Below are 72,089 nucleotides of genomic sequence, written 5' to 3' on the forward strand. Positions count from 1 at the left end.
CCTCCCGGGGACCCTGTGCATTTGGCCATCCTCAGCAGTAAAACGAAAGGTGGGTGTCCCCTTTGTCACTATATCATGAAAACCAGACCAGGTGGCTAATCCTCCTCAGGGAACTTGAACCTTGGCAAAGCATCTACCAGAGGCTGAACAGATGCTTAGGCACTCATTAACCAATTCATTTCATCGTCACGCACACAAATGGGAGTGTAACACTGAGAGCCTCAGAACTCAGCTCCCACCCCCACAACTGAGACCCAAAACCTGCCCCTCGCTCATTTAATGTGGCCCAGGTCAGTAACACGAGTTCAACTTTTCCAGCCATCTGGGAACATAGGTCAGCAACACAACGCAGCAGGAACCCAATTCCAGAGCTTTTGGGGCAGTTGGATGTAAGTTTTTGAATTATTTCGGGGACTAGCTTCTGTATGTCTAACAAAGCAGCAGCAAAGCCCTCGGGTCCCAGCCTGCAGCACTGCTAGGTGGGCTGCCACTGCCACAGGGTCACTGCTGCAAGCAGCACACCTGGCAGCTCCATCCCTGCAGCACTGGCAGGCTCATGGATTTTAGCTGGAAACCCAGAACCAGCCTCAGAATCGGGTCCTAAAGATTGCAAAAGCTTGATGATGACTTGAAACATCACATTACAGTGAAGGGTGGCTCTAATACCTCTAGAAACTACCTGAGAATGGGATTATTGAAAAGAAGAGCAACAACAGAAAGCAAGAAAAAAAAAAAAAAAGCCCAAACAACACAACAACAAGAAAACTCCCCCCCCCAAAAAAAAAAACAAAACCAAAAACAAAAAAACAGCAAGCAACAAAAGACACACAATGAAAGCCTTAGCAAATAATCGAGATCTAAAATACTGCAGGAGTGTGTGTATAAAATGTAATTTCTATAATGCAAATACAACAAGGGACATGAACAAGTCACAAAAAGCAAAGCAGATTTTTTCTGAGAGTAGTTTAGAAGTTTAGGCCATTAAATAAGAGGCAATATCTAAAAGGCACATAGAAAATAAGTTAAAGCTGCCTCAACATACAGTTATAAACAGAAACATAGAAAAGCTCTTGTCCAGCTACTTCTTCTTCATGCTAGACAATTACTGAAAGAAGAGCATCAGTGTCAGCAGAAGCTCAGAAGCTACAATGTAAGGAGAAACAATGAGCAGGACTCCTGTACACTGCTATACTTTACTTTCAGCTCATTTGCTCTCTCCTAGCATGGCATTGAGAGAGAACTGTTCTATTGCCTTGGTAAAATCAACAAGCCTTTGCAGAGTCATTCAGTCAGGGCTGCAGGAAAACTTGCAGCAGAGCCCAGATATTTTTGCAGGTAAATCTGATTTTTCACACTAGGTTCACTTGTTTAACCAAGAGAAACATCCATCACTACAATGCTGGATGTTTGGTCAGTTAGGTGTCTTGGCTATGACCAATACCACACTTACCAATACCACTGGGACTTACAGCTGCTCTAAAGAGGGTGTTAGTCTGAGTTCATATTAAAAAACATACTTTGAACATTTTTATTCCCTGAAAAAACTATTTAATTGGTGAAATGTAATGAAATGTGCTAAAACTTAACCCTGCCTTAGGCATCAGGGGCTGTCAGAATGGCCAAGGCTGGACTGGAGAAGATCCCAAGAAAATTTTGTTTCACCTCTGCCTGTCTACTTCTTCCTGCCTGCCAGAGAGCCCAGAGCACACTGTTGTACCCACCAGGCAGCAGGCATGACTATGGGGAGCCTTAGAAGTAACTTTAATGGCCTTTGTCAGGACAAACTTTCTCTAAAGTTTGTATTTTTCGTCTATTTTTTAAGGTAGAAATTGGTGAGGGAGTAGCTTGTAACATGCCTCTGAAGAGGCAGTGCTGGTGGATTTTGGAGCCAAAAAGGGAATTTTATCCTCAAAGGATGAAAAACCAGCAAAAGTCTGAGACTGCCATTGTGTGCTTTACAGCACTGGGCACAGGGGGTGCAGAGACTGGAAGAAGAGATGCCAAAGAACAAAAATAAAGCAGAAGGGAGAAACGCCTTTCCAGCTGCCAATCTCCAGGCAACCAAAGCCCAGAGCCCCCTCCTTCCCCATCCTCAGGGAGAGAGAGACCAACTGCTGCAGGACTTACAGGAACTGATCCTGGCAATGACAGACACGACCCAAGCCTCAAAAGCCTTAGGAAAGAACAGCTCTGTAGACACACAATTTAAATAACTAAATAAATAAATAAATCTTGTCCCAGGCCAGAATAGAGACTCCTTAGACCCCAGATCACTGACAAGACAGCCAGCAGTGGTGCTACTGTCATGTCAGTGCAGCTGTTGGCTCATCCACAGGAGAGGCTCAGCACAGCTTTCAGATGCCAGGACAGAAAGCTCAGTCCAGGTGCAGCTCGTCCTGCTGCGAGTCAGGGCTGCTGGAAGACCCAGCTCCATTCCCAGGCCTTCTAACTGCACAAAGGCAAGGAGTGAGAAAATGCCACAACTTCATTTCTGAAAGTAAGAGCTGATGAGGATTTTTACACACAGCAGCAATTCACAATTACATCAAACCCTTGGGTACCTTAATTCTGTGCATCACACACAAAATTACAGAGCACAAAGGGTTTCTAATGCAAGTCTCTGGTAGCCAGGAAAAAGCTCAGGGAGCTGGATCAAAGTAGGCAGAATGCAAGCACCCAGGGAAGCTCAGAGATACCCCACAAGGTTTCAGTACTCAAAAAATGCTCTTTCCTACACCCTGAGCCCAAAATTCCTGTTAGAGAAAAGCTGGTTTTCTCAGACTTTTTCACTTGCTCAGGAAACAAACAAAACTGAAGCTCACAATTCTCTACAGAGTGACCTGCAGCAGAAAAAAGTAGTTGGGAAGCAGGAGAGCAGGGGCTGGGGCATTGCTGCTGGGCTGGACGTGGCCCTGAGCAGTCCCTGCTCATTCTCCCAAGACACAGGCTGTCCTGGGCTGGTGCCACCCAGACAGCACGTCCTTGCTACGTGTTCACTCCAACACCAACCCTGGCCTGCAAGCAGGTGCCAACTGGAACAAAGCATCTTCAAAAACAAGTATTCCATCCCTCTGCCTGATTGTCCTATTTCTGGGAAGCAAATCAGTGCTTAAGAAGGCCAAGTCATGCTGCACCCAAATACAGGGTTTTTTTCTATTCAGAAGATACACAAGTGCCTTCAAGCTTTCCTCTTTCCCCTGCCATTCCAGGGGCAAAACACCAGAAAAACAGAAGAGAAATGAAGTCAAATATGCTTTATTACTTATTAGTTGGTAACACAATACTTGTGACAAGCTGAGCAGTTGTAGCAGGCGGCTGTGGAAGTCACTACACTGTTCAGGAGGAAAGCAGGAATGAGAGACAGCTCTGAAAGGGAGACTTTAAGCACAGCTCAGCCATGCTACCGTGCCCAAACCAAGTACTGTTATCCACTTAATTTAGCGAATGAATCCCTCAGGGTCTCCAGCCATCTACCACTACAGCTCATTAGAGCCCAATATCCGACTTTTCACGTTGTATCACTGAGAGCACTTATGCTCAAATGTAATTAAACTTAAAACAAACAAGGGCTGGTTCCCCCTTGGCTGCCCTGGGACGAGCCCCAGCCCTGCCTGCCCGGCCACAGCACCCACCTCTGCCGTGTAATTTGGGAAAACGCTGCATCCTTCCCACCCCACGGCTGACATTTGCCCGACCGTTCATCCTGTGAGCAATTAGAAATCTAAATACTGGGTGTAATGCTTGGCTATTGGGATTTAGACTCTTACAAACGAGTAATGCAGTAAGACTTGCTGTCCAACGAGGTGTCTCATTGAAATATCCCAGGCTGGTTTGCTTGTCACAGCTGTCGTTTCAGCCATTTGCACTTACACTGTATTGCTTTCATTACAAAAATAGAAATTTGTGTCCTAAGTGCTGTTACATTACTAATGCTAAATATTTAATTCCCCGGGGTTCTAATTATGGTTGAGCACTGGCAACACTGATTCTACTTTTTAATAACAACTGTAAAAGCAATTTGAGCATTTTTCAATTAATTAAATACATAGTGTACGAGTAACCTCTTGTCATTTTGCCCTCCAGGACCTGAGCTAATTTGCGTGGAATAAAATGTTTTGAAAATTAACTGATATACTGGTCTGATCACTGTTGTTCTATTAAATTATAGTCTGCCAAGTGAGTGGTGTATAATAGTTACATACTGTACTGTTCCCTTATTTAGGATGGCGTGGTGGTATTTTGAAAAAAACTTCTCCAGCACATTTCTAGAGAGCACACTGGAGAGGCCTAATTAGCAGGCAGGAGATGGTCTAAGCACCACGGGCATCAGTAGACTTACAGTGCAGGGAGACTTCAGCAATGAAAAGCAGAGCCTCTCTCCATTCTCCAGACCTCATTTTCACCTTCTTTCATAGCTGAAATTAAAAGTGTTAATTAAATGACTTTCTGCTGCATAAATTCCTATGGATTAGTTGGTAGTTTACACTTTAACACACGGGAATTGACTCACAATATTAAAACACACGAGTAGTTTGGAAATGTTTTTGTTTTTAACTTGCCAAACCCAATATGAAAAGATTTGTCCATGAAATGAGTTTGCTAACCTAAAAAGACACTTAAAAATACCTAGCCTGCTCATGCAAACAACCAGGCATAAAACTAATTTCTACTGCACACCTAACACAATACTAACTAAAATTGTACTTTCTATTTACACAGTCCTAGAAGTTTAGAACACCGACACACAACAGCACCTTATGCATCCTGGTAAGGGAAACTAACCTCTTTTCCAAGTACCACATTAAAGATAATACAAAATCAACTGGGAAAAATTTAGCAAAACCCCTGAAATTTTGAAAATAGCTTTTCCACATGTTTATTCATAGCTGATGAAGAATGTTCTTTCAGCATGTATTTTAATATTGTACTTTATTTTACAGTGTGCAACAATGGTAAGTCAAACTTACTGCTTGAAAAGTGCTTAAGGTTTAAACATTATAAAATACACAGGTGAAAGTTTGCTAGTTTTAGCCAAGTAATTTAACAGCAATGACAACATTCTACTCTGAAATCATACAAAATACACGATAGATAAACAAGTCTATTTTTTTACAACTTGCAAAAGTATCACACATGTGGAACATTGCACTCATCATTCTAGTTAAAATGAAACCCAGCCTCAGTTTATGCTGAGTAAGATTCCTTGCTTGCTACCACTACACTCACACAATAAGAGCTGTAATTCAAACTAAGCAGGGCTGTATTTCAGTTTAAAAAAATAAATAAATTAAAACCCCCCACACTATACTGCAGATTACTTTCGGTACCAAGCATATTGATATTCTCAGACAGTATTAGAACACTATTTTTTCCCAAATAAATACTAAATAGAATATACAATCACTGTCAAATAAAAGTGCTCAGGTCAAGCATTTGTGTGTAGGTGTAACAAGTACATACATAAAACATACACACAGACAAAATATGATGAACATGAGCAATGTATTGCAATAACAGCTCTCTTCTTAAAGACAGATTTATATAACAACATAAAACTTGGAAGTTATCTTTACTACTATTAAAAGCTCCCCAGTATCTCTAGATGTCTGCCTTCAATAAATCCTGGAAACATTCTGCTCACATACTGAGTTTTAAGGAATGTGCAGCATATGTCAGCTTCAATAAAAGCAGTGCAGTTCTTTAATTACTCCATTCACCCAGCAGCTGCTTCGACACAGTATTTTCCTGAACATGTAGAAATGTAAAATACCCAAAATCCAGTCATCTATGTGCAATGACCACTCAGCATCTAACAATAATGGATATACTGAAGGACAGAAACGTGGTTGTGCCAAGCCCATATTTCTCAGTGACTGACTGTAAAGCACTTAGAGTCAGCATTAAGCTTTTAAAACTCTAACCCTAATCAATCGTAAACAAAGAAATAAAGATCTCACAGTTATTTTTAAATCTTAAACACTAGCACAAAAACTTTAAATAATTTTTCTGCTTTTTCTGATTTGCACAGCATTCTTCCTAAGTAAAATATGTACTTCTGCATGAAAACAGGCTTGTATATGCAAGCTGAAAAATAACAACACTTACTGAAACACATGAGCTAATTATACCCAGCATTTTGGACTTTGGTGGTAACATATTGACTGCCATAGAGCAGAACACACCTCTGTTGGCCAAAACCAAAGGTGCACATGATTCAGAAATCTACATGGACACAACCTCTCCCCTTCTCCAAACACTTCTGCCCACAAGTCTTTTCATGGTACAGGACAGCAAACACCATCTCGACCTAGGCTGTAGGGCACTTGGAAAAGTATGACTTGCACACATTTGGTGACAGCATGGCCACAAAAAGCCCATTAAAAATAAAGAAGGCAGATAACTGGATACAATCAACTTGAAATTATTTTCTTGTGTTAGTGAATGGGTGCCAGCTAACTAATCTTGGTAGAGAACAAACCTAATTTATCCACAGCAGGATATTGTCAGATTATTTTCAACCTAATAATTATCTCTAGCAGAAGGGCAATATTACATTTCATAGAAGTAGACACTCTGTAGAAGACATTTGCTCTGAAAAAAAGATGCTCATGTGCTGTTTGATTAATGTGGGTGGGGGGAGGATAGATGAACCAGAGAAACCCACCAAAGCCAAGGAAACACCCTACAGGAGCAAGCAGTCAGGTGAGAGAGGGTCTTTGAAAAAGGCATGGCACTAGGTGACAGGAACATTCCCAATGCCCCTCCCCATCCTTTTTTGAAGATAAGCTTAATTAACTTTGAGTAGCTTTTCAGTGGAAGCTGCTATTCTATGGAGACATCTGCTGCACTGAGAATTCTCACTCCCTCCAAGCCAGAAGGATGTCCACAACGACCCAGTCTGACCCCAGGAGTTGCAAAAGCCACAGAAGCCTGTGAGGAATTCCTCTACCACACCCAACCATTTGTTCAAGCATATACCTCTATAAAAATATTTCATCCTCATTCAAAAGATGGAAAATCTAACATTCCCTTTCTAATAATTTCTAATGATTCATCAGTCTTATTAAAAGTTTGCTCCTTAGTTTGTCATAAACTGATTTTTATCTCTGCGTATTGTCAACACATATTGCTTTAAAAATGTTGTGCTATGTCTGCAGTATGCAAACAGTCATATGTACATATTTACAGATGTAAAGATTATTTTCAGGACTGCACCTTTTATTCAGTCAAGTTAGAACTGAAATTAAAGGAGTTAGAAAATAACCATATAGTGCCAGTTAAGAAGGTAAACTGTGTTTCATCCAACATATTTTTGGAGAACATATATAGAAATCATGTGTTTATAACAATAACCACACCACTATGATTAGGATTCCTGATAGATTCAGACTGAATGCAGCAATCACCAAAGAGCCAGGAAGTCTACTTGAAACCAACCTATTATTTGAAATATTTATAAGAAGAAAATCTGCCTTCCCTGGAGTTATTTTGTTATCTTTTTAGCACTACATAAACACCATGGAAGTTTAACTATACTATTTGATTGTTTTAAATGGTTGCATGTAAAATTTTTCTCATCAGCTTAACATCCATGACAGCACTCTATGTAAAATGTAATTTTGCAGTACTGGTTTAACTGTGTACTACCACTTCAGCAGGTAAATAGATTCCTAGGCAATCACAAGCATTTCATTAAACATTTCTTGGTACTACAATAGTCCATTTAAAGATAAAGAGTTATACGAATTACGGGTGTCTCAGAGAGCTGTGGAGGCTCATATGCACTTCGTTCATGGTCAGGGGAGATGTGAGTCGTTTGGGGAAGGCACATCACTTCTGAACCCAGTACTGAGAGCTCAGCCATGGCTCAACCCTGGGCTGCTGGAACAGGGCACAGCTCCCACAGCTGGAGCCACTCCTGCCCCTTCCTTACACACAATATTTTCCTTCCTTCTGTATGTACAGTATGGCCACTGCATACTCCTCATCCTTTACCTTAAGGACAAAAAAAGATAATGGATGACACACAACCCGAGCTGGAGGCTCAGTCCTTTCTGTGACTGTGTTCTTTTCACCTGTCAGTGCTGCTGCTCTCAGGTTTCTGACAGATCAGAAAGCTTCTTGTTCTTTGTATGCCCAAGCCAGCTCTAGGAAGGCACCTATACTCCATGGCCTTTGCACAAGGAGGGTCAGTGTTGAAGGAGGTGTTGACTGCACTGCTTTTACTCAGCATGCCTTTGAGTACTAAAGACTATCCATACCATTCTAACTTTGGCACAGAGAATATCAAGAGCTTGGATGTTTCACTAGACTCCAGCATCTACTGATTCAATGCTGTAGAGAGGCAACAGCAGCCACTCCTGCTGGAGGTGCTCTCCCTTCTCCACTCAAGGTAGCTCATGTTCTCCTGAGGCATGTGTTGGCTGAGGCAGCTTCTTTGATGAGTAAAGTCAAAAGTGTGTTCTCTAGATAACGGAAACACTTGTACCATTCCCACACCTTGACCAGACACATTTTCCTGAAATAGGAGTCTGTCATGTACACACACTCACACCAGCTCTGTCCCCTCATACTGGCACACACAAGGAGTAAGTCAAAGGTTTATTTTGCAATTTCCAGGATGTCCCTGGAATGTGAATATTATTCATGACAGATCTGCACAGCTTTCTAACACGTCCAATTTCTACCACATCCCAGAGATGTAACTGCACCTGCTGAAAAGGCAGCACACCAGGGCCAGCCCTCAGCACCACTCCTGTCAACACACCACCCTTCCCAGACATGACGTCTGCAAAGCTGGTCTGTGTATGCCCTGTCCTTTCATCAAAGTGACCCAGGGTGCTGGATAACTAATATTTGATAACAGCATTAAGTCTGGCTGAAGTAAGTCCGGGTGTGCTCAGGGAAACAGTTCAGTTTGCTCCCCTAGCAGGGAGAGAATGAGCAAGCAAGCGTGCATGAAGCCTCCTTCTTTAACCAGCACAGCTGCTGACAAAGGAGCCTGTATCTCTCGCCTTCTCTGAAGTTAATCCCAGCAGTTTAAAGCAGACTTGTGAAAAAACCATGAATCTGAAGTTACTCTGAAATGCTACTCCAAGGACACATTAGTTCCACTAGAGTCAAAGTATACGCCAGACGCAATAGGTCGAGTTCTAGTCGAAGAGATTGCACAGAAACTAAGAGCTAATAATTCTTAATTTGGCATAACATGACATTCCCAACAGCTTCTCTCTCCTTCCAGTAACTGTATCTTGGCAATGTACATATTAAAAAATCATTGCACAAAAGACATGTGCTGTTGGGGAAAAAAAACCCAACCAAAAACCAAAACATCTTTCGTTGTGTCATTCCAAAAACTGAAGACACTTGCACTAAAATATGCTGATCAAAACACAAAGGGGACAAAACCGCATTCATTCCTTATTTGTTTAAGAATTACTAAAAAGAAACATCTTTGCAGGAGGCTAGGGCAACAGTAATTTAGACAATAATAAATTGAGCATTGTAACAATAACTATTCCATTGAATAAAAGAACTCTGGCAAGAAACTTTTCACATGGCATTCAACAGACATTCAAATAAATTAATGAAGTATGCAAGTCAAATTACTTAAAAAATAAAGACTTTCCAGCATTTACCATAATGACAACGTTCTACAGAAAGACACAATAGCTCTTTGTAGCCTAAAAATTGTCAGTTTTATTTTACAAAGATGACTTTCAAAGCATCTTGTCATGACAATCAAGTTTTGAGGAAAAAACAACCTGTCATTTGATAAATAGATGAAATTAACTGTTATTAAAACCACTTAAGCACTCCTCCTTCCTGTTATCCTTCTCATCTTGGCAGTAACTGATAAGATTTCAGGGAGGCTCAGTCATTGATGGCAGGATCTAGAAAAGAAACAATTTTGCATACAGTTATTCACAGCTTCTAGTTATTGTATTTCACTAACCTGCACTTAACTGGCTTCATTCTGCCCCTGGCATGAGCACAGTGGACCATGTATTTCACAGAAATCACCGCTCACAGTCACACCTTACATCATGAAAATATCGAGGTGGTTGCAGTCCTGTGGTGTTAATATTACACACAGATAACAGAGTCCTGTTATCCACCAACTGTGAATTGCTAATACCAGCCAGTGCTTTAGCCATAGGGGCCAGACATTACTCATTATCATGCAGTTCATTACTTATGGGACATGGTCGAACTTGAGCCTGTAACTTCTGGAAAATGTAGCACTTGTCCACAGGAACATACCAACAAAATAAATGAAGGACCAGATGCAATGGTTACAGTAGAATTAATTAAGAGGCAAACTACAACCGCCTGTTTCCTCCCCTGCTCACCCCCAAAAAAACATTGCCCAAGATTTTGTCTAAGCCAGCAGCTTCAAGAGGAAAGGAGGACATGGACTGGGCAAAGAAAAAGCTCTGAGCCTGGCTAAGCCTAAGTCCCATGCAACCCCAGGAGGTTGTATTCATGGCAACCCCATTTCCAACATACAGAGTAATTAATTGTATTCCCACATTAAAGCTTCCATGGCACACCTCCACCTTGGCAGATTTCTAGCTGGCTTTAATCCTTTCCACCTTCCACATGCCAGGTTCCTCACACCAACTGGCCCTCAGTGACAGCTGAGTTTTCAATGCCATACAGTACCTTGATGCAAATGGGTTTTGCCCTTTTTTCCACCTTTTGCTAGGCTACACTGCCACTTAGTCACTGCATTGACATAACAACTCCACCTTCCCTACTGCAGTGCAGCTGTACATCCACTGATGTGACAATGGGAAGTGAGGGGCTTCATCCCTACAGGAACAGAGCTGCCTTTCAGTTTGCAACTTGCATCATTTTCATGCTGAGGACAGAGCATATGGTCCTTCGAAGGGACATCAAAATAAATATGACAGGTCAGTGCAATCATCATACTGAATGAATTCAAATGATGCCATATCTAAAGTGAAACGTGTGCACATAATAAAGATTCAAATGACAAAAAAATTCCCCTACCCTTTATACCTCTCTGAATTATTTATGACTTCTACAACTCCAGCTGTTGCCACCAGCCCAAGGACACTACTTCATTTTGGGAATGACACTTCATATTAAAAGATAAGTTAACAAAAGAAAACAAAAAAAAATTTAAAAAGGACACTGCAGGTCTTTAAAGACCACAGAAAAGCACAATGCATCTTTTCCCAGCTCTTACAAAGGAAAATAATCAACAATCAATTCTGTTCCTGTTTCTGAACTTGTTTCCATAATTCCAGACACAGATTTCAACACTCATGCATTAAGTCAGCCATGCCTTTTTAACCATTGCAGTTAAGCAAGATTCTCACAGCATCTTGGATCTCTCACATATTTTTATAGGGTTATCTCAGTCTTACAGTTCATCATAAACCATATGCCCACACACTAAAGACTGCAATACTGACAGCTTTTAGTACATAAAATGGTCATTACAAAAGAATGGAATATTTGCATATATGGAATTGCTTTCGGGAAAGCAATGATTTGTCCACAAATTTAAACAAAAATAAAAAACACCTTTAAAGTGTACTTTAGGGCACAAAGAATTGGTTTCAAGTGATCATTACATTTAGATGAGCAAATTCTACAAATTCTGCCCACTTGTAGATTGCTCTGATTTGGGTTCCATCACATATTAGTTCTTAGGTTTCAAATAAGTAATCTGACAATGGAAAGGAGCAGCATGGAGAAGGCTTAGCCAGTAAGCACAGTTTCCATCACCTACATCAACATGCTCTCCTCTCTCACTTTAAACTTGTTTCAGTTGGCTGGTCTGTACAGCAGATAGATAGCAGAGAGGCTAAGTAGAAAAAAAAAATTTAAAATCTACCATTGGTTTTGGTTGCTATTTTATTCATCATGGAATCAAGATCTGAATTGTTACATAAAACCACCCACTACAAGAACATACTGATGCACTGTGTTCATTGTGAAATTAACTGAAATGGGTCAAAATTTACAAGTTGCCAAATGCTGAGAAACATAGAGCCCCTAAATATTAGACTTTCATTACTGACCAATAGCCTCATCTCTGCCACAAATGATATTACTCTGTTCTCTACCCATTATCTTAATTTCACAGTGTTTTTTATTTTTACTTTTACCTAACTGAACAGCAATTGGGCTTATGTTCTGCTCCTAGGAGATCCCAAATGCCACAAGAACTTTTAACCAATTAATTATTTAGGATTTTTCTTTTGTCTGAGGTTTTTATTTTCTCCTCCATAGTCCACCTGAAAGTGGACCAGCAATTGTCACAGTTCTAACACAAAGAGATGTATGAATAAACTGTAGAGCTTCCAAGGCACCATCATCAGACATCTCCAGTATCACCCACAAATTAAAATAAAAAGCCAAGAAGGCACCATTTGCCTTTAGTGCCAAGCACACGGTTCAGGCCTGAGCTGGAATACCGGATATTCAATAAACAAGCTGATCTTTGGGAAAGCAAGAAAGCCAGAGTTGTTGCCTGTCTTGCAAGTGAAAAATGCCAATGGCTTGCAAGCAAAGCCCACTTTGGTTTCACTGCCAGCAGTACCTCCAGCTGGATCTGCTGTTACTCTGTTTGGTACCATGAGCTCATGCAGTGTTACTCAGGAAAAGGAGATGTTGTTAAAACAAACATTTATTTGCCCTTCAGTCTACACCAGACCTGGCACCCAGCCCTGAACAGTCTCCCTCTTCCTCGCTACTGTGGGAAAACTATGGAATGAGAATCCTCCCCTTCATCTCCTGCTGTTGGCCAAAGAAACAAAAAGGTACAAAGAACAGACAGAGAACTTGAGGTGTGTAAAATGCCACTGAGCAGGAAGCTAAGGTTCAACACTGTAACATTTGTAGATCTCTTGTAACATTTACAGGAGCCCCAAATTCTCCTGTTGTCACAGCTATTTATTTCTTTTTATTACTGCCTCACCATTAATAATTCTCCAATATTTTGGAAATCCCAGGAGCTATGCACAAACCCTCAAAACTACAATTATTTACATTTGTAACCCACTCAAACGTACATCACACTTTTTTTCTGAAAACTAACAAATTAAAAACAGGAACATATCTCACATTCCAGGGTTGCCATTTAACTCTCAATGCCACAGGTTCTCAAGTGCCTCCTGAAATAGTTTCTAGCTGTGCTAAAGGAATGACATTTGGAAAAAATCACCTGTGTGCTGATAGGAAAACATTCTTCTGAAGATTTTCACAAGCTAGTTGGATGCAATTGAAGTTAGTCCTCAGAAAATAAGGAAAGTCGTCTTCATGCCCAAACATGCACACTAAATGCTTCTGGCTATGACATTATTTCATAATTGACACATTATACACAAACACCCCAAGAAAATATCTTTTTGTCTATGTCTGGATTACACGGATATTTATACCCAGTGCTTCTGCAGAGCCTTCCCGATGCTGCACAATGCTCTTGAATACAAATGACCAATTGATCCTTTCACATGACAGGGTGGGGTTTGTTTTTTTAGCGTTCAATACTTCTAATATTAAAAAAAAACTGTACCTCAACATGGTCTTTAATCTAATCCTTACCCTGAACAACTGAAGTACATTCGTATTAATCTATTAGATGCTTTTCCACACCACACCTATGGCACTGCATAAATTACTGTAATTTAAATGAATTACTGCTTGAGAATTCTCATTTGGTAAGAAACAGGCAGTGTTATATGCTAGGGAAAGAAAAATGTGCACTATGGTAACTAAGTTTTACACCACAGTATATCTAGGTGCTCATAAACCAGCCATTCTAAACTGCTGAAGGACAAGAATATTAGACTGATCACACAGAACACACATCAGTATGCCAAGAAGTCAGTAATATGAAATTAAATCTTTAGTTTATTTAAACATATTTCCATGCCCATATTCAGAATCCACAATTTAAAATGCCACTAGGCTAGTTGAAGAATATTACTGCAAAAAACATTTACACCAATAGTAACTCTATCTCTGCCTGGATAACTTGTATTTTCCTCTTTAAGCATTTGATCTACTGAAATATATTGAAGAAAAAAGAACATGGAGAAAAAAAAAAAAAAAAAGAAACAGAAAAAAACCCTGAAGTTCTTTTGTTACATTACTCCACATATTACCAATGTTTAAGGATGACTTGTTTAAGACTGCACATTTCAACTACCTAACAGTAAAGAATGAAAAGCTTCTTGCTACAAGCTAAAAAGAAAGTCTTTACCATGCTCCTTGAAGAGCTCATTTTCACATTACTCAGGCTTCATTATGCTGAATCAATATTCGTTTAGTCACTGGGTTATTGACATATTTTAAAATAAAAGTATACCCTTCAGCTACTGCACTCATTACGGGTAATTTGTCTTGTCAGGGAGCAGGGAATATTATCCCAGTCTTTCAGGGGCTGACAGCCCATGGAAATACCTCCCCTTGGTTACAACTGTAAATAATTTTAAGGTAAAATATTGAAAAATCAATGACTGTTTCCTGCAATCTGTCACAAACAAATCAATCATAATCTGCACAGCCAGAGAGTATGATTTGAAGGAGATGAGAGCAGATGTAATTCTTGGCTGGAATCTCTCATTTCGAAATCACTTCACATAATGGTGTCATCATTTAAACACTTAGCAGTCACTGCAACTGCCACTCATAACATCTAGTTGGACAAAACCACAAGGAAGAGGAGGAGAAACGCCACTGCTGTTACGTAAACAAACACTTTATTTCAATGGTTGCAACATTAGCAAATTTCACAGATATAACACAAGGCTTGCCTCTCCACAAACGTCCAAGGTGCTTTTCCTTCTTAGTGGAAGACTGTCTATAAATTAGCCTCTCAAAATACAAGTATTTTAAATTTTAAAACCAAGCTATGCTTCATAAAAGGTGAGAAATTTTATCTGGTACTAATACTACTTTAAAAATATTTTTATTCACTCCAAATTGCTCATAACAGAATTATGCATCAAATTCTTAAGAGATTAAGAAAGGAGAATTATCTGAGGTACCTTTGTCTTTTAAAGAGCAATAAGGATTTCAATGCTTCTTTGTCCTCTACATATTACATTTCACATCTAATTTTCATTAAGCACACACTGACTCAACTTTAGAGTAGGAACCACTGCAGAGTACATGGGAAAGAAAGTCATAACCTACATAAATTAATTGCTAATGTATTTTCAACTAGCATGCAAAGATTAAATGTTGTATATGGAATTACATCTGTATAAAGGATCAATTTATACAAACAATGAACTATTGCACTCAGAATGTTATAAACTGACCTTTGTAAATGTGAATAAATTGTGTAAAACTAACCTATTTTTATAGAGTAGCAGTAATGCTTAGACCAAAATTATTTCCTCATTTGTCCCCCCACCTCACTCACTACATTTTCACCCCAACACTACAGTGCTTAAAAGAATTCTCTGCAGATACATCAGGATAAAACTGTGCAACTCCAACCATAGGCCTAAGTCTGCATTTCTTGCACAAACACAATTTACAAATGCTCATGGAGTGTTTCCCTCTGGAGTCTATAATTTGAGCTCTTAATCTTTAATGTGCAGAGCCCGTTATCACATACTCATTTTAATCACATTAACCTTAGCAACTCCTAATTCTGAATATTTATCTTACAACTGTGAGACTGAGAAAAAAATGTAGCCAAAAAAGATGAAATTATTTTCTCTTTTCTTGAAAAAAATCCCTTAATACTGTTTTTAAAAATGAAAGCATAGGGCACATTGTACATCTAAGTAAACCTCTCCGAGGTTTGCCTTCCTTTAAAGCAGGCTCTAAGTCTCTTTATCTTCTACATGGAAAACATACATCTCTAACTCTTTATTGATATACATCAAAACCACTATTGTTTGTAACAGTTGGACAGATTCCCTTTCTTAGCAAAATAAATTATTAAAAAAAAAGAAACTGAAGTCTTAGACCAGAAGAAGCAGTTAGTGCCTTAGAGGCTAAGAGTAAATATCAGCCATGAAGAGAATCAGCTTATTGTGGGGAAAGGCCACTCCACAGCAAAAGGAAGCGGGAGGAGGCAGTGGGTGAGGAATTGCTAAAAACCAGAGTAGCTCCTAGAAATGAGTTGGAGTTCCCCAACTTTTCCCTGGATGAGATCTATAATGAAGCTATCCAATAGACAGCCTCAGGCTCCTCAGGCCTTTTAAATCTCCTCCCTGGCTCAGCACACAGAGGGAAGCCCTGCTCCCCACGCTAAGCCATTGTGTGAGGAGAAGCGCGGTGCGTACGGAACGTGTCGGCAGCTTCCCCCAGTGCCATTCCCCTGAGCCAGCTCCTCATTTCTTGTGACAATCACCTAATTAGGTGGGTCAAGAATTGCAGAAGATAGAAGAGATTCATTCTTCCTCACATGCCAGTTCTCCTATTTGTAAAAATGGTTCTTCCACTCCATTGTAAAGCACTTAATAAATGTTAATAATAATTAAGTCAGTCACATCTCCCAGACAACACTGTCAGATATTTTTCTGCAGTATTTCAGAACTGTGTGGCTCAGGAGGGAGCTCCTACAAGCTCCAGACAGAAAAAGATTCACGAATTCCATCCTTCAATGCAAGAGGTCACAGAGGGCTGTGCCACAGCAGACATTTCACAAGCCCTGAGGAGCAAGAGCAGCACATGCTGCTGCACTACAGATCTTAATGGGTCAGCACCATGAGTGCAATTTCCTGCTGGACAAAGCATTAAGATGCTCTAACAGCTAGAAGGACTGTGAGGTCTTTCTGGTTAAGAAGTTGAATTAGATTCAATTTCTTGAATGAAAAGATATTTTTCTTTATTCTATGTTTATCAAGAAACAAAAAAGCTACTGTTTATGGAAAGAACTGAAAAAGAAAGGCACTGGCTTAAAAAAGACTACTAGCATTTCCCCCAGTACCCACCTTCTCCTTTTACTGCTCTCACTCAATGTTCATTTAAGTCACTGGCATATGTTCATCTATTTAATGCAGCTCCACATGATCACCAAACAATACAGCAATGCCATATTACATCATGCAACATTACTGATGTGACACTATTAGCAATACTCTACCTAATGAAGTTTATAAAGTCTTCATGTTTGGGCATTACAGAAAGATGAAGAATCCTGCTTTGAAAGAGCTCCTGCCTTCCAATTCTGTCCTTCCCTTCTTCAGCATTGCTGAGACCATCTCACTGAGCTCATCTGGAGAGGACAAAAACAGAAAGAAAAGAAGAACATACTTATTGCAGTTCTTGTCACCTGCACTGCACAATTTTCTCAACAGAAATGGGAATAAAGTTGATGTGTCTAGAAACATTAACTCTGCATTTTGTAAGTGACTGAACCCAGCACCACAAAGGAAAGTAACCCTACTGTAATGCTTTGCTTAATGAATCATATCATACTCATAGCAGATTACTTACCATTAACTCTGAACAGGACTTAATATGGTTAAAAAGACTGCAAGCCCAGCTGCACTCTGGCTTTGTACTAGGTCTCTTCCCATATTCCAGCAGGTACAGGACAGGATGGACTGCTGGTTCGTTTTCCCCACTGTGGATCTCACTACTTCTCTCCTGGGTGCAAATAAAGATAAAAAAAGGGACATACAGAGAATGGGGGACGAACAAAATATATATTTGTCACTAATTCACACAGCATGTTCCCCTGACAAACAAGGGTTTATAAACTGAGCGATGCAAGGGTTTCTTCACCAATTGATCCAGTATGTTTGTTAAATCCCACAGACACTATGTTAGTGCCACATCCCACTGGATGGTGTTCAATCCTGCATGCTCTAAGAGGCACACCACAAACTATAGGAATCAAAGATCTGAGGAACACAAAGGTTTAATGGCACTTTGCTAATGAACCAGTAACAGCATTAATCATTTGCCCCTGCTCAAAAGCACAACAGTCTAACAATTATATGAGCATGGACACCATTTACATCTGGACATTACTGAGACAAGCAGAGTTCCTGTTAAGTAAACTGAGGCTGAGGTCATAGGATGTGCCAGAAATGCAAGGAGAAAACAAACCCTTGCCTGCTACCAAGTTTTTCCATCCCTTCTCAGCCAGTCTAAAAGTCTCTCCACCCTTCTGCAGCCTTCACTCAAAGAACTACCTGGATGACCTCAGATTAAGCTTTACTTAGGGAATGGTAGTACAGTGTATACTACAGGAAATATCAGCTGAATTTTAACTGAAGCAGTAAGTTAAATACTGAAATAAACCTAAGAAAAAGCAAAAGGAAAAAAAAACCTTTAACAATACTTCGTAAACTTAGGCTCTACAGAGCTGTCCTCTTCCCAAGGGACATTCATGAAACCTAATGCCCACAGGAGCTGGGAGACAGCAAGGTCCTTCCTAGATAAAGCCAGAAAGTCAGCACAAACAAAGTAATTCTTGCACTGCCAATACCATAAAGAAGTCATAGGCACCTTTTTATAATGACAGAGTATTCTTAATAAAAGCTTCAAGCAGGTTTTACAGCTGCATATTATCCAATGAAACCAGTAATAAACAGCACTGTAGAATTATTTAGTGCAACTCCAATACGCCGAGAGTCTCAACCTGGGTTTTATTTATCACACAGGCTAAAATGTTTGTTCTTGGCTTTACAGTAGCAGCCAAGCCTGTAGCTATCTTTTATCCCAGCACACTGCCATCTGGATATTGATACTTTGCTATGGGATATGAAAGAAGAGCATAGTTACCTAATACAGTTTAATTGAAAACACAGGACCTACATATTATACCATGCATTATTCTACACAAAATTAAATCTGAAGGGCATGAAAATTTCTGTAGATGTCAGCAGAGAATATTTCAGAGGTAAGTGCTGTGTTCTTGATCTGCACTAGAAATGCTAAGAAATACTGTGAAAAATATGTGCTTACAATACAAAAAAGCTAGTTTTTGCTCTGTTGGGAAAAAGAAATTGCTCAGGAAAATGCATCTCCTTCAGGAAGAGCAGGAAAGTCACCAGTCATACATTTATTAGTACAGTAAACTCTGTTATGGTGATACATATTCACCTTGAAAGGTCCAACTGGTTTGTTTTCCAAATGATTTATATAATAATAAAAAAATGTTGGTTCTACAAATAGATTCACTTTCATCTGCAAAAAGCAGCTTCCAGAATCATCTACATCTGCACTATCCACATTAAGGAATAAAGTCTAAAAAGCTCTAATATTAATAAAATCCTAGAAATTATGAACTGTTAAAAAGAATTCCTTGGGTATAAGGCCAGAAAGGCTACCTGGGTTTATGTTTCTCCTCAGAGAGGTACTGCTGAGCTCTTGCAAACACCAGTTATAAGGGCTGTAAATAAATGTAAGTAAAGTAGATAAAGCACAAGATCCTTGGAATAGAACACTGCTACTAAGTCACTCACTTCTAGCACCCACACTGGAGGCCAAATTCCAGCTACTGGAGCCCCCCCACGCTGCAGCACCTGCAGGCAAAAGGGAATTTGCCACCTACATTCCATAAAACAGCACAGGGAGCCACAGCCACCCTTCCCACTGAGCTGCTCCTCATCTGCTGTAAGAGCCAACTAACAGTAGATGTGGCTTACTTCAAGTGAAAAACTTGCTTTAGACATGAAAGAAAGCAGTTTTTAATTTTTCACTCAGAGTCTATTTTCTGCATATGTCCATGGAACTGTAAGCAAAATAAACCCAAAAGACATTCTTAACTCAGTCCATACTATACCAACAAATTCAAGCAAATAATGCCATTTAAGTTAATTACAGGAAGCTTCAAGGAAACTGAAATACAGTTTCAGCTTCTCCCATGATACTGTCAAGATCTTTGGAGTTACATGCTCAGTACAATAACTGGGTGCTTGAAAGGCTTGTCAGCTGCACTTCTGTATTTTATTCCACTAAAAAGGCTGCTGAAGCAATTAAAAAAAAAAGAAGACTAGAACTGATAATCAGGTTTCTTTTAGCAGACAAGAAGTGATTTAAAATAGAAAGGTTTGGAGAGAAAAAGAAAACTCTAAGCTACCTAATACCAAAAGCTAGGCACAGAAGAGTTATTCTAGGTGTTCACGAGTTTTACCTCGCTCTCAGACCACAAACACAGCGAGTGTGAACAAGGAGCATCTCGGGCAAAGGAAGTGCAGCAGAAGAAGCAGCAGAGCAGCTCAGGGTCTTGCCCAGAGAGCTCCTCCCAGGACCTTCACCCAGGCTGAGAGCCACAAACCACGGGCACTGCAGTGCCCTGCCTGGCCTGGAACTGCAGCACTGCACCTGAGGGAAGCGGCAGCAGTGCCTGCAGGACAGGGCCCCGAAGTTTTACAGGCAATATTTTACATGGGGTTTTTTTAGTCTTGCCCAGTAATAATGGATTGATTTAACATAGAAAGACACGGACTCCTCCCTCCTCTTTGCATGCTAATTAGTTTTACTTCTACGGTAGTGCAAAGATGAGAAAGAAAATTTTCTTTTCTCTTCATGCCTAATTAAAAAAATGAATATTCACATGCATTTATTTTTCTCTGTTATATGAGTTGTTAATACTTTTAAATATACTGTATAAAACATCTCTTATCAGATGTTTCCAGCAGCAATTTCCATTACCATCTGAGTCTCACAGGTTTGTTTCTTTTTTTTTAATAGGACAGCTTTAAATTAAACAGGGCATCTTGTAGGGGAATTACTTTTTTTTTTTTTTTTCTTTAAGAGGAATCCCTTTAGCATCACACACAGATCTCTTGGTAATATTGTAACAAATTGAACTGGAGAAACAAATTCAGTGTCTAAGGTCAAGTATTCTGATAAAGAAATATCAAAAAGGTTTTGAGAAAACAGCCTCCTTCTCATCTACCCCTGTAAAAAGAAAAAAAAGTTGAAATGATCTCCTAATGCATCTCCCTTCATAATTCATGCCGAAAGATGACATTTTCTCAGGATCTTAATTAAGATAATGATGAACACCTGTGTCGGCATTCTTTGGCAAGACAGCATTATCCATCATAATCTTTTAAGTACTCTCAAAAAAAACCCAACAAAATCGTATGACGGAACCAATCTGTTGTCTCTCCTTGCACTAAGTTTTACATCTCAGACACACAGAAGAACGATTAGATCTTTAAAGACTGCAATAAAAACAGGATCGTTAGATTTTAAAGTTCCAACAGAAAGTAGCTATTAAATTAATTAAATTAAGGTGTATCATATCCAAGATAGCCAAGTTTAACTCCATTCACTACAAGCCACCTGGAACCAAACCACTTACACTTAGAGCCTACCAATAGCTGTACTTCTAAAACATAGTTTGCTGTTACTTTCAGGATCATTCTGCCTCTTTTCACATTTGTTTCTCCCAGAAAGAAAATTTTCTCAGCTGATCCCTGCTGTACATTCCTGCACTAATTTATGAAGCCATTTTATGCTGCACTACGTTTGCACAATATAAATGAAATTATGCAAAAGAAACCAGCATATAAAAAACAAATATGCAAATTCAAATGTTGCTGTATTTTGGGTCATGTTGTGCAGTCATCTTAACTCCAAGCTCCTCTCACACCATTGGAGTCCAATTACTAAACTAACCAAAGACGCTTCTAACAGCTTTGCAGGACCAGCCCATCAGACTGAAGGCAATAAAAAAGGAATTTTAATTTATAGAAGCTGAGTCTTGATTCACACGCCTAAATTTAAATAAAGTCAAGAGTGCACAGCCAGCCTGTAAATCCAAGCCACTGCTACATAAGATTTTTAAGGCAAGTTTTTTTTTTTTAATTGTATTAACAATTTATCTTCAAAAAATTATGAGAAAAATATACAATACAAAGTCCAGAATTTTAATATCAACTTGCACTGTTATAGCTGGCAGCCGCAAAATACACAAGCTCCTGATACCAAGAACTCATCCATACCTTCAAATGCACGTACCTTCAGCAATAATGCAAAGAAGCAGCAAACGCATCCTCAAGCCCCACGTTTGTTAATAGAACTGATGAACGACATAAGAGTCTTGAAACAAACCTCTTATTTCCATTCGATCAAGTGCCTGAAAAGTCCTGCAAAGCAGATTAGTCTTAGGCTTTCACATTTTAATATGCTGCTATCAGAGGAAAAAGTTGCTGTGACTAGTCATTCAGTAGAGCTATCAATGTGCAAATAAAGCAGAAAATAGAGACATCCTTAAGAAATGAGTCTCAAATTTGATATAAAGTGAAAGTGACAACCACAGCAATAGAACTATAAACTAAATGTTTCAATATCTTGAATAATTATCTACAGTTCTTTTAAAACTGCAAAGACTATAATAGTGGCATAACGTAGTGAGAATGTCAGTTTGATAGGCACTTACAATCCTGACAGCGTAAGAGTTCTATCACTACCGTTTATTAATCAGCTCTGGTATTATGTTTGCAAGGCATGAAAGTATGCATGAACTCACTAGTTTCCAAAATGTATGCCTAGAGAAGAAAAATTAGTGGAACATCAGAAATAAAGAGGGTAATTTTACATGACGTTAACCTTACCTCCTCTTCAAAAAAGTCAGATGCCATGGGAAGATGGTTAAAACTTCTGTTTCTTCCTACAAAGAAAGGAGTACGGAAAAGCAGTTAGTTATTCTACTCACACATAAAATGAATGTTAAATGTATAAAACTTGACCAGATGATATCTCACTCCCCGAACAAGGGGGATTGTCAGAGGATTATGACAGAAGAGATTCGAGTGGAGAAAGAAATGCAGCGCTCCAGAGCGATCGCTATAATGAAGCCGGGGACAAATACCGGTGACACCGTGCAGTCGAAAACTGATGAAAGTGCACACCTGTGTGGATTGAGCATGTAAGGGAGCGTGCGAGCCGGGGATGGACCCGTCCCGTTTACCGGGGCAGAACCACATGGAGTTTAAAGAGCCGAAATTCCGCACACGGCACAATAAAAAATTAAATTAAATTAAAAAAAAAAAAGAAAGAAAAGCAAACCAAAATGGGGGGGGGGCGATGAAGTGCAGGAGGATCAAGGAGGGAAGGGTAGACAGAGCGCGGCTCGGTAGCAGCGCCGCGGAGGAGCCGAGCCCGGCGCGGCCCCGCCGCTCCCGCCCGGCGCTGCCGGCACCGCGGGGCCGGGGCTGAGCCGCGCCGCCCGTCAGGGGGCGCCCCGCGCCGGGGCAGCGCCGCGCCCGCTCCTCACCTCGGGCCGGGCCGGCCGGGCTCAGCAGCCGGGCTCAGCAAAGCCGGGCTGTTCCGGGCCGGGGGCGGCCGCCGCGGCCCGCAGCGCCTCCGCGCGCCGTCCTGTCAGCGCCGCCTCCGGACTCCGCCGCAACCGCGCCCGTGCTGCCGCCGCCCCTCCACACCCCGCGCTGAGGGACAGCTCCGCGGGCCCCTGGAAGATGCGGAGCGCCCGCCGCCGGCGGGGGAACAGCCAGTCATGCGCCGGGCCGGCCGGGGGCGGGACTGGCGGGGCCGCGGCCTGCTGGGTACTGTAGTGCAGGGCAGGGCAGGGTTCGGGGGTGCCGTGCAGCGCCCGCCCCGCCCCGCTCCCGCCGCGTCCCCCCCGCGGGCAGCGCGGACAGCGCGCCCTGCCCGCCCAGCCCCGGCCCTGCAGCGCGGCCGCTCGGCCGCTCCCGGCCTGTGCCCGGCCGGGGGCTGTGGATGCTGCCGCCGGGACGGAGCCCCGCGGAGGGAGGGAGGGAGGGGGAGGGAGGGACGGAGGGAGTGGGGCGGTGTCGGTGTCGCCTCCGCGGCGACACGGGGAGCTCCTGCCCCGGCCTGCCGGTTTTAAAACACACCCCTGCTCCTCGCGTCTCCGCGTACGTCCCGCGGGGCAGCGGGGCGAGAGCGTTGGGGTCGGGAAATGCAAAAGTTACAAAATAAAATAAATTCTAAAAATATAAATCTTATGATATCGCCCCCCTCCCTCGACCGAAAAGCACGGCGGATCCCGATGGCCGGGGGTCCGCGGCCGCTGGAGCACTCCTTTCCTCAACTGCAAGGGGAAACAAAATGCAAGAAGGGAATAAACCGGGATATGTTTCTATTGGGAAATATATCTGGTGGAATCACAGGAGATTACATCTTCTGATCGGCAGGGATTTATCCCGGTTCATATGGTTTTAATCTGCTTTCGCCTCGACCCTTCAATGAGCCGAGGGCGGGGGGAGGATAGCCGGTGTGTTCTTAGATCCGCGGGCAAGCCCTCGCTCTGAGCGGTGTCTGCGGACCCATCTCAGCCCCCTGCGCTCCCCTCCGGATCGCCCTTCTCCCGCGACCGCCGCTGGCAAAGACTAAATCCGAGCCCTCCGCGCAGCTGATCCCCGCTCCTGGCCGGACCCCGCCGCTCCGCCCGCAAGCGCCGCAACAGGTCCGGCGGCGGGGTGGCCCCTGCCCGCGGCAGCCACGGGCCGAGCAGCCCAGGGACAGGGCTGCGGCTCTTCCCCGACGAAAACCTCCTTTATTTGTTAAGATAATCAAAACTAACAGCACCACCAGTCCGCCGTATATCCCACCTCCAATGATTTAGCGGAGGGAGGGGCAGGGGCAGAGAGCACGAGGAGGGGTGGCTGTGCAGAGGGGGAGCCGGGCGGCTAATAAATCTTATTAAAGATCTATTTTTTTTCATATACTGATTGGCTTGCATTCCGGCGCAACGCGGCTCCGAACGGTATTTAGCACATGCAGAAAGTTGGAGCTGATCTTAAATGGCTCGGAGGTGACTGCAATCCAGGAGCCGGCGCACTTGAGCCTCTGAGCGCTGGGGAGGGCCAGGGAAGCGCGGAGCCCTCCCGCTGGTTGGGCCCGGCCGCGGCAGCCCAGCGGGGTCCTGCCAGTCCTTCCACTGACAACACCCCGCGAAGGAGGAGCCTCGCCGGGCCGTGCTGAAGGCGTCAGGAGCTGCAATTTCCAACTTAGCATCTTGGCAGGACCCTTCGGAAAGCGAGAGCGAGGAGGAAGGGGGAAAAAAAAAGCCCCCCAGTGCAAGGGGGAGAGAAAGAGAAAGAGAGGAGGGGGGGAGGGAAAGAGGGGAAAGCAAGGGGGGGAGAAAAAGGAGGAAGCGGTGCCCGGCTGCAGGCGAAAGCGGAGCAGCAGCCCCGGCGCAGAGCAAGGTGCCGCCGCTGCCCAGCTGGCGAGGGCGGAGAGGCGCCCGCGAAGCCCCGGCCGCAGCCGCCCCAGCCCGGCAGCGCGGCCGCTCCCTCCCGGCGCCTTGGGCTCCCGGGTATATGTGTGCGCCTGGCCATGTCGTATCCTCAGGGTTACTTGTACCAGCCGTCAGCGTCCTTGGCTCTCTATTCCTGCCCGGCGTACAGCACCAGCGTGATCTCCGGACCCAGGACCGATGAACTTGGGAGATCTTCTTCGGGCTCCGCTTTTTCCCCTTATGCCGGATCTACCGCCTTTACCGCCCCTTCCCCGGGTTACAACTCCCACCTCCAGTACGGCACCGACCCGGCCGCCGCCGCCGCCTTCACTTCCTACGTGGTAAGAGCAGCCGCGGGCAGCCGGCACCGCGCCGGGCACGACGGCATCCCGCGGGCGCCTGCCCCCCCTCCCGGGCCTGCTTTTTGTTCCCATTTTATTTTTGAGATCTCGGGGACAAAAGGGAGCACGGCTCCTCTCCACGCCGCCCAACTTTCCCGTATCGCCGCCGTGCCCTGCCTCACACTGTTGCTGGCGGCAGCGGAGGGCAGGGCCGGGCGCGGGGGGAGTCGCCGGCACGGCCCGGGCGAGCAGGACCAGGGCAGGCAGGGACCGGTTTCATTCCCTTAAAAAAAATTAAAATTAAATGTATAAATGTATAAAAATCATAGTTCTGCAACAATTAGCTTGTTGTGATTGAAAAGGGAATGAACTCAGGACCGGTCGGCGATGGGAGAAATCCAGGCGATAAATCCAGGCAACTTTCCCCGCACGGCGATAATTAGGCTTAAATATTGCAGAGCTGTAATGCCATGGCCGCGAGCTGCTCCGCGGGGCTGCGCGGGGAAGGGAAGGAAGGGAAGGGGAAGGTAGGGCACTGCGCCGCCGTGCGCGCCCGCGGGGCACCGCGGGGCCAGTCCGAGTGCGGGACATCCACACCGCAGGGCTGCGGCCACAGCCAACGCCCCGCAGCTCCCCCAAAAACCGGCGACTTTGGCTCAGCTTCTCCTCTATGTTCAGGGCAGAGTTTCACAGTTCCTTCTTTCCTTTTTCTGACTCCTTTTCTTTTGCCTTTTTATTTTTGCCCCTCTTCTCTATTTTTTTGTTTGTTTGTTCGTTTCTCTTTTACCTTATTTTCTTCTCTCTTTTCTTCTCCCCTTTATTTTTCCTCCTCCCGTCCCTGGGCAGGGGGAGCGGCCCAGCCCGCCGTGCCGCCTGGGCCCGGCAGGTTGTCTGCCGCGATCGCAGCGCGGGGGGAAGGCTCTGGTCCCCCTGCCGCTGTCCGCCCCCAGCCGCGCTGCCCACTTGCTTTTCCGCTCCTGCATTTGGGGGAGAACCGCTGGATTGCTGCAGGCAGCCGGTGGTCTCCTGGGGTCGGAGACTACGGGCCCCGGAGAGCCCCCGGGCCCTTCTCCTGGGAAAGAACCGGGGTTGAAGCCAGGCAGGGCCCGGCGCCGGGGGAGAGGCGGCGGGGCGCGGGCGGGGCTGCGGGCAGGCCCTGGCTTTGCCTTTGCCCTGTCATTGCCGCCCCGCGGCCGCTGACCTCGCCCCGCCGGGCCGCTCTCCCCTCTCTCCCCAGGGCTCTCCCTACGACCACACGCCGGGCATGGCCGGTTCCCTGGGGTACCACCCGTACGCGGCACCGCTCGGATCCTACCCCTACGGGGACCCCGCGTACCGCAAGAACGCGACACGGGACGCCACGGCCACCCTCAAGGCCTGGCTCAACGAGCACCGGAAAAATCCCTACCCTACCAAGGGCGAGAAGATCATGCTGGCCATCATCACCAAAATGACCCTCACCCAGGTCTCCACCTGGTTCGCCAACGCGCGGCGGCGGCTCAAGAAGGAGAACAAAATGACCTGGACCCCACGAAACCGCAGCGAGGACGAGGAGGAAGAGGAGAATATCGACCTGGAGAAAAACGACGAGGACGAGCCCCAGAAACTAGAGGAGAAGGGAGACCCCGGGACACCGGACACAGGTAGGACAGCGGGCTCGGCCGGGTCACCGCGGCCGCGCCCTCGGGGCTGCCCCCGGCCCGGTGCAGCGGTGGCGGGGCGGCCTGGCCTGTTCCCCGGGGCGGGGGAGCCGGCGGGCAGCGGTGCGGGCCTGACCATGCCGGGGACCGAGCGGTGGGCGGCGAAGTGGGTGGGCGGGTTTGGGGGCGCAGGGCGAGCCCGAGAGCTGCCCCCCCACCCCTGTCCTTTCTCCCCCTACCAGGAGCGGCGGATCCCAAGGCAGCGCCGGGCTGCGAGCGCCTCCAGGAGTCCCCCGGCCCCCGGGAGGCCGAGAGCGGCCTCAGCGACTCGGATTGCAAAGAGCTAGCGGAGGAGCGGCTCGACGGGCAGCCCGTCCCCCACAAGGCGCCCGGCGCTTCCCCGCTGGGACCGTGCCCGGCGGGCCGCGAGGAGCCCCCGCCGTACCGCCCGCCCTCCGCCGCCGCCGGGCCGCCGCACGCCGCCGACCTGCACCCGCTGCTGCCCGCCGCCACCGGCGCCTCCGTCATCCACTCGCCGCAGCAGGCGGCCCTCGCCAAGCCCAAGCTCTGGTCGCTGGCCGAGATCGCCACCTCGGCGGACAAGGCTAAGGAGGCCGGCGGCGAGGCGGCCCCCCCCGGCCCCGCCGTGCTGGGCGCCGGTGGCCCGTCCCGCTCGCCGCCGCGGCCGCGCTCGCCGGGCGCGCAGTGCCCCTTCCCCAACGGGGCGGTCCTGCCCCGGCCGCTCTACTACACGGCGCCCTTCTACCCCGGCTACACGAACTACGGCTCCTTCGGGGCCCTGCACGGGCACCCCGCCGGCGGCCCCGCCGCCGCCGCCCCCGGCGCCCACTTCAATGGATTAAATCAGACTGTCCTCAGCAGAGCCGAGAGCTTGGCTAAAGACACTAAAATGATCAGGAGCCAGTCCCAAGTAGACCTTTGCAAAGACTCACCTTACGAACTGAAGAAAGGTATGTCCAACATTTAATATCGGCTTCTCCTCCCTAACCCCTCCTGGGACTGTGGTTTTGTTCCTTTTTTTTTTTTCTCTTCTTTTTCTTTTTTTAATTTATTTGAGAGAATAATAAATTGCTTTGGCAGTTATTTTTCCAGTACCAAAAGAAAAACAAAACAAGCAGAAAAAGACCAGCTCCCCCCTCCCTCCCAGCACCCTCTTCAAAAGTTTATAGAGTCTATTTGAAATGGCTGGGTGGAAACCGCCCAGAAATGTCTTAAGCAAGTGAAAAGCAAACGAGTGACACGCTCTCTCTCACACACACAAAGAAGAAAGATTTGTATTAAATCTTATTCTGTATATTTAATGTAGCTTTTTTGTATTTAAATTGATAATACAGTATCTTTGAAGTAAATTATGAAATCAAGACAACTGTACAGGCATTAATGTTGTTTTCGTAATATAAATATATACATTTCTGTGTCTTTTTCCGAATTGTTTCATAGTTTTAAAATATATATACAAGTTTAATTTAATTTTTTATGCCTATTGTTTTTTTTTCTTGGGTGTGAGTTAAACTATAATGCAAAAACGAGACAAAAAAAGGAAATAGGTTATACGTATTAGATTTTAAAAAACCCAAACCTGCAGCCGCCTTTGTAAAATGCAAATATTTAATTAAAAGAGATTTTTAACAGAACAAAAACCACTCTCGTTTTGCAACGGGCAGATATGTGCAGAGCTGCGGAAAAATAAAAGCATGTCTTAAATGAGACGCGGGGCTATATGTAGGGACCTCACAGTAGCACCTGAAGCCTTTCTGGAAGTGGCAGGAAATTTTTAAAAGGTCGGGGGGGCTCCGGAGGCGAGAGCCGCCCGCGGGGCCAGGAGGGGCGAGCGGCGGCGGCAGCGGGACGGGGCCGGTGCGGGAGGGACGCTGTTCCCAGAGGTGAAGGCTTAAATCAGGCCACGCACAAAAGCACTTGTTAGAAACACCAAATCGAAGTACAGTCCCATCTTTTAACCTAATTACTTCCAATCAGTGTCGTGTTTTATGCAAAGCAATCAGCTGGTGAACTTTGCTAATGAGTTCGATTTTCTGCCAGATTTAGCCCGCGTCGCTGCAGCAGCGGTGCTGTGGCGGCAGCCGGGGCCGCCGGCTGCACGGGCGGAGCGCTCGCTGCGGCGGGGGCCGCCGGGGCCCCTTTCCCTTCCCCGCTCCCCAGCCCCGCTGTCCCCGGCCCGCGGATCGGGGCGGGCGCGCAGCCCCGCGCAGGGCCGGCCGCGGGCGCGGTGCTCCCGGCGCCGGCAGGTAGGTGTCACACTCGGCCCGGCTTTGGCTCCCGCCGCCCGCTCGGCCGTGCGGGAGTCCCGCGGGGCCGCGCTCCGCTCCGCGCTAAGCCCGCGGAGCCGCGGTGATGGTGGGACAGGGCTGCTACGCCAGGGCAGTCCCTGCCACAGCTGTCCCTTGGGTGCGGGGACAGAGAGCGCCCTGAGCCCCCTCCGCGCCGCTCTGCTGTTCCACAGCCCAAGGCAGGGGGAAGCGGGTCCCAGAGAGGATTAGGGCTCCTCAGCGCGGACCTCCAACCAAAGCCAGTTCTCGCTCGTGCGGCTGCCCAGCAGCCCAGGTCCCATGCAGAGAAATAACGGCGAGGACTGTCCAGCACCCGCCTGGGGACCGGTGTCTCCTCGTTCAGTGTGGATTTTGGGGGTGTCAGCTGTATGCTGACATCGACACTGCTGATGTGATTGGGAGTATGACTGGGACCTCTGGGGCTGCTGACGAGACACCCCTCCGTTTGCTTGGATTTTTTTTTCTTTACGAGCGGATAATTATTTTGTAATCTCTTCAACTTTGTCAGAGCCATTTATTAGCTGTAACAGGTTTATTCATGCATATTTACATTTTACGGGAATTTAAATAGTAGTTTGTATTTTGAGTTTTAAATATGCAGTCTATGTTCTCTTGGTTATACGATTTTTTTGTAGATAATCTGGTTTAAAATCAAAATTGTTTCTACTGAATGTGCAAAGAATCAAATATCTTGGGATAATAGTATGTTATTTTGTCGTTTTATTAATGATAAACGGTTTTTTAAAAAACTCTCGAATTCCTCTGTTGGAGATTTCATTTCCAGTCCGCGAGATCCGCAGGAAGGCGTATTTTTCGTGCAGCAGTGAGCTTTACTGGACTCACCTGCCTTGTTTAAAACGGGATAAAGTTCTCGCGGCGAGGGGCCCGGGTGGAAGCAGCCCCGATGTGCGGGGCTGGAGGCGAAGCGCCGCGGGCCCCTCCCGCCCGGGCCCCGTCCCCCCGGCGGGGATCGCCTCCGGCTGCACTCGGGGAAACTCCCCAGCCCTGTGCTACAGGGAGCGACAAAGTCCCTCAGGACCGCGCTCCCCAGACAACAGGTTCCGCAGAGGAACGACTAACCTCAAAATAAATAGGTTTCAATTATTCATCTAGCTATGGATTTATTTTTTTTAATTGTCGTGCTACCTTTCCACAGCTGATCTTCCGATCTCTGAAAAAGCTATTTTGCAAAGCAGCTTAGGAGCTTCGCTCGTTCAAAAGCCCTATTCCTTATACTCAGGGCTATTCTGAATAGGTCTATTAGCGATCTCAATACGGTTTTCGTTTGATGTATAAATTCCTAAGGGAATTAACCGTTTCCTTTAGGTTGCAGCCTGTCGCCTATTTTAAACCATAACTATTATTGTAGCCCAAACGATTTCATACAACAATTTTATTCATCACCCTTTTCCCCTGCCACAGGAGATATACTGTATAGCCATTCTTTAACATAAGCACGAAGTTACCAGTTTCTTTTCCGTAACAGAGTTGGGGGGGAGGGGCAGCGTTCGTCTTTTTTGCCTCTGGCATGTTAATTTGTTGTTAAAAAAAAAAAAAGTGAGGTATCTTAAAATAAAAATAACGCCTGCTGCCAGTTAGAGCTGCTGTAGGTTACTCTGGAGCAGCCCTCGGAGCGGCTGGAGCGACTCTCCCGCTGGGAGCGGATCCCTGCGGGGCGCGGGCAGCCCGGGGACGATAGGGGCGGGAGGGTTCCGCTGCGAAGCGCTTTTTGGGCAGGTGAGAGGGAAGAGCAGGGATGGCAGTTGGGGTCCGCCAGACTGGGCTTTCATCAGCTCGCCTGGCAGCAGGTGCTTGCCCAGGGGGCGCAGGTGGGAACGGCCCAGCCTCTGCGGGGCGCAGCTCCGCTCCTGGGAGGAACCGCTCGCCCCTTTCCTTCCCGGACACCAAGGCACGGCCCGTGATGGGCGGGGGAGCGCGACCCCCGCGCTCCCCGCCTCGACAGCGCAGGTGGCAGCGGGGTGCAGCAGAGGGGCCGGCCTGTCCCGCAGGTGACAGTCAACAGCCCCCCCCAAAACCCGACAAGCGTGTTGGCCTGGCTGGCCCGGAAGGGCCCACGCGTGGGGCCGCAGGAACAGCTCAGTCTCCAGGTCGCCACGTCCGCGGACCGAGGATCCGGGACCCCAGAGGAGACAAGCGGGGCTCCCGGCGGAAAGCGGCTGCTCGCCGGGTAGGCAGTGTAGCTCTTCTCGGGGAGCCGGGGCGACATCCCCCTCCTCGCCCTGTCCCCGGGGAAGGATGAGGCTTCCCCAGAGAAACCCGGGCAGGGGCGGCGAGGTCAGCCATGCCCGTTCCGACGGGCCTACCGACCCCCCAGCGCGCCCGGTGTGACAGGGACCCCAGGCGGGCTGCGAGCCCAGCGCTGCAGCTATGGGTCCCATCCATCCCATCCATGGCAAAATTCTCTCAGCCCCAGAAGCAAAGGGACAGAGCTAGGGGTGCTGTCCGCAGCCAGCACAGCCCCCGAGCGCCGGCTGGGAGCCCCCCTGTACCTTCAGCCCCGATTCTCAATTGCAGGGACGGAGGGCGAGAGAGGTGGGGAGCCTGGCGCAGCCCTGCTGCTTCCTCTTTCACGCTTAAAAACAAAACAAATCCTAATTTAGACCCTCAACACCCCGGACCGTGTTTACATCCCCCCGCTGCTCTCCCCGCGAGTGTTGCCTTTCCAATTGTCACGATTAACCTACGGGGCTCCCGCTCGGCGCGGAGCCTCCGCGGCGGCCGGGACGGCGCGGTCGCGTCTAATTGGCTTATTGGACCTCCCCCGCACACCTCCCCCGCCCCGGCAAGGGGCTCTGAACAGCATCTCCTCTTGTCGTGCCTAGGAACTACGTGAAAACCCCTCCCGCCAAGAAAACCGGGAAATGACACGATCAGCAAGTTTAAAGGAGGAGAATAAAAAACATCACACGGGTTTGCAGTAGGGAAAAGTACAGGAACTTCAACCCAAAAGTGAGACGAGTTTAGGAAAAAAAAAAAAAAAGCCTCAAAAGAAAACAAAGGAAAACTCGTCCCCACGGCCCAGCTCCGGTGCGCAGCCGGGGTATTCCTGAGCCGGCGGTGCCGTGCGCCCGGCCCCGCAGTGTTCCGCCCGCCCCAGCAGCAGCCGGGCTCTCGGGGCAGGCACGGGAGTGCCGGGGAGCCCGCCCGCCCCCTCAACCACCCCCCTCCCGCTCCCCTCTTTCTGTGACCTGCCACGATTATTAGTAAGGACATCTGTGGCTGGCAAGGGAACAAGTGTTACCAAAACCAGAACCGGCTGTTTTTTCCAAATGAGCAATATGTTAATTCCTCATCCCCCCTCTGGTTTCTTTAAAACCTGGCACAAATACATCAATGGCGGAGAATAAGGAGCCTTTGCAGAGAACAAGTGGCAGTTTTGAATTTACCTTTTGTGTGCGCCTCAGATGCAATCTTGAGGCATTTTTTCCCTTCTCTCCCACAGAAAAAGAGTGTTAATCTGCCCTATCTTGGGACCCAAAAGGATTGGAGTGGAGTAGATATTCACTGGAATCACATAGGGGAATAAGGGTCTTGCTTTATTGAATCATCAAATCCCAGGAATGAAGCTCTTAATTAATTATGGGTGCTAAAAATTCAGGCCAGCTGTTTCTTTTTACTTGGCTTTGACAGAGAAAGACAAAGTCTACATCGAGATCTTCTAAGGCGCATTCAGCATAAATCAGCGCCCTCGGCGGCGCTCCCGGCCGCGGCGCGACCCGGCGGTGACAGATGGCGCATTGTCCCCGCATTCCTCCACCGCGCCTCCGCGGGCGCGGAAGCGGACGCCCGGCGGCGCGGCCGGACTCAACCCGGGGACCTTTCTGTGCCAGGGACAGGGCTCGCCCGGCACCGGCGAGGGATGAACGGGCCGCGCCTGGCCGGGGTGCCGGCCCTGCCCGACGGGGCGGCCGCGGGAGAGGCTCCTGCGCAGGCTCTGCCTTTTCTTGCCCGAGAGCGCTCCGCAGGCGCCTCCTCCGCCCCCGGTAGTTCCAAAGCGCCGTTCCCAGTCCCTTCCCCTGCTCCGAGGCTGCGGCTGGAACCCCGGCACCTAAGTCCTTGTCGGCTTCCCTCGCTGCACCCAACACCCTCGGCGACACCTCCACGGGGCCACCTAACGCTGGCGCTTGGGACATGGGCCCCCCCCGCCCCCCAACAGGGGCGCTTCTACTTTTGTCCCGGAGGCAGAAGCGTTTCACTGCGCGGCCGCGGAGTCCCCCGGGAGGGGCTGCGCCGGGGCCCACAAGGGGCAGGAGGCAGCGGTGCAGCTCCAGGGCCGGCCCCGCCGGGTCAGCTCCATCCCGCGCCCCGCCACCGCTACCGCCCACTCCTTTGGGGGCGGCTGCGTTCGCTAAATTCCCGGTTCTCAGCGGGAGCACCCCGCGCTATTTTCACGGACACTTCGCAGGCGAGGGGTGCCCGCGGCGGCGGGGCTGCCCGAGCCCCTCTCGCCTTCCTCCTGCACTTTTCTGTCGGGGAAATCTCTGCCGGTTTATCCCGGCGGGGCCGACACACGGCGGGAGGCTGGTGAAGCTGGTGAAGGGTGCCTCAGCAACTCCCCGGGGTCGTACCCGCCGGGCGCTTCCACCCTCCTCAGCCGAGGATCTCTTCACCTCCAACTACCAGAAAATAAATGTCCTCCGCACGGCGTTACTCATCTGTTATAATTAGAGCATGTGCGAACTCGCAGCGTGCCGGGAGCCCGGCTCGGGCTGATGCAGGCACTTGTGCAATAACCACCTCTTTCTGCCGTGGCGGTGCTGCGCGGGCAGCCCGGCCAGGGCCGGCTGGGGCCGCATCCTGCCCCGCGCCCGGCCCGGCCCGGCCCGCTCCTGCGCCCGCCACGGGAAGGGAGCGCCTTCGTCCTGATACCTCTTTTCCTCCGAAATTGGCTCTTATTTGCCTAAAGCTAACCACAGACCTCTCCACGCCTCATGGCTGATGGATGCAAATGTAAATGTGCACTTATTTAATTGGATCAGGTCCAAGATAAAAGAGATAAACGGCTCCCAGTTTGCCAAGTTATTTTCAGAGGCATGCAGTGATGTGTGGAAGGAAAGTTAATGAAGAGGAGAAGAGACACACCGTACTTAAAATACCTCAGGTCTAGACTCGGGGAGAGGGAAGCATGGAGTTCCGCCGCGGCGGATCGGCGGGGGCTCCGCGCAGCGCGGCTCGGCCCGGCCCGGGCCCGGCTCGGCTCGGCCCGGTTCGGCTCGGCTCGGCTCGGCGAGGCCGCAGGTTGCCGCACGGAGCTCCTCGCCCGAGCCGCGGCGGGCGGGGGAGGCTGCGCCCTTCGTGGCAATTAATGCTCTTCCCCTCTTCCCTCCACCAAAATTGGTCTCCGTTACTGCCGTCTCCCCTTGTTCCTCCCCGTGTTCTACATCCGTATGCATGAGACATTAACAGACGGTTATTGATACAAACATAGTGTTTGTTGCTAAAGGCCTTCCAAAACAAATTCTCCGGCTGAATGCCAATGTATGCATGTTGGCTGGTGACAGCTGATTAGTGAAATGATTTACGGCCAAGTTAAAAAAAACGATACTGTCAAAGGCAGCAATTTGAAAAAAAGATAAGACAGTGCAGCCTCAAGGCTTCCCACTGTAAAGCCACCCAACAAATCTAAACCTACACTACAAATACCTGAAACACTCAAGGAATCAATTGGTCGCAGATTAAATACAGTCTGTATTCTGACTCGCCCTGGTAATCTGTAACTCTCCGCAGGAGCAGCCCCTCGATTTATGCCTCCAGTCTCACCTGCGGCAGGGCTGGCTCCTGCCCGAGCTGCCCTGCCGGCCTCCCAGCATCCCTGCAATCGGAGACTTAGGCCTCCTTTTTTGTTTCAAGACTTTTTCTCTCATTAATTGATTAAAAAAATCCCCCTTCCCTCATTTCTCTGTAGCTCTTCTTCATAAAGAAAGCTTTTGCTCTGCAATAAAGTAAGAGACTTTGATCCCAGATCATCCTCTTAGGCCTTCCAGCTGAAATCAGCGGAGAAACTATGTGGAGTTATTGTTCGCACTTGCTGCACTTCTGATTCAGAAAGGGCTGATTTATTAGCTTGTCAAGGGAAGCATTGTTCAGGAAGGCAATCAAAAAGCACTTACCTAGCTAAACTAAAATTACTGCCTTTTCAGTGGCTAATTTGTATAACTCCCATGGAGGAACTTGGGTAGTGTTTGATGAGGCATAAAATGATGATTAATGAATTTATTGGCCTGCTGCCTCATCAAATAGGAGTAGTATATCTTTCCTCTATTGGGCGTTGGGTCTAATGCTACATGTCTGTGTAAAGCAAGTCCAATATGATCTCCTTTTTAGCCCCCTTTTAACCCCCATGACCTGAAGAATATCACCGTGTAACAGAGGCAACATCAGGGGACTGCAAAGACAAAGAGCCCGTTTGATAAAACGGTAAATGAGAAACGCGAGGAAAGTTGCAGCAGGGACAGATCTGCCTCAGTTTTCGGCTTTCAATCACTTTGACTACTGAAGTGGGAAGAATGTAGAAACTAGATAAGGTGTGAGAAACGAAAAGAAAATGACAAACCAATTTTAACTTTATAAAGGATCCAGCCAAACAACTTCATTGCCAACTTGAAAGAATGAGTGTGGGAAGTGCTGGGATTCCTGAGCAAGGCCACGCTGCAGCACCTCAGCACCCAGCTGTGCATGGAGGCACAGGGAATATACCCCCAAACTGGCCATATCCAGAGCCAGCATATAACCTGGATGGTACCCTGATCAGATTTGGTGCAACCATTTTGAGCCCATTTTATGTCCTTTTTCCTCCTCCTCTGTTCAGTGTTTAATGCTTAAATCACTCTTTTGGGACTAAGGGCTTCTGAGAGAAATTACATACTTTCTCTTTTTTAAAAGCCCACACTAAATTACTTGTGATTCAGTGCCCACCTGGATACACATGTGACCTACAGGGTATCTTATGCTCTACACATTACTGCTTTGAACAGGTTAGGACTCCCAGAAGATCAGAAATATTGCTGACATTCTCAAAAACTTGTTAAAATAATTTTGCCAGAGATTTGGAGTCAGAGATCTTCCCAGAATTGAATTCAACTTAGCTCTTAGCTTCCATGCACAGTTCCCTGTTCCTGCAGCTCTGAAGCTTGTCGAGAGATCTGCTGCTAGCACATCTCGCAGTGAAGATGCACATGCCTTATCTGGAGCCTGTTGCCAGAAAGGCAGCACGTCTCATTACCTTTTGAGGTTTCACAGAAGTACCCTCAGGCCTGTGAGTCAGCAGCCCACTGTGTTGAAGACTGAGAAGGTGCAAGAACATTTTGCAGAACTACAGAGGTGATCAACACTTGCTAGGTGATGTGGCGCTTCAGGCTCCAAGAAGGCTCAGAGGAGCAGGAAATGGTAAGGTGGAGGTGCCTGGCAATCCCAGCAGCCTGGCTTCCCTCTCTGCACCTTCCCTTTGTGCCTCTGCATGCAGAGCCAGAGCACGGCCTGCTCTGCACTCCAGAGGGGAGGCAAGAAGTGAAAGCAGGCTGTAGATGAAGTAGTGTGAAGCTCCTTTTGCTCTCTCGTGTTACAATGCAGTCTCTTCTGTAATTTTTTCTTTCCATCACCTGTTCTGTTCTGGGCTGTATTAGATGATGTTACTGGAAAGCTGCTTGGGAATTGACTGAGGCAAGTCTAGATCTCAGCCCAGCAAGGCAGGAGAATTGCTCTCCTTAATTTTAGCGGACTTGAGCTCATATTTTTCTGAGAAATTCTTAAATTAGTGTGTTCCATATTAGATAATAATTGTGATTTCAAACATTCTTGTTTGCAAAATACAAGGTACGTAACATACCAAGAATTGTTCATTTTTCAGATCTGTTTAGAAATAGTTTCTGGAATGGTAAAAGGAATATACTCCTGAGCAATCTTTCAGTTCATCAAAACAAAACTTTCCTGAGACAACACACTGGCTTCCTTGACAAAAGGAAAAAGGCACCCACCTTAATGTTTACAAGACCAGAAAACATTTATTTCAATTCTACCAATTGGTATTTGTCTGAGACACTTTTAGCTGAAATGATCCCCTGGAAAAAAATGTTTATAAACATCCTCAAACAAATAGCACTCTCCTGACACAAGCCTACCATCAATGTACCTCTCAACAAGTTTTATCTACAAGTCCTTGACCTGTGACTGCTTTTACAAAGGCTCTCTGTTCATTAGCAATTTAAGGTCACTTTAAGTACTTGTGTCATGAACACATAGCACAGTCATAAAATATATGTATTAAATACCAGCTGCATTAATATAGGGGTTTATTTTCCTCCACTTGGCTCCCCAAAGCAACATGATCTTACACATTGATGAAAAAAGACATAGTTATATTTGCATAATTACAGCAATATTGTAAGTCTTTAGTGCAATAGACCTAAGAGGTTGATTTATGATTAAATATGTATGGCTAAAAGTTACCATGCTGGGTAGTGTGCATAGCATTAGACAATGACAGTTTTGGGACATAATTGCTTTAATGTGGGCAATTAAGACTAAGTGCATGTGATTTTAGTGTCTGCCCTACATTCCTCTGAATGATTACAATGATCAATACACATGATTTGTAAGTCGCTTCCTATTGATCCAATGGTAAAATGTTTGACCTTCCTTTGAGGAAGTAATTTGCTAAATTATGACACCACGTAAAGTCTTTCTTGGTTCAGAGGTGAGGGGTAATGGTGCTCAGAATTAGAAAAAAATAAAATCATTTTCCCCCTTTTCCTGAAAGTCAGTCTCTGTAATATCTCCACCAATTTGCTGACTTCACCTGTGGAGTGAGGAGTCTGGCACATTCGTCTATGAAACAAGGCAAAAAAAGGGAAAAAACTGACTTGCAAACTCAGTCCATCTTTGCAAGAAATCCTCTTCATAAACTTTATCTGTTTACTCTATGCCAAATCATGAGGAAGTTCTTGACCACAAGATCTCTGTTGTTTGAAGCAGCTGGAGAGAAATGTGCACAGCAAAGTTGGGGAAGCGGAGCACACGGTGAGTGCCGTGAGCAGCTGGGACATGTGGCAGGGCTTCCTGGGCTGCCTGCCAGCCTTAATTTAGCTTTGCATGCACAGGACCAAATAGCCTTCACTATATCACATTAGCAGGTACGAAAAGCAAACCAACAGTGTTCATGAAAACACATTAGCTGATGAACAGTAACTTAGTTACAGCTGAGGACCTTCCTTCCATGCTAGCATTGCCCTCCTAAATGTACACAGCTGCAAATCAGATCAAAATTTGAAAATACCAATGCACTGAGATGTGTCCTGTTCCAGGGGTTCACAGAATCACAGAATCAAATAGGTTGAAACAGACCTTTGAGATCATGGAGTCCAACCTATGACCTAACACCAACTTGTCAACCAGACCATGGCACTGAGTGCCACATCCAGTCTTTTATTAAACACCTCCAGGCACAGTGACTCCACCACCTTCCTGGGCAGCCCATTCCAACGCACAATCACTCTTTCAGTGAAGAACTTCTTAATGTCCAGCCTAAACCTCCCCTGGAGCAGCTTAAGGTGGTGTCTGTCCTCTTGTCCTGTCGTTGGTTTCCAGGGAGAAGAGGCCACCCCTCACCTGGCTGCACCCTCCTGTCAGGGAGCTGTAGAGAGTGATGAGGTCTCCCCTGAGCCTCCTCTTCTCCAGGACAAACACCCCCAGCTCCCTTAGCCACTCCTCACAGGACTTGTGTTCTAGAGCCTTCACCAGCCTTGCTGCCCTTGTCTGTGTGTGTTTGAGCACCTCAATGTCCTTCCTAAACTGAGGGACCCAGAACTGGACACAGCACTCAAGGGACAGCCAGTCACTGCCCTAATCCTGCTGGCCACATATTCCTGATGCAGGCCAGGATGCCACTGGCCTTCTTGGCCATGAGGGCACCCTGCTGGCTCATGTTCAGTGTGCTGTCTAGTCTCCATACTCCATCTCAGAGACAAGCCTTCCCAATATAATCATTCTTCCTGCACTAACACTCCAGCATTAACATGCTGCCCTCACCACGGCCAGAACACTCCAGCTGCCTGTGCAAAGTTGCAATTGCCTGTGAAGATCAGGCTTCAAACTTCAGTTCTTCTCCACCTTACCCAGAACTGGGGCATCCCCAAGCTCCCGTGTGTGCTCAGCCTCCCCTTTTCCCCAGTTCCTGCCTTCCCAGTGCCCTGCACCTCAGCCTAGGTGAGGAAAGTAGCTGGAACACAGCAGATCCTGGGGTACAACACGTCACTTCCACACTGCTGGCAAAGGCAGTAGAATGGACTAGAGGGACAGAGACACTTCAAAATGGTAATATGGAAGACGAAGATGAAACATACCACAAATCATGTAGCTATCAAGAAACATCCTATTTACTGGCTGTTGTGCCAAGCACTCACACTGTTACTCAATGTTCCACTCTTAAATCCTTTTTGTGAGGAGAAGAGAGCATCAAAGAGTTCATAAATTTCCCAAAACAGCAGTACTGAACAATGAACTAAACTACAAAGCAGTTGGAATTCCTGGTTAGAAAAAAGTTCAGTCAGACAAAGGGCTGACTTGTTGGAAAACTGAAGGTAAATCTGCTTGCCAGACCTAAGAGGACAGCCCCTCCTGGAGCTCACCAGCCACTGCTGAAGCATCCTTGGTGAAATTCCTTTTTTTCCTAGCCAGAGGTGATGCTTGGACACCAGTTACAGACAGACTTTCTGGGATGGACAGGACTCTCGGAGAGCCTGCCCTTCCTCACCCCTAACTCTGCACCAGTCCCATGCCAGGAGGGAAGTGTATCATTCCAAACCATAATCATCTTTATCTAGGTTTGAACATTCCTTTTGGGTTTCTTCAAGGGTCACAGATGTTAAGGTTCCCCAGGTGTTTCATTTTTAAGAAATCTTACAGACCAAAGCTGTTAAGGCTACACAGTATACTATATTCTCTCTCAGCTGCAATTAAAAAACCCAAACATAAGACACAGCCATGGATAAATACTAAATAAAAATTTTTACACTCAAATTTCCATTTGCTTATTCATGGTATCATTCCCTTGGCAGTAATCCATTCTCAACAGATTCCCATGCAACTAGTGCACTAGCTTTTGGTCCCATTTCTGGATGACCCAAGTTGAGCTAGGTGGTGATTATCACTGGTAAGAGGACAAGAGGATGGAAAACTGGTAGTAGCAGTACTAATCAACTGTCAAACATGAGAAGCCCAAGGTAGCTGAGACAGCTGTTTATGCTCCATTTCGGAAATTATCCTAGCACAATGTACTCAGGTAGATGTACTTCCATTACTTTTCATTTAAACTAATTCTTCTTTGGCTACCTCTTTTTTTTTGTTTGTTTTGTTTTGTTTTAATCAGATGAATGGATTTACCCCGTATTTGAATTACGTGTTACTATTCTTATTCTAAAAATGTGCAGAGACTGAGATACCCATCATCTCATTAGAGGCTCCTTGAGGAATCAAAACCAGAAGGTGAAAGCTGCAGACCAAGGCATAGGAACTGTGTCAATAAGCACCCCTGCTCAACCCATCCAGATAAATCTGTTGGAGGAGATGGAGAGGGATGGAAGTGCATCTCCAACAAGCACAAACTGCAGCTGAGCTGCAGAAGGCACAAGGGTGGTGCTGAAGCTGGGCAAGCCCAGCAGCCTGGAACCACCACTGGGTGTGAAAAATCAATGTCCAGAGAGACTCAGGAGGGACTCCTGCTGTGGGCACAGGGCCAGCAGAAGGCTGGCAGCCCCCAACCCCAGGGCTGGGTTGAACAGGAGCCACAACCCACAAAGCAGCTTACACCACCACTGTGCACTGGATACATCTGTGGATAATCACACACAGGGCACCAGCCTGCTGCTGCTGGCACAGCTGTGCACACCAGCAACAGAGAGAGCCCAGGGGCTCACTGAGGGAGGTCTCACTCTCTGCCACTGAACTCCACCAGTGGAGAAGCCACTGAAACTCCACAGAGCAGTGTGGAACATAATGGGACAGCAAGACATGTTTGTGTTGTGGTCTCACCCAGGATGGGGAGATAGGAGGTGAAAACTGGCTAATTAGTCTTATTCTACCTTTTTTCATTGTGGTCAAAACTGGGACTCGCACACCTCAGCAAAATAATTTTTTTCCAATTTTTATCTTAAAAATTTTAAACACTGTGCACTGGAAATCCTGATGTTCAACTGAGAATCAAGCCATTGGACATTCTTTGCTCAAACTCTTCATCTATTGAGGTCAGATGTCAAGATTTACAGTTTAAAAGAAGAGCTGCTGCCATAGTTTTCACTGAGTCTTTTTCCTGGGGAATATGTTCCCAGGTTTTGTTTGGCTTAAACCTCCAGGCATTGAATACGCTCCATTTTTACATAGATTCCAACCTGGAGGTAGCACCTGAATCTGAGCTGGTATCTGACAGGGATTCATTCACCTAAAAGAGGCCTCTGGGGCATCTTAGATTCCTCTGGGACATCCAAGCTATGCCCAGGGGACACAGGATCTCTGGGAGGCCTGCACTGGGCAGCAGGAGGCCAGGGAGGTACTGTGGGACATCTCAAATAAAAGAAAAAGGTGTGAGTGAGTGCATCTCAGCCCTAAACACTTTCATAGTCCCCAGCAAGAAAAGGCACTTTACAACATGATTCATTTCCTCCCCAAATCAGTGTCTAAAAGAAATCAGAGGACTGACACACTGAAAGTGCTGATCTTGCTCTACTGCCTGTGAGGAGAGCCCAAGGGGACTAAAGCAGGTGCCTGTGGACATTTAAAGCCAGGTGAGAGGAATTCCCCCAAAGCTACATACAGATGTGGCTCTCCCTGCTACCTACCCGAGTTCAGTGATCTGAACCTAACAAAACCCAGATCTAACTCCTGTAAAAGTATACATGAGTTCTTCCTGAGTCTAGAAAAAATGTTAATGAATACTTAAAAAACAATCACTTGTGAAAATCCTTACAGTCCCACTCTCTCTAAGGCATAAATTTAAGTACCACTACAATACACAAATTATATAGTGGTTGCTATAATTAATGAACAAAACCCTTGCTTAAAACTCTCACTTACATTGCAACTTTGCTCATGAACACTTCCCTTGCTTTTCCATTGAAATATTTATGGAATAAAATAAAAATCCATGACCCTTACTCAGGAATGCTCATAATCACATACTTAGCTTTAAACATAGAGCCACTGAACTTGATGAGACTTCAACACACAATTAAATTGCACAGTTCAGCCTGGACTGGCTCCTCATACACTTTATGTAGGAGAATCAGGTTCAAAAATCTGTTTCTTTAAGGTGTGAAATAATCAAATATATGATTAATCAAACAACTGCATTAAAACTAGTTTTTGCACAACTAAATTACTAGATAAGATGAGAAGAGAAAAAAGGAAATATTAAAATATGTCAATATCGGAATTAAAAAAGATACTTTAAAAGCAAAACTAGTAGCAGTATTTGTGGTATTCTGCAAGTTCAAAATGTAACTGACACATTTCTTTGTTGCTGTTAATTTTGTTTTGCCTTCATATTAAGTGCATCGCTTTGATGAATATTTTTAAAAATAAAATAATGGTTATCACTCAGGCTGCTTTGAAGTACTTCAGAGTTGAATGACTGGTAGCATTTATTGATTTCATAGTGTGACACTAGAAGTTTTGATATGGGATTTTAAAAAATGATATTTGAAGTTAAAAGAAGACATCTTGATTAAAGCCAGAACAAATTGTTTGGCTGAGATTCAAACTCTGGTTCACATGCCTTTCCAAGTTTGTAGATTCACTTGCTTGCTAGGAAAAGCCCATATGCTTTCAATGGATGAGTTCAAAATTCATGCCATGGAAAGGCAGGAAACTGCTTCAAAGTTGGGAACCAACAGACCAGCTTAAACCATAAGGGAAAAATATATTCATAGACATTAGATGTAAGAATGAGGTAGAAAGGTCTTGTGTTTAAGGGGTTCAGTTCTGAGACACAGACAGCGTGACCTTGAACCAAATCCCGTTGTCTTCTGTGCATCCGTTGCCCATATGCAAGCTCCTGATAACATCATTCTCATCTTCTCCTGTGCAGGAAGCTGTGAGGATGAATAGCTGCTCTGTGGGGCTGTAAGTCATAGGGCTGGCTGGAGAGAGGATCTGCTGGGCTATCACTTGAGAGACTGCAATGAATGCTGCTGATCTGGTGGGTGCAATCCCTCACTGCCAGCAGCCTGGGTAATTCTGGTTCAAAAGGTACCACAGACTCCACCACACAGGGCACTGAGTCTGTGCTGGCCACTTCTGCTGAGATACTTGATGTGCTCCTGGCTCCTCCAGGCGAGGGGGGAACATTTAACCAAGGACTGGCCCATACCTGAGGGCTGCTCAGTACTTCAGGATGAGCAGAGCCCTGCAGCTGTCTCCTCCTGTACAGTCCAGTACATTGGCTATTGTCCCATGTGGCCTAAAGAACAAGAGTGGAACTAGTTCTTTAGAATGGACCAGAAGCACTAAACCTTTACAGAGATCATCTGCTCAAAAACCACTTGGGTCCTCATTCTTTAAATAAATGACCTAAAGCACCTGCTCATAAAGCAGTTTCTGCATCCTGGGACATGATCATCACTTCTTTTCTTGACCTTCTTCCATTGCTGGTTTCACGAGGGATGAGACTGACTTTTAAAGGAAAAATTTGCTAGTGCCATTTGGGAGGGTCATGAAGGGAAAAAAAAAAAAAGAGTTGTCAGTTTTAGCAATGGAAACTGCAGTAAGTCACCAGCAGGCTACTGACCGAGTTGTTAAACTCAGGGGGAAAAAAACTGTTAGGTGAGCTGGTTAATATCAAGGCTCACCACTCACTTCTGCATACTACAGACCATGTCAAAAGCTTTCCAGTAATCAGCAGAGCTTAAGAAAAGTCTCTGATTAACTTTTCTTTCATCTTTCTCTTTTCCATCTGGTGTTAAAGATCAAACCTTCAGTTCCTCTACTCTTTTAAGCCTTGCCTGTTTGACAGAAAACTTCTCATCCATCTTAAATCTACTGTGGGCTAGAATGTCTTTCAGCAGTGGCTAGAGGGTAGATATATTATCAGATAGTAACCATATTGCTCCCTCTCCTTTTACTTTAGCTCTGTATTTGTTATTATAGGATATATCTGGGGTTTGTGAGTGTTCAGCCTCTATCCCTCTACTGCAGGATAGTGCTGTGCTGCTAATGCTTTGCAAATCACTGCACTATTTATTTCCAGTTTAGGAATGTCCTGTCTGGGCTTTGCATAACTTCTTCCAATTTTACCAGCAGCCCAGAATACTTGTCTCCTAGGACTTGCAGCATCTGTACTCCTAAAGACACTATCTATGATGTGGGATGGTGGTGACTTTGAGGGTGCTGGGGCTGTAATTGTTTCAAACTGCACTGCTATGGATTGTCAGGCAGGCAAAAGCAGCATCTTCCCCTTCAGCTGTAGGAGGGTGGAGATGCTCAGCCACCCCTTTGAACTTGGTGGGATATGGGTAAAGACTTCTGGAACTGCTGGGATTGACTCACACCTGCCATGGCATCTTGCATGGCACTCTTAGAGGTATTTCTTAGCAGCAGAAGAAAAGTATCTGTAAGTGTTTGCTATACGACTTACTTAAAACAGAAAAAGAGGTCACACCTCCCCAGCACATTGGGGGCCATCCAGGGCCACCAGTTAATAATATAGAGTACTTGGATAATGGTAAATATAGATAATTACAATATAATTTAATTTCTCATTATTTCAAAATCAGGCTTCTTTTCAGGAAGATAAATTCCATTTTCTTCCTGGCTCTACCACCTAACATCACTTTTAAGCTATGAATTCATAGTCCATGTGAATTATCAAATCCACTTGAAGTATCTTTTTCAAGCTAGTTATTGTACCAGAGATTTATAAAATGTCTTAATGACTTTGCAGAGGGAGGTAAAACACTTGAGAATGAAAGATGGTGAAAGGTGTGGGAAAAAGAGGAAAGCTACCCCAGGCAATTTACACTGGAGTGGCGATGACCACAGCAAGACTGTGAAGGCTAAGTCATTTCTAGAGGACAGTGAGGCCAGCAGTAGCCAATCTATAGACACTTAAAGTGCACAATATCAAGGCATCTACTTCTGATTAGCTCTACTTTGGTCCTGTGAACCAAATTAATATATTAGGTGTAGCCCAGAAAAGCATTATCTCCCGTGGTTTAGGCAAAGGGAACACAAGCAGTTTGTGTGCCATCAGATCTCTCCATGATATAAATCACTGGTGATAATCAGAATTTTTCTTCAGTCGTGCCCAAATTACACACTTTTTCTGTCATACCTATCATAAGATTTTTAAATTATGTATCTGTGCTCCATAGGCATGTCACAGTATTGGGTCAAAAGCTTTTTCATGCAACCTACCATCTCTCTCAAAGGTGTTGGCCTGCAACTCCATGACTTCATAAATCAGAGGGATGTAAACATGCTCTGCAGACCAGTTTCAAATCTTGAATTTACAAAAGAAGTAGTCAGACTGGTCTTGAATCCTTCCTGTCTGTAAGGAAAGTTAAATGGGACCTTTGGAGGACATGATGTATGTTTGAAGATCTTTCTGCCTTGCTTTTCTGAGCCTGGACTAAAGAATTGAGGTGCAACATCTTCCTGCTAGGAAAGCATAAGAAAACACCTTTGGAAACAATTGGTTCTGTGTCTGAACCAAAGCAGCAGCTCTTGCCTGATGCTGGCCAGCACTTAATATATCAGGAGATATGCAAAAGCTCATTATTGGGCAGATGTAAGCAGCTTGCTTTCATATCCTGCTCTCCAGCAGTTAGAGACTGATTTACATCCTAGAACACGTGGCTCAATATCCTTTTCACTATGTGTTGTATTATACATAACATTAGGTATTTCTGATTTCAATACAAACATCTAAATCTGAATCCTAAATCTCGGTCTGAACAATTTGCTGTGGCAGACGGGCCCACAGTTCAATCATGTATTGTGTAAAAAAAGCATTTCCATTTATTAGTGCTGAATTTCATACCTCTAATTATCAATTCAGGTGACACTGGAATTCACTTAAAACATTTCTTCCCAGTGTAATAGACCCTACATGTGAAGTTCATTCTCATATGGCAATCAATTGTATTTACAGTTATAAACACAATTACTCTGCAGTACCATGCTACAGTTCCTGCAGCTCATGTTAATGTGGCTGCAAGGATTAATATTAATGAGGACTGAGAGATGGGTGAAAATAATAATAAATGCAAACATACTGCTTAAATAGGAGTAGGCTGGGAAGCATTAAACAAGCTTTGGAAGGGAGCACCTCCTTTCAATTTTCATTGGCTCATATCATTAAATTAGGGGCATGACTCATCCATCACTACAATATTTCAGATTTAAAGCAAAACAACTTTGATTGCAGGACAGTTCTACTGATAGAAATGCCAAAGGGATATAATTGTGGGAGAGGTTCTCATTTTAATTTTTTTTGTTCTATGTTACATGCAGATTACAGAAATGTTTTATGCTATAGTTTGCCAGACTGCATTTTATTTGCTGAAGGGAACTAACTGTGAAATTAAATGAGCTGTTCTGAAGTTGAGAGTGTACACAGGCTCCTGCATAAATGCTTGGAGAATACACTACCTTTCCATACCAATTTTAATTCTCTAGATATTATTTGCTTGGCAACTCATGTATTTTAAATGTATATTTATCATCTCAGGAAATTTAAATGACAGCACATACCTCCACTTTTGGTCATAGGGTAAGTCCTCATTTTGATAAATCTAAATTTCCTGTGAGTGGTTAGCAGAGTAGCCAGCATATTTGTCGCACAAAAGTGTTTTCAAGATTAATGTGTAAATAGTTTGCACTTCTGTGATGTGTGCAGTTTGCACAGTTATTACAACTTATTTCACACATTAGATAAAAGGTTAAAATACTCTTTCCCCCAGCCACACAAAACTCAAATTCTTTGGTTGTTTTTGGTTTTTTGGTTGTTTTTTTTTTTTAATTCTTATTTTAAAATTTCTAAACTACAATTTAAGTCTAGAGAAAATCCACTTAATTCCTGGCTCTCTAAAAACGTGGAAAGATGTGAAGCTTTCCAGAGCTGCTGTTGATAGCAGGAAAACCAACACAATCTGGGCAGAATCATCACCATCCTAAACAAAAGAGTAATGTTTTGATTTTGTGCTATAAATAATGAAATAAGCACCTGATTTTTATCCAAAAAATTAAGAGGTGTAATTAATTCAGGCATGCTTCAGGGTAATTCTAACATGCACTCTTTGTTCTCATGTTTTATGTTCTATTTGACTCGGTTGCTAGGATGTTACTGCAAATAACACATCTTGAGCTGGATGCTGCCGCGTGCTGCGGGTGTGACGCGGAATCCCTTTGTGAACTTCATTTCTCCTTCAGAACTCGGTAATTCTGCCAAGCTTGGTGTGACCCCAGCGTCCCACACCATGATTTTATTAGGTGGATTGGCTGAATTAATGAACAAGTGGGAGACTCCTGCGTGCCTGGAGGGAGGGCAGAGAGGGAGCCCTCGTTATCCCCAGGGCTGTCCCAGCCCAGGACAGGGATACAGCTCTGAGACACCTCAGCAGGAGGCAAATGATGCCTGCACTGCTCAGAGGGTGAAGGAAAAGCAGCTGGAGCTGAGGTTGGAGGACCAGAGATATCTCCCTGACACCCTGAGGCTTTTGTAAAGGTCTACCCTGTGGAGAAGATGCTACAATACAGCCCAGAGCAGGATGAATGGCCTGGGCTGAGAAAGCTCCTCCATCACCTTCAGTCCTTTCTGAAATATAAATATGCCACTGTCCTCCTGGAAGAAAGCAGTTCTGCTCCAAGAACTCTGTTTCCTAAAAGTTCATATTCCCTCCACCATATGGTTGTCACCTTTAGGTCAGTAGGAGTAAGTGAATCTGCAATTCCAGCCAACAAAAAAATTCATTGATCTTTTCTTTTCCTGTTTGCCAAGTTAAGATTCATTATTTTATCAACTTTTACTTCTTTGCTAGCATTCATGAGGCTGATGAATCAGTTGCAATCTACTTTGACTTATGCATATTGGCAACTGCAGACCAAGTCCTGAGGAGCAGGAGGGATATGAAGCCTGAAGTTTCCACAGTTAATCGCTCTCTTAGCTGATGAGTTACAAGGGAAAAAAATATCTATCACACATAGGCAATTCTTTTGTGGCTCTTACAACTAATTATGCCAAGTCAGATTCACACAGGCAACAGTAAACTATAAAAGGGGCTGATTTTAACTGTGTATCAAGGAAACTACTCTTAATGTAATAGTCTCACTTCCAAAGCCCACATGAAGCAAAGTGCAGAGAATCTACATAACTGATTATATTAGATGGTTTATCCTAGTCTCAAAGTGCATCAGGTAGGAAACAGACACAATTTGTGTGATAAAATTATCAGCAAAATTTAATCTCTTGTTCACACATGCACAGTTGCATCCTAGAATTGGTCTGCATGAAAACAGAGGCAGGTAGAGATTATGGGGGAAAGCCTTGGCCATCAGATGTTGCTGCAGCTTGTTCCATGAGAGAAAACCCAAGGGCTCAGGTGGTACTGGACCTAGCAGCTGCAAGAATGACCACTGAATGCTGCAGCTTAGAGCCCTCCAGCTCAGTCCACAGTGCCTGAATTTACTGTCATGCAACACAAAATCAGCCACGGAGTCTACTCCTCATTACACATCTGGTACAGCATCCCCACAAGTCCTGTCACAGGAAGACCAAACCCCTCTGATTTAATGCTCAGAATGCATGCACAGCACCCTGCTGTTCTGAGCAAATCTCTTTACCTTACCTTTGTCTTATCATCTCTACTTTCAGAGTAACTTTGAGAGCCAGAATAGCTGAAAGCAGTGCCTTGCACAGATGGCCACACTCAGATCTCTCTTGAAGCTTTGCCCCTGCAGAGCAGATAAACTGATCAAGCAGGTCCCCCATGCACTGTGTGGAGTTCACCTCTGTGCAGTGGGAATGAATGGTATAGAGGCCTTATGTCTTAAAATGGATATATTTCTTCTGAACATACCTGTCTCTATTCCTCTTTAACTTACTAAATCTATTTTCCATACTAAACTCAAGCCAATTGCAAGGAACCCTATCTTAAAGTTTAACTGTTCATTCCTGTGTCTGGAAAACATGCTCTTTTGTATGACTGCTCCAGTTCAATCTCATCTCTCATTTATTCAGTCTAGTTTCCCCTTTGACCCATGTTTTGTCTGTCATCCCACTTTCTCTCTGCATACAGAAAATACCCTGGCCTGGAGGCTCTGCTGTTCAGGTATGTCCATGGAGGGTGTGCTCTCCTCCTGTGAGTATCCCTTGGCAGCTCTGGGGAAGTGGGCACAGTAATAACACCCTCTGCCAACATCCTGGCACACAACCCCCCCAGAATGTGCCACTGACTCTCACATTTGTCTCCTGAGCTTTGCCCTAAACTCAATCTCCCAGTTTAAGGATAAAAACTTCTCACTCAAAGAAATGAATCTACTACTTTAACCTAACATTTCCTTGATTGGGTTGAAAGGTTAAGTGGAAACGGAGCAGGAGTTTAACCTGAGAGACTTATTATGTACTGAAAGGTATCTATTATATTTCATTTTAGATATCATGTAAGAGAGTCTGCATTTGCTGAAGTCACCTCCTTCCTTCTCTGTGCTGTCAGCCAATATTTTGAGCACTCCAGTAATGGTTTAGCCAAAACACAGTCTTTAAATTGCAAGACATATTTTTTATGCATACTCCGCTTTCCATTTTGAAATGACAATATAAACCTCTTTCATGTAGCTGAAACATACCCCTTCGTCTCTATACTTAACTCACCCAAATTATACCTGAATGCTTGCAAAGAACTTTAGGAAGAATATTGGTCTATTCTAAGACTTGAAGGAAATAAATATAGTGAAATATGTTTTTCATTCTCTTTGTTCTGAAGTTTTATGACTAAGTGCTGTGTTGGTTTATCAGGAATGCCTGACTTGTCCAGATCTTGAACTCTAATAAAATAATTCAACAGAGCAAGAAAAGGGGGGGAAGGGGTAGAAAAGGAAAAAAAAAAAAAAAGAGTAAGCCAACTACAATATATGAAAAGTCTAATTGTTACTTGTAACATACGGTCAGTGTTTCCATCACAGCTGTAATATAAAAAAAGCTGATGTTGAGCTGGTAACATCTGCTGTGTGTCCCATGATTTCTATATTCCTGTTCACACCAGCTAAGGCTCTGGCCTTAATTATTTAGGCTTGGATCCTACTGGTTTTGGTCTTTTTTTTTTTTCTCTAAAGACAGATGCTCTTATTGAAAAATACATCTTGCAGAGATGATTGACATGGACAAATAAGGTCCCTAAGACTGCTACTACAGAACATGGTCCTTGGTTCCTGTTCTACAAAATATATAGAAAGAGGCAATTTGTAGTTGAAATTCAGTAGATTTTTTTCTGATAATATGATAGTAAGTAATTAATTAGAATGGCTTGCAACAAAATCTAGAATTATGGAAGTCTAAAGTAACCTGGAGCTTTATTTAAAGAACACCCTGTTAGTGGCCAAGCATGTCGAAACCCTCCCTGCATGCTCCACTGGCAGGAGTGTTCCCAAAGGACACAGTACTCACTTCTGAAATCTCAAGATAAGAGAGGCAGGAATAATTTTAAAGCAGCTCAAGAAATAATACTGCAGGCAACTAGGCTGTACATAAATAAACATTTAGCATAAGCAGATTCAATTGCAGTAATAACAAAATTAACTAAATTGAAAAATGAACTCCCAAGATTGTCTGTGTGGATAGAAAAAAGTCATGCTTTGAACACCTAATGCAGCTCTCTCTTTTCCTTGTTGACAGGAAGCAGCTAACAATTTGGATGTGTTCATCAAGCCTGTCTGATTACAGGTACCCTACCTGAAAAGGTGCTGGCTCCATCCTCCATCTGCTCACCACTTCCCTCTGCTGCAAGTTGCTATCCCTTCTCATCTGCTTGCTCAGCTGCTCACATAATTGTTGCTCACCTCATTTCAGCCACAAGGAACCACATTAATAAAGATCTAGTAGTGGCATTGTTAAAGTAATCTGCCTTGCTCCAACTGAAAGAGGTCAAGGCAGAAGACAAAATGCTAGAGGTGACAAGAACTTGGGGAGGGGAAGAGGGAGCTCGCACAGGACAGCAGCTAAAGACCATGTGTGCACACACTGATTAGAAACAAAGAGATATATAGCTTTGGGTACATAAACAAGATCTCCCATTGTCCTTAGAGCAGAAATGAAAAAGAGTGAATATATGGGTCACTGAACACTCATAAGACTGTTTACATATGGTAATTTGGAAAATGTATCAAGCTGGGTACCTATCTTAAAAAGAAACAAAACAGTGCCTTTGCCATTCCTAACTGACCTGTTTTTCTTATATGATGAACTTACTGGAATAATGTCCTTCAGTGCATCCATTCTGCAAGTAATCCTGCATCCTCCTCTGAATTTCTAAATTGGTTGAACTGAATGCCAGCAGAACATCAGCCAAGAGAGCTACATGTCATAAGGTTCCTATATCATAAAATAACATTCAGTGGGGATAGATTGTGAAAACTTAAATTTACAGTTGTAAATATTTTGGTGGATGTAACACTTTTAAATCTGAAAAACTGCTAAAATAAACAATATGGATTTTATTTTTAATTTTTCTTTATTCCAAGTATAAGCATTTAGTTGCTGAGGAAGACGACCTGAACAACTCCAGCTAATAAGAACATATTCTTCTGAGATGCTGCTGATGTATCACAAATTGGTTTAGAAACCTGCTACCTTTTATATTGTATGAGACATCCAGGGCGTTTTATGAACACACCTCTAAGAAACTTGGCAGAGGCTTTAAGAAGCAAACAGAATGTTACTTGGAAAACATTAATGACCTTTATAACATCTGGTGTTTGATCCCAAGATAAACTTTGGGCAGCATCCACCCTTCAACTCTTCTAGTGGTGTCAGGAGAAGACAGGGAGAGTTTTCTCGGGTGGGGGTACCAGGTGGTCCAGGTGCACTCAGGGAGGAGAAGGGCTGGCCTGCACCCACCATATTCCCAGTTCCAAGCCTTCAACAGCTGAGCAGGTTGTGCCAGGATGCACAAACCAAGGCTGCTGGACTGTGCTGTGATGGCTGCTGCAAACGAGGTTTGGCTGCTGCAAACCTTCTGGGGTGTGGCCACGAGCCCAACCTTGTCCGACCTGGTGCCCTTTAACTCAGGAAGGAAATGACAGTGCCTCCTTTCTGCCTGAAACTGAAGCTATATTTCATGGGACAATGCCTTACAGACCCCATTCTGCATGGTTCACAAGGTCTAGGAATGGAAACAAAAACTTTAGCTGTGTAGAAAAGTCTAGACAGCCTATGGGAAAAAGCCCAAAACTTGGGAGACCACTCTGTACCTGTGGCTCAGGTGTACTGGAGCTAGACCAATATTTAAAGAGAAAAAGACTGACAGTAGCAGCTTCTGCTTTCTGCTATCCAAATCCCATGTACAAACCTTGGAATAAACGAATGAATAAACAAATGAATAAATCTTAAATCTTATCTGGTTCAGGCTAGCTCTTCACCCTCCTAGGCCAATGATCTTCTAGTGGCTGCACAAGTACTGTTCCAACTCCCAAGTTCCACCATGCAATATCTCTTCAGTACTGTCCCACAGAAAGAAATGCTAGGGAAATTGGGTGGGAGCCACATGTTCAATTGCTTTTTTGCAACTCCTCTCTCAAGGATTTCACTTCTTGCTGTGAAGAGGAGGAATCTTCCCCATACAATCAGATGTACCATTCACAATAGATAATAATCTCCTTAGCTCATTACTCAAAGGCCTGTGTGCTGTCTCACAGGCCTGACGCTCTTCAGCTCAGGAGCTGCCTCTTACACCATGGACTGTCTCCCACTGCTTTCAGGAAAGATGTAAGCCAGAAAAATCCACCTAAACTAACACAGCCACCCCAGAAATGCGTATGCATTGGATTTCAAAAATGATCTTACAGAAATGCAGAGCTGGTTTAAAGCAAACCTGTTTTGTCTCTGCAAAGCTAATCAGTGGATAATAAGTCAGTGTATTTCCATTGCCACTTGGTGTCCCCAAACCTATTAGCAGCTCACACAAGCTTGGCAGGACAGGTACAAGCTGGATGAATAAATGTGATTTGATGCCTATATTTTGTTTTGCCAAAAGACTGTGCTGACACCAGCTAATCTCACAATGTGTGCCAGGCTCAGCCTACACCTCCTGCAGAGGTTGCTAACTGCAAGAGTTACACAATGCCTGTGCACTGAACAGCCTGTTCTCAGGTCCAGCAGGCCTCCAGAGGATGGGGAAATCCCTAAACGCCAGCAATACCTGGGCTTTTGTGTTACAGACCCAAACAGAAAGCTCAGTCCTCCAGCACTCCTTCCTCCTTGCCCATCCATACTGCAGACCCAGTAAAACACTTTTATCATCTCTGTTAGTAACCCTTAGGAGGTCTGTGCATTTTATGACAGGGATGACTGCTAATCAATACTCCTAACCTTCCCCTTTTCTACCATTTTCCAGGATCTGCATTTGCTCTCTGCACAGCTTCAAAACATTGCAGAGTCAGTGTCCTCAGTGCTCTGAGCACCAGGGAGCGTGCAGCAGGGCCAGCACTCCCGCACTTAACAAGCATTTGGGCTCCAAATTCCACGACAAGTCTCACGTATCACACTTCCCTCAAGAATGTGAGCAGGCAAGTTGGCCAGACAGCTCTGGCATTTGGACATGGGTATGGCCTGATCAACAGCTGAGTGGAGTGAGAGAGACTCCTTCTGTTCATCACAGCCAGTTGTAGAATGGGGCCTGTGCAGCACAGATTTAATACCACCCCTCTGGTGTTAGCATTCATCACCATTAGTGACTAATTACACATTCTGTAAAGCACCACCGAGTGCGCATCTCATCCTGGTGAGTTACTGAAGCTCCTCTGTACTGACCAGTGTTCTCCCACCCCAAACCTACCCCCAAACCAGCTGGAGCTACCCAGTGGCTGGGCCAGGGAGGCATCAGGCAGCCCTTTGGGCTCTCCTCCTCCCCTGACTTTCTAAAGGGCCACACTGTGCCTTCCATTTCTCATGAGATGTGCACCTCTAAATGGAAGCACTAAGTAGTAGCCATAAAGGAAAAGAGAGCAGGAGGGAAGATTTCCTTCTGGTGGGTTATTTTGTACAGCTGTCAGGTTCACTCTTGTATTTTCAGTCTGCCTTCACTTTGGTTCTGGTACTTCTCTCTCTCGTACTCTTTCCCTATACACAGTGACAGAAAAGCCTTAAAGAATAATTTGTGACTGTAAATGATCAGGAAGCCTACAGGTAACATGCTTTTGTAAGTGGCTGGATTGCAAATTGACTGTGCTTTTTTAATGCAGTAAACTGCAAAACAAAATCACAGGTGCTGTAAGAGCCTATAGATTGTTTTCTATAAGGCCATATTAATATTTGATACCACTGTCATCTCGGAGCGTTCTTGGCTGACTTGTTATCTTGCACAATATGGAAGGAGTAGTTTGGCAATAAGACAGATCAGTGGGGGCAATATGGAACAGCACTTCAGCAAGAGGTGTTGCACTCATGATGTAAATGAGTCTCTTGACCTTGAGCTTCCCCAAGTGTGTAGTGTCACTGAGTGGGTTCATGACAGTGTAACACCATACACACGGCAGGGCTGGGATGTGGCTGAACAGAAATAATCCTTCCTATATATTCTTTAAGCACTGAAGCCTATCTCATAATTACTAAGCATATGGCATTTTTAAGGCAGCCCTGGCTCCAAAATATGTTATTCTGAGATAACACAATATGACTCAACACAGCAGCATAAGACAGAGGTGACATGTGCAGGTAAGTTGTCAAAACAGGTGACAGATGGAGTTGTGTTTAAAAACATTCAAGATATTTGCTTCTTAGCTTTTCTCCAACAGGCATCTCCCACACAGTTTTAAAAATTTACCTTGAAGTGCCTCTACATAATCTAATGTGATGAAAGAGAGAGAACATGAGTGAGAGAACGAATTGCAGAGTTGTTACAGATAATATGAGACATACAGCAGATACCAGCACACAGCAAATAGCCCTGTTTGCTGACAACCTATATTGCTTTGGAATAGTTTGGCACAAATTGCCTATACGTGTATGATGTGTATTTTCTCCTTTTTCTTACAGCTCTAGTGATTTGAAAGGCAAACTCCTCAGCGATCAAGGAAAATGAAATAAATCAGTTCATTACAACAGGACGAGATTTAGCAGAAATCATCTGTGCACATTTTTTTTGCAGGACACACTGTTCTTCTGCCCCTTAAAAGGAAGTGACATGATCCCCTGTTTATCTGATTGACATGATTTTGATATATATATGCATTTCATGAATACTGTACTGCATGAATCCATTTCTAATACACACATCACAGGATGCTTTTCTGCATTTCTTCATATCTAGAAAATAAATACTTGGAAATGGGACATAACTTCACCCAGACCTGTTTGTTGCTGTAATAGAACATTATTGGTTCTGCAGAAGCACCTGATATTGTAACAAAATCCACCCAGAGAGGAGTTTTGGGAGTTCAGAGGAGTTTGGAGAGGCGTCAGGGAAGCAACTACCACAGGGTCAAGGCCCTCAATCGTTCAAAATACTTAGGTTAGAGAAATTTAAAAGGTTTAACTAAAGCTCTGTTTCATTATGGATTAATTTTATTTATTACTTTATTTATAACTATTAAAAGAAGATACCCAGCTCAGGATATTTATGCATTTTGGTACAGATTTGCACCTAATAAGATCTCCTTCTGTTGCAAATTTGAAAGAGGGGTTTGGGGAAGGTGGCATGTTCCTTTAAATAATCCAGCAGCTCTTTCCTGGTTCTCACAATGTGCTTTATTTTGGGAATCTCAGTTACACACCATTAGGGGCTGCATTTATGCTATTTGAAGCCTGTTTGTGTATAAAGAAAAAACAGCAACAAAGATGGCATCCTAACTTAGAGGCATGGCAAAATGGAAAGTCTACTGCCATTCAGGAGATGAAACACTAAAGCTGTAAGTTTAGTGAGCAAAAGGCATTGAATTTGTAAGGAAGTGTTGCACCTCAAGGAAACAGTACAGCCTTGACAATGAAAGAAACAAAGAGCCAGAAAAAGGGGATCTCAGTAAAGTCTGTGTTTGTCTCCAGGTGGATGTACCTGTTGTGCTCATCCTCATGCCCCCCACCTAACATAAACACTCTGTAGCCATGCTAATGCAAAATAGTCTAGGCAGGGTTTATGAGCTCATGCTCAATTTTATGCTGACCATGGCTTTCTGCACAGTGCTGTGGCATCTGCCCGGCTTGATCATGGGATCCTGGAACCATCCAGTCATTCCCCCTTCAATGAGCAGTCAGAAAAGCCAAAATACTGTATGGTTTGAAGAATCCTGTTTTAACCATTCCCCAGGTGGGATTTTGTAGGTTGTGAAAAATTACCTGTTCCCAAAGTCACTGGTGATAGTTGTTGTCAGTGAACTCTTGCCTCTAAAACCAGAAGCAATGGGGACAATACTGCAATGTAATTTCTGTTATGTGGCTGAATTATGGAAAATAACAAACATGGAGAGACCTGTGAACGTGCAATAAGCAAAATGGAGCAATGTCAGAGCAATTGCTGCGGGGTTGATACAATCCTGTTCCTGCACGCTTCCATGACACAGCCTGTGACTGATGCAAATCCAGGAATCAGGAAGGAAAAGGCCATTTGTGCAACATCTGCCAGGCTCCCATATGGCAAGTTCCAAACTCACTATTGCCTGATGACAGCATGCAGATTAGGGCATCAGTGTGGCTTGAACTGGAACTGAGCTTTCACTGACTTTTGAATAACTTCATGGCATGGATTGAGAGGGGTGTAAAATTCATCTTCACATCACTGTTGGTCCCTTGCCCATAAAAGTTATTCCAAACTCAAGAGCATTTAGGAAGGGTATTTTGAAAACACACTCAAAGAATTGAAACTATTTGGAGCTGTTATTTGTACAATCCACACTCAGCATAGTGCTAGATGCTTAATTCAGCTCTTTGGTAACTATGGATCCTTTTTGTACATTGTATAAAGATAGATATCAAGCACTGGGTAAGACTACCAGTAGCATTTTTAACCCTTGTAGCACTAAATCCTTAGCTCTCAAACAATTATTTCCATCTGTTCAGCTCAGAGCACTCACAAGGGCAAGGAAATGTTCATCACCTCACTTAGGGAAACCAAAGAGCAGAAAGGTGATTGGGAAACCAAGTCCCCTGACTTCCACACCACGTCTACAAACCCATTCTTTTTATGGACAGTCTGAGGTACTGACCCCAAACACTGATAATGTAAAATCTATTTACATCTCATGTTACATCTACACTTTTAGTATGACTGAGCAACCTGCAACACCCAACAGGGGCGCGCAAAGCTCGTCTGTCATCATGCACATTCCCCTCAATCCTTCATTTAACTTTCCCCTGCCTGGGAGATTGATAATGGTGCTTGTGCTGCTCCCAGGGACTGGAGTGGCACAGTGTTATGTCAGCCAGAGACAGGCAAGTTTGCTTGGCATCATTTGGTACTCAATGAAACTTTGTGAGTTGGAAAGTTTCATTTGAACTAGAGCATAACTGAGTTTGTCTTCCCTTAAATAGAGGCTGATAGAGAGAGTAAATGGAGGGAGAATGGGGAAGGGAAAAAGACAAGAAAGAACCCACCTAGTCTGCAGACCTGATAGTCTTGTTTGGTATTTTTTTTTTCAGGAGTCTCCTGTCAAGACTTGCTGACACATGAGCTCTGTTGAGTCTTACAGTGTTAGGATGTTACTGCATCCCTTGTTCTCCCCTCCACTTCTGGTAAAAGTTATAGCCTACAAACCAGGATTGGCAGAAAAGAATATTTTCCTCTGTCTTGGCCATTCCAGTTGAAATTCTGGCATATTAGTTAAAATATTTTGATGCAAGGCAAAGAAGGATGGGACTGGAAGGACTGTGGAGGTCACCTGGTTCACACTTCTGCCTGTAGGCTGGATCAACTCTTGTGTTCCACATGACAGATTTGTCTCACATTGTCCTAAACACCCCCAGTGCTGGAGATAGTGCAGCCTGCACAATCCATGCAGCTAATGAAAATACTGAGAAGTACAGGGCCTGCAGCAGGCTCCCACAAACACCACTAATGTTTTATTGGCTAGCAACTATAGCTTTTCAACATTTTCCAACCAATTTCCTAGATTTCATATATAAATAGCACATGGGATGATGTCAAAAGCCTTCCTAAAACACTTCAGGGCTAGTCCTCTTGGGAAAGACACCATATTGCTATGTTGTAGCCCAGTGACATGATCTTCATTACCAGAAGCCCTGTGACTACTCTAGTTTCTTACAGGGACTACAAGGAAATTTATTAGGCCCCTGATGTCCCAGCTGCATCACATTTTCTGCACTGGTCTGTCTAACTGCATCCCATTCCACTTAGAAATCATAAATCTTTGATCTTAAGGCTATTTCCCTCATTTTCCCAGTGTTTGAAGTGAAACATTTGTGATTTAGCTAAACTGTATTTTTACTATCCTTCCTCTCTTTGGTTGGCACAGGAACTCTGCACTTGTTCTCTTAATACTGTTCTTGAAGGAGCTTCTAGATCTGTGTGACTTTTTCATTGGACAAGATTTCATGACCACACTGATACTTACCTTCCTAAAACTTTGAGGCTACATGAAGGAAAGACAGTTCCTGTCCTTCAGCTGTAACCCACGTACCTGTTCTATTCCATTCTTACACACAAAGAAGTTATAGCATATTTCACTACCAGCCTAAACCATCTGCTTCCTTTATTTTCCAGTTACTGGCTGACTTCTCTGTTTCTAACAGAGCCTGTGCTCTAGAGGTGTTAATTGCTTGTTCATGTAGAACCTTATATCCTGGATCTTCCTGGTTGCCATTGCAAGCTCACATGGCAACTGCATTCAGACTATTTTCCCCCTGGTAATTTTTACAGGTCTCTCACTCTCTCTAATCTGGCCCTGAGAGCAGCTGTGCACATCCTTGAGACCCAACACATCCCATGTCCCCTCTGCCCACAGGTGCTCCCCTTTGCCAGCTCTCAGGGTAACCTGGAGCAACCACAAGCACTGGGGCTCGCAGATGTGGGGAAGCTCTGTAAAAAACACAGGGCTCTTTGAAATTAAATCTTCCTTGGCAGAGTTTGAGCTAAATTACAGGAGTGAGAGCTTGACAAGACCCCGTCTCCCCCGCAGCACTTTGTGCCTGTGCTTCTAAAGCACGTGGAGCAAGCAGAGGAGGGTGCCTGGGGACTGGCAGAGCTGGCTGTGCCCCTTTCAGGGACATGTCCCTCCTCTGTGAGACACATACTAATCCTGCACTCAGCTCCTCCCTTTTAGAGTGCCTATTTGGGGTCACACCGGGTGTTTTCCATTCCCTCCATAAGACCTTTAGCTGTCCCAGGAAGCATCCTCTCCCTGGGGTGACTTCCCACCTAAGATTCAGATGTGGCAGTCCATGTTTATTTCCCAGACTCTGGGAGCTGCTCAGGTGATTTCTGGGTATTTTGTGTGACATGCTGTAGGTTTTCATTAAATGCCAAACAGAATTTGCCTTCCCTGGGAGATGAACTAAAATGATCTCTAGAAGTATTGGTATGCACAACAAAACTTTTACATCACCATTAGCAAAGCAGAATATTTCTATTCCTATTATTTCAAGTTGAATAATTTAATGCTCATCCTTTTTAAATTTACCACTTTTAAATTAAAAACTCATTAAAATGTTTCAATAACAGTTAATATTAGCATAGCAATAAGACATACCAAGTGGGCATTACCAGGAGATAATTGACCTGATCTGTAAATTGGTGCCCTTGGCTTTACCTCTGGATGTCAATCAATTAAAGCAGTCAATCATCCCCGGGTAGTGCCTGCCTCAGCACGTCTTATTGCTTAATCATATAACTGTTGAGCTAATACCATTCATATTTCGGGACAAAAAATTCCACTAGGAATTCCCATTTATTATCACATCAAAATTAACAAGATCTTGAAATGCATATTATATTATTCATAGCATAATACAGTGCCAAATGGAAAACATAAAAATATATCTCCCCTTCTTTTTTTCCCATTTTTTTAAAGCCTGCCGTTGTTAATTAGCCATTCTTTAGGATGATCAAGTAATTGAGATACAGGTTTTAGATCAGGTTCACAGGGAGTATGTGGTCAAGTTAATGAGTCATGAAGAGACTAAAATGTCACTGTATAGAAAACTGACTTGTGCTCAGCTGATATTAATTGCAGTGGCACCAGTGAAGTCAATAGCTCTATGCCAATTTACTGCAGGTGAAGATCAGGCCTTATGTTTACAAGAGTGTGGAATTTAGTGAATGACATTTAATCTTCTATATAATGAAATTTAGTACATCTAATTTTTTTAACTCTTCGGATTCTGCCTAAAAGCCTTTGCTTGCATGAATTGTTCTACTTAAGCTAATGACTTGGCAAAATATCACATGAATAGAGAATTAAATGGATCTGCCTGTGCCAGTTAAGGCTAACAGATTCAGACCCTTTGTGAGTTGAAAGCTGACTATATCTATTAGAAAAATCCTTGCCTTCAGGACAGCCATACAAGCAAATGGAGCACAGGACCTCAGTCCTGCACTTATTTATTTGGGTATATTATTGGAAGGGGCTTGTGAGTGTTAACATACACACACATAACCAGGATGAGGGCCTAGCTTCCTTTATAAATTCAGAGATGCAAATGTGTCTCATTTTTAACGTTAAATAGGATGTAAATGAAATAGGCTTGATCATTACTGAAGTGCTGAAAAGCTATCATTTTGAAAGGAAGCATATTGCTATTTTCTCCATAATGAAGCAGAAGACACAACATTATTAATGATAACTGTGTCTGGATTGTGCATTCTACCAAGATAAGAGTCAACATGTTTGGTAACATCAAAGAAAACCTGATACCTCAAGTATAAGAAGATTAGTATTTACAGTGATCTGTAGGGTTGGCAGTTCCAAGAAGTTGAACAGACAATGCCAGGAGGGACAATTAGTAATAAATTGGCACTGGGATTCTCTCCTGTGCTTGAAATCTGGCACTGAGCACAAACACATGTTTGAACGTTTTGTTTAGAACTTCCTGCTGCAGCCAGAGTGGGGCTCAGCAGAGTGAGAGTTGTTTCAACACGCTGGGAAAACAGACAGCTTCTCTCATTGGCCCTGAAAGGTGTCAGGTATTTTGTACAAAGGCTTCAAGGACAACATCTCCATCACGTTCTGTGAGACTCACCCAAGTCTTTTGGACGTGCCACTGCAAAGCTACCGTGTGAAAGTTCAGGGATCCAGAGATTATTCCACAGAACTACGGTTAGGCCATAAACCATCCTAGAATCACACAGTACACGCTCACAGAATAAAGGGCTCTTTATGTTAATCCAAATTTAGGCACAGTAAAATAAAAATATCCATTTTATTGTATTCACATTTACTTCTCATTACTCTGCGCTGGCCTCAACATTAAAATTACAGATAGATCCCAAGTCACCCTTATGTGTAGCTGTAGTTGCTGGAATTTACAGCTCTGCTTGGGGATGGGAAATTAGCTAAATACTGCACATCAGATATTTTTTCTTTATTTTAAGTGGCACTGGCAATGGTGAACACACTAAAATAATTTTTAAAGTATCCAGAAAAACAGGAGAGTGGAAAATTCCTACGCCTGTTCTCACCTTACTTGTGTTTGGCATAGCTCACTGTGAATGAAGTCAAATCATCACTACAAGTTGATAAAGGTGAAACTAACCCACTGGAGATGGAAACCCAGGAATATTTCTGCTAAATTTGACATTTGCTCCTCACATTATTATTGAATGCTTTTTATTATTGGATTACTTTCACTGCATACCTCAGTGAAATCAATAGGAGGTATTGATGGTATCGAGCCCTGGAAATTACCTTTTGATGGAACATCTTTACAACATGAAATGGATCTTCATGATATCTCTCTACAATAGATAAGTGTCACTGGATCCAGTTACAGATGAGAAAAAAGTTTAAGTGACACAGACAAGGTACATGCTAGAGGTAACCAAATGCACATGCTAGAAAATTCTCCTCTCTTTTAAGGCTTAAAGTCAAATAATTGGTAAATACATAGCATTGATTCTCCTTTTCATGTCCCTTCAAATATAAAAGTTGAGCTGTAATGACCAGATGTGTCAATATGAAACCTAGAAGCCTCTAAAAACACTGTCTGCACTATTAGCAAGCCATATTTATTTCCTAACTCCCTTTCCTTTAGGTCAATATTGTCAAAGTTTTTCAGTACAAAACCCTTCATAATAAAGAAATTATAAAGAAGTAGCAATGAGTTCATGAGGTTAATGTAGTAAGGGCCCACAAAGGATCACAGATCCCTACAACAATCCTGTATTAGAGGAGAAATGATGTATATAGCAGCTTTTAATGCTATTTGCAGACAGAAACAAGGACATTACTAGTTTGCAAAAGCATTCTAATTCAAAAATTTTCATGTTAGATAAATATTTTAAAAATACTTCATGAAGAGACTATTGATGTTTCCTTTTTCATCAGTAACTGAGCATGGAGAACAGGAACAAAGTTCATTTAAACTCTGGCATAGCACAAACTTCAGAATGCTTGAAAGGTTTATATCAGGTTTCCCAGATTATATAAACTACAAAGCCACAATTACACAACTCATGGCTCTTTCCAAGATGATCCTAGTTACACAGTTATTACACTTTGCTTCTTTTTGGCTGAAATATATTAAATATTTGCAAGTGCAAAAGTATATTTATCTAGAAAAATAGCTATTCTCATTATTAAACAGAAAACAAAAAAAAAAAAGGAAAAGAAAAAAAAAGAAAAATAAACTAACACTTATAATAGCAGAATTTTTCGCTTACAACAGAAATACAAGATTCTGAATTTGATAATGATAATGAATACATTATTAAAAAGCATTCTGAAGAATTTGTTTTGAAATACCGGTGCAACATATACATTTTTGGGTTTGAAACTCATGTATCATGACGTGTATTCATCACTGTAGCATTAAAGCTCCTGGGAAATGCAATATTATTGGCATCACTGCACACCATAACATCTTGGTCTAGGCGTCGGAGGGGGTGATGGCTCAAACCTTTTCCACAGTTGAGATGTTTGGGTGAACAGCCCACAAAATCAATATGAACATTTGGGCCATATCTGAACAAATCAGCAGTAGTTCGTTTTCAAAACTCAGCTGAAGGATATGTTAAGAACAGCATTTCTCACATGAGGTTTCAGTAATTCTGCCTTTGTTATGGATATGTCTGTAACAGCCCTCTGGTATTTGGGTAGAAATCCAAGTAGAGTGTTCAGAAATGTGTAGCATTTAATATGAATCAAAGTACACTGATAAAAGAATAGTTTGGTCCTTTACTGCTTCTTAGGTTTCCATCTATTAACTGACCAGGTTTCTCCAGCTGCCAGCACAAGTTACATTATTTAAATACAACAGGGCATTTCTGGGGAAAATCTTGTGCTGCCCATCTCAGCAGGCATTAAACCTCCTTACTGGATAATTTAGGAGCTCATCATATTTGACCACTGATTATAAAAGATGCACCCAGCATCAAAATGTGTGACTAAAAATGCCTTTAACTAATGAGACAATACAACTCTGAGTTGTATATATATACAATACAACTTTTAGTTCTAACTCTGAACTTCACTGCTTGAACCTTTCCCCATGGCAAGGTCAAACCAGAACTCAACTTAAACATCCTCAAATTTCAAGAAGACTTGGATTCAGCTCCAATTTTGGATCTAAACTGGATGACTTTGATCCACTTGTTATGAAGTCTGACCTCATCCTGGATAAGAAGTAGCATTACTCAATAAAGAGAGTTAATACTGGAACTGTGACATTGGGAAAACCTGCTTGACAAGCAAGCTTGTTTAACCAACAAAAATAGGTTGCCAAGATCATGAGCCAGGGAACAGTTTAACAAAAATCAATGAAGAAATTACAAGTGACTAATAAATTCACACAATGAGTATAAGCAGCTGAAACTAGAGAAGAACGAGAGACAGAGACTGTAAACATTTTGCACAGAGGGCGGAACCTTGCCATTGCTGCACCCGTAAAACCACAACCTCGTTGGCTTTCTTAAAGTGATTGGGTTCCACCTGGTTAAACCCCAGGGATTTAACAAAATCTACAGTAGGTGATTGTTGATGGTTTAATTGCTAGTCTACTTTCCTTTGCAGGTTTGACTTTAATCTGTCTGTCATCACCAAAACAGAAGTGTCTGACAAAAGGTCCCTCTTTTTAACACCACAATTGCACCTCACAAAACCAGAGCTTGAACACAGTAAGTCACAGAAGCAGCAAGGAAACAGAAATGCCCTGATCCTAAGCAGAGAGGTGATTTACTAGAAAGGTGTTGCACAGATGAAAAAACGTAAAAGATTAACTTTTCTCTTGAAGAGTTTGAGGTTTTTGTCTTACCACAGCACTTATGGAAATTGATGAGCAACAGCTATGGAATGAGCCAAGGCATTTTGTTATTTTGTCCTGTTGGCAGGTCAAGGTGTGAGCAGAGGTTAAGAGTGAGCATTCTTCTGTCCTACAGGTGTTACAACACAGTAAGTTTGTGTTCCTGACCCTTGTGTCTCCATGCTGTTAATAGAGGTTGTGCGACATTTGCCGTGATTGTAAGGATGGAGAAGGTGACCACAATGGACAATTTCCTCAGTAAAAACACAGCATTCCATGCAGAACTCCACTAAATATGAGATTACATTTTAATATTGTTTTTGCATCCACTGCATTGATATATATTGATATATTTCACCCTGCACTGAGGCTGTGCCATCTGCAGTTACGTGGCCGCTCCCTTTGCGTGACCCGCGGCGTGCAGGGACCTGCCCTGTGGAAACGCCGTTGTCTCACCCCACAAGGACGCAGCAGCTGAGTGGTGATCCCTGCTAACCTGTTAGGTCAGCATTGTCCTACAGCAACAGCAGGGCTGGTCTGGTGCCTGTTACTCAGCAAGCCACGCCACTACAATTAATACAGAACAAATCAGTGAATAAAATGACTGCAGGCACTAAAACGCAGAACGAGGTAAAAAAAGACAGCACTCTGGTTGCAGCACACTTGAACAAAAGAAAAAGGTTTGCTATATTTAATACATCTAAATGCCTTCTGTTTACATTTCCCAGCCTCTGGAAATTCGAACGAGCCATATGTCAGCTGTTTCCTGAAACTCTTGGTAGCACTGGGTATACCCTTTGCATGCTCTCCTTGTCTGGACACTTCCATCTCATGTACCCAACACCATCTCTGGAAGCTTTCCCCAATTGATTTAGTAACAATTGAAACTTGTTACCAGTCATCAGACAAGTTTGTTTGGATCATATGGCAGAGTATGGATCAGAGCTATCTGGAATACGTTCAGGTATGCATGGAGCCTGTGGGGCCTTCCCCAGATCCCAGTGAAGAGGCTGGGGATCTGTGAATGCCACTGCCCAGCCCTGAACAGCACTGCCCACAGCAGAACAGCACTGTCCAGACCTGAACAGCACTACCTACCTGAATGGCACTGCCCAGCCCTGAACAGCACTGCCCAGCCCTGCCCAGCCCTGCCCAGCACTGCCCACCCTGCCCAGCACTGCCAAGCCCTGCACAGCACTGCCCACCTGAATGGCATTGCCCAGCCCTGAACAGCACTGCCCACATGAACAGCACTGCCCACATGAACAGGACTGCCCACATGAACAGGACTGCCCACACCAGAACAGCCCAAGGTACGTGAAGGATCACCTCAGATTCAGAGAGTGCTGGGATGATCACAGGCCATAGTTGTTTCTCCCCTACCTTACCAAAAAAAAGTGTTATCAAAGGTTTCTGATTCTCACTGTTGTCACTGCACCAACAAAAATGTCATTTCCTCGCATTTCTCATCAAAGGCTCATTTTTTAATAGAAGGGGAAATACTCTCTGCTTGGGATGTTACAGTGACAACAGCAAGCATACATACAGCTATAAATTTGACTCTGAATCATGTTGAAAGGTTAGATTTGTAAAAATGTAGGCAATTTGACACGTCTAGATCACAGCAAACACAAGGCCACAAAACTGAGCTTCCAGACCGTCAGTTAATTCCAGGCTCCTAAAGTGTCTCTTGGAAACTATTTCCACAGGGAGCAAAATAACTAATGTAATTGGAAACACTGGAGAATCAATGGGGAATGAAAGAGGATAAAGAGAGGCGGAAAATATACACCAAGATGCACACATAGACATACAGTATAATTAGCTTCAGTCTATTGTATAACAGAGTCATAACAAATGACTCAGCTCCTTAGGTGGTGTAATTAGACTTCAGTGGACCAACCCCAATTTATAGCAGTTGATAATTATGATATATAATTATATGGACTGATTCTGATCTGTATAAATTATTAGTAAACTTCAATGAGGGCAATAAGGTCAATCCAGTGGAAAAATTGTGCAAGTGAGATACAAATCAGATGCCCAATAAAATAATGAAGCATCTTATGTTCACACGGCTGCTCTTATCTCAGTCGCTTTTTAAAATGAACTTTATGTGGTCAGGATTTGCTTGGGGGTCCATTCAGATGTGGTCATTTCAGTGATGCTGCTCAGCAGCTCTTGACTAGTTGCAGAAACTGTACAAGCTATCTGGGAATGGCAGGGCAGGGAAATGTCACATCCATTTGGAAGTGCAGGGGAAAGACTGTCTGGGAGGAAGGAATTGGCCATGCCTGATTTAGGACGGGGTATGGCACCTGATTGCTACATGCTTTCAAAATGTATCACCTAACAACCCACTGGGAGCTCAGCCACTTGTGCCAACCGAAACCATCAACCCCTTCAAACATCCGAGGTGTGGGTAGAGTTGCCTGCAGTTCTCTTAAGATCTGCAGTATGAAATGAGTACAGACACACCTTAGACCCCATCTCTAATATTTATGCCTGTCTGTGAATCTTGCCTATTAGTAAAAAAACAAAGAGAGCTCCACAATAAGCTGTTGGATTTGGTATATTGCCAGCTGTGAAAGCAAGCCAGGGTTCCTCCAAGAGCAGATAACAAGCACGTCAGGAATTGCTTCTGATGTCAAATCCATGTCCCTCTAGCTGACCTCATTAAAGGCTCTATCATGCTCCCACTGAAACTGATGGCAATGGTTTCTACAGTTTTCTATGGGATGTCTATGTACTAGTCAGCCTTGAAAGTCAAAAAATGCTTGGTCGTTTCTCTGTCTGCCACATTCACCAGAATTCTTGATATGTTTTGGGGAGGGTTGAGATCTCTGCAAGCACAGATGTAGCTTCAGGGAGTGCTCCAAGGTGCTGTCAGTAAATAGGAGATGCCAAGATGTGCACGCTCTCTCCCCCTCCTGGGGAGGGGTGAAAAGGGACCTGGTGCCCCATGAGCCACCACAAACACAGACCCAGGGCCTGCCCAGCCCACACCAGAGCAGTGCTGTGGCTGCAAAAATTTTGCTGCTCTCCAGCTGAAACCCGCCTTGCAAAAGCACCAGGTTGGGCTGCTAGGCCATTGCCTGATGCTGCCTTCAGAACAACATCTTTCTTTTCACACCCACTGAAATCAAGACTATTCCCCATCCAAGTGTTCTGTCCCCTAAACCAAGCCCCCCTGTGCAGGTACTGCACTGAGCTGGTACTGCCTTGGCTCTCAGCACACAGCAGCTCTGCACTCCCTAGGGCACAGCTGCACCTCTGCCTGCTGCAAGGGCTTGTACTTGGAGTTACAACACATGTGCCACCACCTCTCCTTCCACCTTCTTCCTCTTCAAGAGAGGTGCCAAGACAGGTGAGAAGAGACAGCAGAGCAAAGTTTCTCACACTTGATGGAAAGAGGGAGCTGGGAAGTCAGGGAACTGAAAAGAAAAAGCAGCAGCAAAGTAAAGCCGCTGCATCTTCCCTCGCCTCTCCTGTCCCCACTCAAGTGTAAAAAAGCACTGTGCCGGGAAAAACTACAGCACAAATCTCCTGATAAATCAGAGCTTCTCTGGAGGAAGAAGCAACTAAAAAGGAATGTAAATGATCTTTGACCAATGACTTTTGTCTAGTTCTGGTTTCTGGTACAGCATATGTGGTTTCTTGTTCGGAACGGTAATGAGTGTGTGTACAGCAATGTGTTCAATGTGCACAGTGCTGAGAGATTAGAGAGTGAAGGATGGCATGGGACATGTCAATATGGATCTGCAATGATCAAAGGAGGCTGTCTCTTCTGGGCACAAGTCTGGGTTGGGTTACAGCAAAGGAAAAATGTGAAGTGCTTCTTAATGTGTTTTCTCTGTATACTCTGCTCTAGGATCACCGTAAATGGAAGAACATCTTCTCCCCTAATAATCTATTTCCTGCATGTGGCTCCCCCAATAAATGTATTAAAGTTTTGTTTGAAGTATACAGTTTTCTAGGAAAACAGACTTGCCATTGTTTAAAACAAAAATAATCACGAGTGCTGTTTAAAAGCTAAAGCAAGGTTATGCGCATATCTTTGCTCTGACTAGTTATCAGCCATGAATCTTGTACTTAGGTAATTATTAGAGGTTTCTTTTTTAAAGAGATGATTTACTTACCCTGTATCCCTGCCAGATTTTCTTTCTTTTTTTAATATTTGAATTTTACACATTAAGTAGGGCATGCTCATTTTTCTTCTGCTTCTGCCCTCTTTTGAGTTATGAATCCCTTCAGTGAGTAATGAGCAGTTGGCAACTTTTATGCATAAGAAAGAAGATTCAATGAATTCCAAATATGCTACACGGATGCTCCTTCTCCTGCATAAAAAGTATAACATTTTTATGAATTGGGCCCACGATGATCTGGCATTAAATCACTGCCCCCTTTCTTCTCCGTGCTCTATTTATGCTCAGGGGACATGCAGTCGCAACGTGTTATAAATTCAGCAGAATTACTAATTAAAAAACCTACTGTACAAAAATAGAACAAAGGGTGGAATTAGAGCCAACAGGATCTGAGCCAGTGCAGTGGTCCTGGGGAAATGGTCTGGGCTGCAAGGCAGGTGATCTGATCCTCATCTGGGATTAACTAACGTAGCTCTCTTGCTTCAGATGATTTACAGTCCTACAAACCCAGCCCCTCTGCAGGCTTTTGGCAGCGGGCGCCAGCAGGGCTCCTGGCCTCCTGTTTCCCATTCTTTCCCAAAGGGGTGAGCGGTTCCCATTGGCGCCAGGAGAACCAGAGCCTGTAGGAAATGAGAAGCACTTCTGGTCTTGCTTGTTGGCTTGCCAGACAGAGTTTGGAGAGACCACGGGAGATTTCCTCTGAAGTAAAGGTTTTGCACCATACAGTGAGCAGCAATCTGGTTCCCCAGGGAATTGTGCTGCTGGGCACTGAACCCTCTGCAGCATGGCCTGGCCAGCCCAGACATGGGAAAAGAGAGTCCAAACAAGTTCTTGGGGTCTCAGCAAGAACAGTTGCTCTTCCCCCGCTAATTTTCCTCACCATCTGCTCTAAAATGGAAGCACTCAATATCAGGGCAAAACACTAACTCTAGAAAAGCAAAATACGCAAGGTGTGCAGTGGATAAACTCATCCTTCTCGCCCCACTTTCAAGTATAAAATGGTGCCCTACAAAGAGAAACAATAAAGGCTGAAAGATGCATGGAAGCTGGTTGGTATGTCTATCAAAACAGTACCTCCTGGATACTGCCTGTGGGCAGACACTGAGCTGACCAGTACATCCAAGGAAAGTACACCTTCCTTCTGTCAAGAGTCTTCAAAAATATTATATAGGAGTGAGGTTAACAAAGAAGGTCCCTGGGACGATCTAAGCATCAACAGAACTAGGAAAAATATCCTCTTGGAAATTCAAAGAGGGAAAAAAAAGAAAAGAAATCATCTTGCAACTTTCTCTGCATGGTCAAATCTCTCAGTTTCTCTGCTGACTTTGATGGGTCCTGTATCACACAGAAACCCTCCTGACACCAGGGAAAAGCAGTGAAAAGCAGTGAATCAAATGGCTTCCTCTCTCAGGAAAGGGAGAGAACATAGGTTTTGTAGAGAAAAATACAAATTGTAACAAGAGCCTTGATCATTACCTCAGACTGCCCAAATAAAAAGACACCTAGCATCAACTCTGCTTGATAGGTAAAGAGGCTTTACTGTCCCATACTGTCTGTCTCACTCGTGATATAGCAGCATTTAAACCATTTCTACTCCGTGGTTCAGCTTCTGAACTGATGTGCAGGTTAACCATAAACAATTTCAGCCCACTTTAAACCTCTGTGCTGTAGGAATCAGTGGCTCAGCAGCTAATTCACAAATGGCTCAGTTGACCATGCAGTGGGGACACTGCAGATAGCTGAGGGCAGTGACCTCGTCACTCAACCTCAGCTAATCTGTCCCCATTTGCCAGAGACAAGAAAGAAAAGAACACAAAAAAGAAAGGGCTACTGTCTAATGTCCCTTACAATTGAGCATCACACACGCCAAAGGAAGTAATTCTCCAGAATCAGAAAATGAATTAAAAGTCACAAAACTTAAAAGCATTTCTGGATTCTTAGGTAAGCCTGGTAAGCTCATAGGATTCCTTTACTGAAGTGTTTTGTTATGACTCTGAATTGAAAGCCCACACTCTTCCTGAATTGCCTGACTTGTCACATAGCTCAGCCTTTGGCAGAGGAGAAGCTACTGAAGCCAAACAGCACAGATCACACCTGAGTATTTGCTATGAGGTACATGCACAACTCATTTCTCTCATTGCAAAGATGTTTCACTTACACTCTGAATTTTTATTTCCCCATGTTTTCTCTTTTTTCCATCTAAGTTCAGTCCAGAAATCTAAAATATTGTAACAGAAGTGACTGGATAAAACCCTGACAGAACTACAATGAGAGGCACAGGGCACACAGGCACAGGGGTTCTGCACCCAGCAGATTATCTGGACGTGATGTTGCTAATCAGCACTGGGAATGGGGCACTAAATTAGTTAATTTATTAAGTACTTAATGGAGCTCTGCTAATGGGCAGAAGCATCAGAAGGAAGGCAGCAGAGGTGATCCTGCCACCCAAGTCTGCCTCTCTGATGCCTTATGGCACTGGACAAGTCTCTCCTTTACCCCTTCTGGCTATCAGTCCTCCCACATTTATTCTCTTGGCTCAGGAATAGAGAAGGGACTCCTATTGTCCAGGGAAGGGACTCCTGTTGTATTCAGGCAGGTTGGACCTCTGGGCTGGCTGAAAGGTGGCATTCTGCATAATATTCTTGGTCACACCTGCATGAACCTGGAATAGCCAAGACCAGTGGAGTTTCTTTAGGTCTGATTTAGGCTCAGATCTCCATAATTTCTACCTCTAGACATCTATGATCCAGATCTCCATCTCTAGAGTTCCATGATTTGGATTCAGCATCCAGTCATCCAAACTCCTCTGCTTAACCACCTCAAAACCTTCACCTTTCTCAGAGAGAGGTTTAACCCATGCAAGGGAATCAGCTTTCTATGAAACAATTTCTTATTCCATTAATAACAC

At 44.4% G+C, this 72,089-nt stretch overlaps 1 protein-coding gene and 1 long non-coding RNA gene across 5 annotated transcripts; one reads left to right on the forward strand and one right to left on the reverse strand.

Annotated features, from left to right (window-relative positions):
* Positions 1 to 5,483: 5,483 nt before the first annotated feature.
* On the reverse strand, positions 5,484 to 23,220 carry LOC117001324. 4 transcript variants are annotated; one of them, XR_004419014.2, is made up of 6 exons: positions 23,186 to 23,220; positions 22,524 to 22,579; positions 21,928 to 22,055; positions 17,440 to 17,592; positions 17,087 to 17,218; positions 5,484 to 9,893 (listed from the first exon to the last, which is right to left on the reverse strand). It is a non-coding gene; the product is annotated as an uncharacterized LOC117001324 (long non-coding RNA). The 4 variants fall into 4 exon arrangements; XR_004419015.2 differs by lacking the exon at positions 23,186 to 23,220 and adding an exon at positions 22,821 to 22,911; XR_004419016.2 differs by lacking the exon at positions 23,186 to 23,220 and adding an exon at positions 22,674 to 22,692.
* A 1,704-nt stretch (positions 23,221 to 24,924) lies between these two features.
* On the forward strand, positions 24,925 to 28,765 carry IRX5 (iroquois homeobox 5). Its single transcript, XM_033069333.1, has 3 exons — positions 24,925 to 25,470; positions 26,708 to 27,113; positions 27,353 to 28,765. The coding sequence occupies exons 1-3, from the start codon at positions 25,228 to 25,230 to the stop codon at positions 28,096 to 28,098; spliced, it is 1,395 nt and encodes a 464-aa protein (XP_032925224.1). The 5' UTR covers positions 24,925 to 25,227; the 3' UTR covers positions 28,099 to 28,765.
* The last annotated feature ends 43,324 nt before the right edge of the window (positions 28,766 to 72,089 follow it).

This window comes from Catharus ustulatus, chromosome 11, assembly GCF_009819885.2.
Source record: "Catharus ustulatus isolate bCatUst1 chromosome 11, bCatUst1.pri.v2, whole genome shotgun sequence".
NCBI classification, from domain to species: Eukaryota; Metazoa; Chordata; class Aves; order Passeriformes; family Turdidae; genus Catharus; species Catharus ustulatus.

Coding starts and splice junctions, on each gene's coding strand:
- IRX5 (XM_033069333.1), top strand. CDS start 25,228: ATGTCGTATCCTCAGGGTTACTTGTACCAGCCGTCAGCGTCCTTGGCT. Junction 25,471..26,707: donor CCGCCTTCACTTCCTACGTG/GTAAGAGCAGCC, acceptor CTCTCTCCCCAG/GGCTCTCCCTACGACCACAC. Junction 27,114..27,352: donor CCCCGGGACACCGGACACAG/GTAGGACAGCGG, acceptor TCCCCCTACCAG/GAGCGGCGGATCCCAAGGCA.